This window comes from Rhinolophus hipposideros (genome assembly GCF_964194185.1).
Source record: "Rhinolophus hipposideros genome assembly, chromosome: 22".
NCBI lineage: Eukaryota > Metazoa > Chordata > Mammalia > Chiroptera > Rhinolophidae > Rhinolophus > Rhinolophus hipposideros.
Genome location: NC_138068.1, coordinates 4,977,061 through 5,032,953, shown reverse-complemented (window position 1 = coordinate 5,032,953; position 55,893 = coordinate 4,977,061). Strand labels below are relative to the sequence as shown.

The window sequence follows — 55,893 nt, the reverse complement described above, 5'->3', positions numbered from 1 at the left end:
ACTATTTGCTAATGCCCTTTTTCCCCACCCAGGGAAGAGTGTTCCTGGAGAGGGAACAGCAAGACAAGGGCCCAGAAGTGAAAGGGCAGCTGGAGAGGTCAAGTACAAGAAGGACAGCCAATGAGCTGGAGCGAGCAAGGGAGAGAGAAAAGAGGTCTGTGTGAGCTTGAGGGCTAGTTCATGTAAGCCCTGCATATTCCCGGAATATCTTTCATAGTTCCCTAAAACTGCAAGTTAAAAGGGAATTTTGTCTTGAATTATCTCCACTTTCCACTTTATTTTACTTTAACCCTCTTTGGGACATCTTCCTAAGAGTAACCTAAAGTGATGGTTGTGGAATTCTTAAAGACTCCTAACTCATAGTTGTTTTTCATTTGTTTGGTTGGGTTTTTTGTTTGTTTGTTTGTTTGTTAGTTACATGCTAACTCTTAAAATGAGTAACTCAGCATGTCAGCTTTTTCTAGAAAGAATTTTAAATTGCAGCTATGGAAGAGCACATGGGTAGAGCTAACAGGAAATCAAACTGTCGTGCAGGGTCTCAGCTCCCACTCCCCGCCCAAGAACGCAGGACACAGTAAGGCCAAAAAGGAACACCCACAGAGCCATAGATAGGGGAATCAAACCAATATATTCTCGCTGGCGGCTGGGCTGGAGACACAGGAAGCAGGATCTACACAATCTGCCTAACAGCAGTCCGTGCTTGCCAGCCACCACCTTCTTGCTAGCCCCATTCCTTTCCTGCTAGCGTAGCCACAGCCGTTATATTAGTGGCCAATGGCCTACGGGTTACAGCTGATGGCCAACTAGCCACAGCTGCTGGCATCTGATCACAGTTGATGGCCATTTACTACCCGAGCCAGCACCTTTCTATGTGAGGCCGAGAGCCTGGAAACTGTTTTTTGGGGTTTTGTCCCCACACAAACCCTCAGCAGTTTAGAAGTCTGGAACAGTCGGGAAACTATTGTAATGGATAGCAGAAACATTTCAAATACTGGTTCTTAGCCTGGGCCTCTGGAGGCTGTGAATGAAATGCATACATGTATAAACGGGAGCAAAATTTCTTATGTCCTAATAGATATTTTTCTGGGAAGAAGTTGAAAGTTTTCATCAAATTTTCCAACAGGTCCAATGACCTCAAAAGGTTAAGAAACATTGGTTTTCCTGGAGGGTGATGGTTTTCTCTTTCATGATTTCCCTCCTTTGCCACCCTTCAAATCCACAGCTTGATGGGGTGGGGGCTGGGGGAGGCCAAATCATCAGCAAGCACCCTTGTAAAGAAATACCCATTTCTGGTTCATTCAACAAAGGCACCTTAAAGAAGCAGCAGATAATGACAACTGCTTCCCAGTTTGGCTGGGGGATCAAAATGTGCCTGACACACAGCCAGCTTTCAACACAAATTAGTAACAAACCATATAAAGATGTTAGCTGTGTATAGTCTGTGGCTTAGAGTATCCTAGAGACCAAAATACTAAAAGAGGAAACCAAGGAGGAAGAGAAAAACTTTCAGCTGCCTGAGCTTTCATGCCCACCCAGGAGGCGCTGCTGGGTGTCATCAGCAGCTTTCGGGGGAAAGGTTAAGGAACACAGCTGTTATCCAATGGGCCTCATTTGAGAAAGGCCTTCATGCTACTCACCTGCCTGTGCCCTCGACCCAAGACACCTTGTGAATCTGACTCTCAGGTTTGTCATTTGGAAAAAAAGGAGGAATTATACCCCCTACTTCCTAAGGTTGTTGTGAGGAGAGAAAGGAAAGAATGCCTCCAAATCTCCCAGTGCAGTCAGGGTTTAATAAGGAGCACCTATTTTTATCTTTTCTCCCCCAAATGAACTCGGTGAGAGGCAAATTTAGTTGCTGTGGGGACAAAACCCCAAAAAAACAGTTTCCAGGCTCTCGGCCTCACATAGAAAGGTGCTGGCTCGGGTAGTAAATGGCTATCAACTGTGATCAGATGGCCAGCAGCTGTGGCTAGTTGGCCGTCAGCTGTAACCCCTAAGCCATTGGCCACTAATATAACGGCTGTGGCTACGCTAGCAGAAAAGAATGGGGGCTAGGAAGAAGATGGTGGCTGGCAAGCACGGACTGCTGTTAGGCAGATTATGTAGATCCTGCTTCCTGTGTCTCCAGCCCAGCCGCCAGCGAGAATATATTGGTTTGACTCCCCTATCTATGGCTCCATGGGTGTTCCTTTTTGGCCTTACCGTGTCCTGCGTTCTTGGGCGGGGAGTCGGAGCTGAGACCCTGCATGACAAATGGCGCAGCGAGCAGGGTACCCCTGCACGACAGTTGCCAAAAAAGAGGACGTGTTTGAGAGTCTGTCTAAAGACCCTTGGGTTTATACTATTCTGTATCTGATTTTCTGTCCTGTCAGGAGGGAACCTAACCTTGGAACCCATTCCCAGCTCTCTCACTTACTAGCTGTGTGACCTTGGACAAGTCATTTGATCTTTCCAGGCTTCTGTTTCCTTACTGGTAAAGGGGATTCCAATACTGTGTTTCCCTGAAAATAAGACCAGGTCTTATATTAATTTTTGCTCCAAAAGACACGTTAGGGCTTATGTCAGGGGATGTCGTCCTGAAAAATCGTGCTAGGGCTTATTTTCTAGTTAGGTCTTATTTTCGGGGAAACGCGGTAGTACTTATCAGCTTCAGGGGCTGCCGAAACTGGGCTTGGCACCCCTCTCTGAATGAGTCTGTACTTTGTTTTGGTTTATTAAGGAAATGACTACTGAGTGTGCCAAAGACTCTTCTAGGCACTGAAACAATGGAACAAAACAGGGAATAAATAATTAGGGAATGCAAGTCCCTACCCTCACGGACTTTACAATTCTTGTGATTGGCATAAGAATAAATCATAAGAGACCAAGGGACCAACTGAGCAAAGGGTTTATTTTCTCTTAATTCCCAATAGTTGCAGTAACAGATAACCCAATCTTAAGCCCTTAGAGTTTTGATATCCACATATTTTCTGTCCCCAAATGGGGAATGTTTTCAGCTTTTTTATGTTTCACTTTGGTCAACGTGGTAACATCCAATCATAAAGGTCCACCTTCCTCTCAATGGGGCGCCTTTCTCCTAATCGTCGTAATCATTGACGGAACAAATAGAGAGACAGTCCGGAGCTGAGAGGGAACAATCACGGACGTCAGCAGGGGTTTTGCAAGAGATTTGAGTTCTCATCACAGATTTAATACAGCCTGTCTCTTAGAAAGGTCATTTAAACATCCGTGCACCTTTTACACTTTTGTGTCTGTTAACTATACCTACTTTTTAATAAATGGAAAAACGTTCAGACTTCAGGAGGCTGTGGATGACATGCACCCACGTGCAAAGTGCGTGCAAAGTTCCATTTGTCTGCCACGTACACGACAGCCTGGGAAGCGTCAGGCCTCAGGCAGAGGCTTTACTCCCGCAGAATCGCCTCCAACATCCCTTCACAGGATTTGCTGTGGGCGCTTAGGTCACAGCTGGCGCTCCATAGAGATTCGTTTCTCGATTGGACACCTGAAATCTATGTCATTTTACTAACAATTGTCACCCCAATCAATTACATTTAAAAAAGATTCGTTTCTCCCTGTAAACACATCAATGTTCACTGAATTAACAGATTCCATCCACACGCATCATTAATTCCGTTGACAGAAGGCGGCGCTTTCCCTCAAGGCGCTCCCAGTGCAGGGATGTGCCCGATTGGGCCCCGAGCGGTGGGTGCTCCTGCGTCACCCGCACCCGCGCCGACCACGCCCCCGGCGAGCAGGATTGGGCAGAATTCCAACGCCCCGTGGGAGGGAGGCAGGGACGGCGGCGGCAGGCGGTTGGGGACCACGCCCACAGCCTAGCGACGCTCTCCCTGGCAACCGGAGCTTGGCAACGGCCCCGCCCCGCTGCGACGTGACGGACGTGTGCGTCACAGCGGCGCGCCGGAAGTGACTGCAGCTGTCGCCAGAAGCCCCGGAAGTTGGTACCGCTGGGGCTTGCTGCTGACTGCCTCCCGGCTCGCGATGGGTTGCGACGGGGGGACCATCCCCAAGAGGCACGAACTGGTGAAGGGGCCCAAGAAGGTTGAGAAGGTCAGTGGCGTGGGCCTGGTGGGGCCTGGGGGTGGTGGGGCCCCCAGGGAGCGCGGGGCGGTGGGGGCGGAGCCAGCGGGTTTGCAGACGTGGCTGCGCCCTTCATCCCGGTGGGAGAACTCAGCCTTAGCCACGGTGTTAATAGCGGCCCTTTGCTGAGTACTTGCCGTTACCGCGCACCCGGCAGTGCGCTTAGCATCGGGGACCTCGCGCCGTTGGCACGGCGGCACACGCTGCCGCCGTCCTCACTTTTCAGACGTGGGCGCGGAGGGGGAAGAGGACCGAGGTGGTGGTCGCGCCGTGAGCGGCACAGCCAGGATTTGCGGCCCAGCCGCCGTGCGTCACAGCGGTGCGAACGGTGCCGCGTGTCGCGCTTTACAGGCGCTGACCGCAGGTTCTCGGGGAGGTCTTCCCGACTCGCCCGCCGGTGGATTAATGTCGGGCCGAGGGGACAGGCAGCTGGTGGCAGCCGGGGACGCTGGCCCCTCTGCAGCTGCCGCGGTGCCCAGCACGGTGGGTACCGCAGCGTGGATAACTGAACTGAGTGACTAGTTCCTGGGCGCACGCGTGGTCGGCGCGCTTGCGGGATGAAGCCGAGGCTCCCATGCGCTTGTCCGGGAGCCTAAGGTTAGCGCGGGCCGTGACCTTTTACCAACGGGAGGCGCCCGGGGCAGTGCTCCACGGGTGGCGGGCCCCTCGGCTCTCCACTACGCTGTGAGCGTTGATAAAGGCTATTGATTTAAGCCGCCGGAGTTTGGCTTTGGGCCTGGGGAATGGCTGGAAGAACAACTGCAGGAGGGTGGTTGTGGGTTTTGTTTTGTGTTGTGAGAAATAGAGAGTCGTGATTAAAAGCATGGTCTCCCGAGCCGGCCTGCTCTTCTCCTCGTTCCTTCATCTGCTTGCTTTGTGACCTTAGACATGTCACCTGACCTCTTGGTGCCTCGCTTTCCTCAACGACACATGTGAAAATACTGAGAACTTGGGTTTTTAGGAGGGCTGAAAGGTTACGTTCCAGAAACTGCTTAGCTCAGTGTCTGGCACGCAGGAAACACGTAAACACGTAAGCACGTGTTGCTGCAAAAATTAAATTTAAGCACATTGTTTTCTTATTTTTTTTTGTTTTCCTGTTTCTTTTTTCTTCCAAATGTGCCATCATGTTAGGTTATTCAGGTTTAGTATTTTAGGAGGGGGAAAGAGTGGGATGTGGAATATCATGTAGGTAAAAATATCATTTGAGGGTTATGGAAGGTCTTATATCTGGATTTTCATACTGTGGATAAGGGTTTGATGTGCCCCTACTGAATAATTTACCAAAAAAACACTTATGTTAAAATTGGTGATTTTATAAAGAATTATAACAGTCTTTGTGCTGATCTTTTTAAACAAAAAAGCCTATCTTTTCAATCCGTAGTCCTTAAATTCCGTTAAAACTTTGGAACCTTTCCCATTGTTAGAAATTAACCTGTACTGCTTGTTTTTTCTGTATGGCTTTCCTAACTTATAGTTAAGATACGAATATTAATATTTATGTATAGCTTGCCTAAGCAGTTGGATAACTTGATATAAACTGTTTCATCGTAGGTGTCATGTTTAGAGGGGACTTTTTGACATAATATTGCTTACTTGGACTTTTTAAATCGCAGCTTCTTGTGTTACTGTTTTTTATTTTTTAAAAATTATGGTGTGATATTATTGAATAAGCCTTTATATGTAGAATTGTGGACCTTATGTCTTTAAGAGGTGAAAATTAATTGGAAGAATTTTTTTTCCTTAGGTTGACAAAGATGCTGAATTGGTGGCCCAATGGAACTATTGTGCTCTAAGTCAAGAAATACTAAGGCGCCCAATAGTTGCCTGTGAACTTGGCAGGTATGGTTCCTTTACATAATCAAGACGAGTTTTGATTAAGTGATTTTTTTTTTTAAGAATTTTAATTTGTAAGTACAGTTACTTATTCTTCAAATGTGAATTCTCTCAAGCAAATTTGTGAAGCCTAGGTTATCATTTTCTGGCTCTAAACATACTTCTACACTTTCCTGTTCGGTTTGGTTTATTTAATCCATGGGTTGAAAACATAGGGGTTAACAGGAGTTAAGTTATAAGCCTAAATGTATGAAGGAGCCATGAGGGGGCAATAGGGAATGGTGGGGACGTGAACTGGCGAGTTCATGTCCTGTCTAAACAGTTCAAGAATGTGGCCTAGTGATTCCAGAACTTCTGATTTCTTTCTTTTCTTTTCTTTCTTTTTTTAAGGAAAAGTTGGAAATGTTTAGTTTTGTATTAAATTTCCCAATTTTAAAATCCTTGTTAAGATCGCATTCAAGCCCTCAGGCTGCCAATTTGCAACCCTTGATTTAAAGTAGTTTCTTTCTTTGTATGATCTGGAAATAGTTGCGAGAGGACGACATTTACTTTTTTAGTAAGGTCGGGTATTTCTGCTACCAGATGTAAATGACCTTGGATTGTACTCAGTTTAGTCCTTCTCCTTTGCCTGAAGGGTAATTGTTGCCAGCATGTTTTGATTCATCCTTATTGTTACAGACTTTATAACAAAGATGCCGTCATTGAGTTTCTGTTGGACAAATCTTCTGGAAAGGCTCTGGGGAAGGCAGCCTCTCACATTAAAAGCATCAAGGTAAGACAGGTGATTCTGAAATGCTCCAAGAGTCTCAGTGGTTACGGTTTAGTTTATAGAATTCGTGTATATTATAGACAACTCAGATAGTTGGAATCCCATTCCCACCCAACAAGCTAAAGGTGTGATTTTGGGGCAGGTCACGTAAAGCTCAAGCCAGACGGCCCCACACCTGTGCTTCCTGTCTTATGAATCTGTTATGATTTAATATGTGTGAAAAATATGTGTGAAAACTCTTAATTTAATATGTTTGAAAAGTCTTAATGTGCTGTACAAATGTTGGGAGGCATTATTTTTGTAGTTAAAACTCAGATACTTGAATTTTTTATTTGGGAGATGCTTTCATAGAATTAGAGAATTTTATAGGTAGATCACTGATAAATCATTGTGGTTATCTTCTACTCACTGGAAGTTCTGACTGGCCATTCAAGTTCTTTCATAAAAGTGGCAAAACAAGTTTTTTAGTTAAGGACATTGTTGAGAGGACAGAGTCTTTCAAATTTGATCAATGGGAGAAAAATCAGAAAAGTAATGAAAAATTTGAGAACTTGTCAAACACGTCACCTCATGCTTCCCAGAAATAACGCCTTGAGGCCACATGGCCAGTTAGTGAGGCTTATACATCAGAACCAGAGCCCCTGATGCCCAGTCTGAGGCTTTGGGTTGGTTTTTTTATTGTTTTTTTCTTTTTTTTTCTTCTCTTTTTAAATTTTTCATTATTATATTAGGCTTTTGTTTGAATTCTTGGCGTGATTATAGAATACAGGATGTGTTCATTTCAGGCAAATTAGTAATTCTGAAACATAGCTAATGGTAGTGCTATACAAATAACTATGTTGATTATTGTCATCCTTTACCTTGGGAAGAGAATCCATTCCTAAAAAACCCACATAGCATAATTATCTTCTCTCAAAAATGTGATTATCATTGAATTTTATTTATACAGTTCTGGGCTTAAAACTCAGTATTCAGTGTAGGTGGTTGAACTTTTCACTTTAATGCAAAAAAAATAATAAACCTTTCAAGGAAATGAAAGGATTCAAACAAGCAATGCAAATATATGAGATTGTCATTCCTGTCAATGAATAGTCCACAAATACTCTGAGCAGAGAACTTGATGAGACACATCCCAGATGGCTTTCCTTCTGAGTTATTCAGCTGCTCTCCAGAATGGTGGAATCAAATGGTGTGGTTAACTCTGAAAAAATGCCTCAAATGCTAAAGTGGGGCTAAGTCATTCCTTGTAAAATTGAATTTTTGAAAACCTGAACGGCTGAATCTTGGAATATGATAGTATTTGCTGGCTAATAGTCTGCCTGTGGCCTCAGCTTTTACTGTCAATTCAACTGTTAAATAAACATGGATGGTCAGTAATCTGGAAGAGCCTCAGTGAGGATTCATCAGCAGAAAGAGAAAGTGTCCCTTTCTGGATGAAACTAATACAACGCTTTCTCTTAGTGGAGTAATTAATTTATCATGTCAGAACTTACTTTTCCTTAAATAGAAAAGTATTTGTAAAATAGAAATTAATTTATTTACTAGTCAGTAGATTTTAAAAATCTTGTTTTCTATCACAATTTATGGTTTAATTAAGATGGATATCTTAATTGGTGGTCAAAGGAAAGTAACTAGGAAGGAGAGGTTTGGTATGGGAAGGTACTAGAAGAACCATTTCTCTGTTGACTTAGGTGGTTATTAAGGATAAGAATGATTCATTTATAAAATGACTTCTTAAAATATTGATGGTTTTTCACAGAATGTGACAGAACTAAGGCTTTCTGATAATCCTGCCTGGGAAGGGGATAAAGGAAACACAAAAGGTGACAAACACGATGACCTCCAGCGAGCACGTTTCATTTGCCCAGTCGTGGGCTTGGAGATGAATGGCCGACACAGGTCTGTCTGGTTAAATAGTCCTGGTACTGTTAAGACTTGTTCCACAGCGTAACGATGACACCAACTTCCTTCAGGTGTCCTTGGGCTTGTATAGTGGCTTAGAGGCAGCAGTGCTCATGACAAGCCCACGTTCACTCTCCGTCAGCCATTAGTAATGTGGCGTCTAAGTCCACTCAACTTGTCCTTGTGTATTTGAGAGTAGGACACCTGAAGGAAAGAGGGGTTTTAAAAATTGCTCATGTGGCACTTATGAGACTTGAGTTAGGTTGTTTGATCTCCTGTGAGAAAGAAAACAAAGGGCAAGTGTTTCCTATCAACCAAATCCCATGTCCCTATGATTGGTGAAAAGTACGCCGTGGGAAACAGTGTTACAGAATGTGTGGTTGGTCAGTCGGCTAAAGGCCCAGCTGATAAGGACGACTTATGTAGCTGGCAAATCCTCTGGCTACAGCATCGGAACTCTGAAGGTTGAGATTTATACTGCAAATGTTAGTGACCTGTACTTTTCTGCCTGCAGAAATATGAATGCTGAATGGGTTTGTAGGTGTCTTTTTATGGGATGTCTCACTACGCCAAAGCTTTAAACTCTTTTCCCACCATTTAGAAATGTTTCATAGTTGGTAGTCCAGAGAGTCATCTGGTATCTTCCATCTAACACATTCCTTGTTAAAAGGTAGTAATTAATTTTTATTATTTTCAACCAGGAAAGTTGGGGCAAAGCATCTCAAGTAAATAAAAACATTTATTGAGCTATTTACAACCACAGTTAACCGGGAGCATTCGGCACAGCTGTGTGCGTTCATTTACGGACATCAGTGTGCTGTGTGTGACAAAACACACCAGAGAGACTAACCACCGTGCTCTGATGTGGAATAACCTATGGCCTTGTGGGTTTCGGGAGAAGGAAAATGGAGGCCCGAGGATCGTCCACTTTTAAAGACTACATTCTTCTTCAAATGTCTGAAATTAAATCATTTATGCCTCTCTCTTAAACTTGGCCATTTAGTAGTAATTATGTGAGGTGATGGATATTTTATTTAGCTAGATTGTGATCATTTCACCATGTATACATATGTTAAATCAAGTTGTACTCCTTAAATGTACACAATTCCTGTTCATCAATTATACCTAAGGAAAGCTGGAAAAAGGAAAAGAAATAATAAAATAAAAAGCTAAAGTTCACCGTTTGGGTCAAGCAGGAACTGTTCTGGGGAGCCAGACTCGTGGACGTAACCCTCCCTCACCTGAGCCCGACACCCGCCAGTATGCTTTCTGTCTCAACAGATTTGCATATTCCGGATATTTCATATAAATAGAAGCATACAGCATGTAACCTTTTGTGTCTGACTTCCCACTTCTTTTTAAGAAAACCATGGTTCACCCCAAAAGAGGAATTTAGCAGAAACAAGCTCATTTCTGGGCTCCTGAGTGGGAGTTACCTATAGCCCGTGGCTCTGATGGTGGCTCCCCCCAGTTTTTCTCTTTCATTTGCTCTTCCCCCTCTCGCTTCCCAGTTAATCGGAGTTTGCCTCTTTCTGCTTTGCCCTCCTCTGTTAATAGGGCCTTCACACTAGAAAATTGAGTCGTTTCTATATCTAGTAAAGTTTGTATAATAAAGATTTAAATATGTGAAAAAATAAAAATTAACTGCCAGTGTCATAAAAACATCCAACCTTTATTTCAAGAAAAGCATAATTTCCTAAATTACTAATAATTAGTAAACATCCATAAAATAGGATTTTGGGAGGTCCTAAACAACATTTAATGAATGTAGTACAAAGTTAATAATTGGGTTTTGTTATGGCAAGCTACAGTTGCTGTAATCTCTAGGGAATTGGAGAACCTTCCTATTGTGGCATTTTTAGAGGAGTGTGTAAAATAAAATGTGAAAGTGCTTTTTGCCCCTCCCCCCAGCCCCAGCCTCCAGTGGTGGCATTATTAGTTGTTTGCTATTTAATACACCCCCACAGACCTTCCCAACACGAACACACCACACTTCCCTCTACCTCTGCAAATAGAAATATAGTGAATGTGTATTCTTCCCACAGTCATGGAATCATGTTACACATATTTTGTAGCTTCTCTTTTTTTTCTACTTCTCTAATTTAAACACGTTTTATGCCCTTAAATAGAGATTAACCTTATTCTTTTTAATCACTGTGTGAGTATTCATAAATGATTTAGCCCTTCCCCTATTGAGGAACAGTTAGGTGGGTTTTCTTGTTACAAGCAGTGCTGTACAGCACAGCTCCGTAAATACACATTTGTGTACTGGCACCCTGTGAGCATGTTTCTTTAGGAGAAATTCTAAAAAGTGATGCTTTACTTGACACTGTCAGATTGTCTTTCTAAAATGTTACACTGTGTTGTCCCCACCCACCAAAGGTGCCTATTTCCTCAGGAAGTTTTCACCTGGATTCCTTGAGTCTCTTTCATTGTTGCCTGATAGGTAGAACGTTATATGTCATTGTTTTGAAGGGCATGTCTTTAATTACAGTTGAGTTTAAGCATCTCTTATATATGTTTTGGCCATTTGTATGTCTTTTGTGAACCACATGTTAATGCCCTCTGCCCATTTTTCTATTGTTTATTATTATTTCTTAAGACCTTTTTGTGTATTTATTATCTCTGAATTGCATATATATTTAAAGTATTTTTTCCTGAGTTCCTATTCTGTCTTTTGACTTTTTACGTCTGTGGGGTTTTTAAAAATGTATTTATTTATTTTTATTTATAGGAGAGACTTTATTCCAAAGACGTATTGCATGGGGGTTGGAATGGGACTATGGCCTGTGTTTATGGTTTTAATTTATGTATACATATTTAGGATGTACTAAATATTAATATTTTTCTTAATGGAACCAAATGTAACCATTTTTCTTTGTGGTTCTTGGCCTTTGTGTAAACTAAACAAATGCTAATTGATAATGAGGGTAACAATTTTTAAATTGGTGTTTAACTCATTCTCCATGTTGGATTATTTCTCCAGGTTTTGTTTCCTGCGGTGCTGTGGGTGCGTGTTCTCTGAACGAGCTTTGAAAGAGATAAAAGCGGAAGTTTGTCACACAGTGAGTTGTTGACATATGTCATTTGTTCCTTCTCGGTAGCTGAGGAAATCAGGTGGTTCAGGGTCCTTTCCTCCATGTGTCATTTCAACACCCTTCAATTCTTTCTGAAACATGCATCTAATTAGTTGTTTGTCTGCTTAAAACCCTTCCACAGACTCAGACTCCCTCTTGTGACAGGTTCCTGCCTGCCTGCCCAGCTCAGGCCAAGCTCGGGCCACTCCCTAACGAGCCACTCTTTGTCCTGTGCCTTTGTTCCCTCTACCCTGACCTGCCAGCCTGGGGTCCTTCCTGGGAACTTTAGTTCCAGAGCGATCACTTCCTCTGTGAACCCTTGTGCTGAACCTCCCTTCCCGGCCGGCCCCTGGGTTTCTTGTTAACTCATGGAGCTCATCAGAATGTAATTGGTGGTTATGTGATGATTTCACCACTGGACCATAAGGGTTTTTCCTTTCTTTTTTTCATAAGACTTTATTTTTTTAGAGAAGTTTTAGGTTCACAGCAAAATTAAGAGGGAAGTAAGGGATTTCCCATATTCCCTCTGCCCCGCCCCCACATGCGCAGCCTCCCCCGCTGTCAGCCTCTCCACCAGAGTGGGACAGTTGACCAACCTATACTGACACATCATCATGTCACCTAGAGTCCCTCGTTTATACTCGGGCTCACTCTTGGTGGTGTGCATTCTATGGTGTGGACTAATATGTAATGACCTGTATCCGTCCTGACAGTATCACACAGAGTACTTCCACTGCTCGTAATAGGATCTCAGTACTTCCACTGCTCGTAACAGGATCACGCAGAGTACTTCCACTGCTCGTAATAGGATCTGAGTACTTCCACTGCTCGTAACAGGATCACGCAGAGTACTTCCACTGCTCGTAATAGGATCTGAGTACTTCCACTGCTCGTAACAGGATCACGCAGAGTACTTCCACTGCTCGTAATAGGATCTCAGTACTTCCACTGCTCGTAACAGGATCACGCAGAGTACTTCCACTGCTCATAATAGGATCTGAGTACTTCCACTGCTCGTAACAGGATCACGCAGAGTACTTCCACTGCTCGTAATAGGATCTCAGTACTTCCACTGCTCGTAACAGGATCACGCAGAGTACTTCCACTGCTCATAATAGGATCTCAGTACTTCCACTGCTCGTAACAGGATCACGCAGAGTACTTCCACTGCTCATAATAGGATCTGAGTACTTCCACTGCTCGTAACAGGATCACGCAGAGTACTTCCACTGCTCGTAATAGGATCTCAGTACTTCCACTGCTCGTAACAGGATCACGCAGAGTACTTCCACTGCTCGTAATAGGATCTCAGTACTTCCACTGCTCATAACAGGATCACGCAGAGTACTTCCACTGCTCGTAATAGGATCTCAGTACTTCCACTGCTCGTAACAGGATCACGCAGAGTACTTTCACTGCCTACAAATATCTGCTCCTCCTGGGAGTGTTTGAGAGCGGGGAGCAAGGCTTGTCCATCTCTTCACCCGAGGGCTTAATCCTCTCCTGGGTGTGTCACATGTCCTCAGTAAATGTTCATATGTGTGAGCAAACAGTTGATGTGAGACTCACCTGCTCAGCTCACTTGAAGGAAATGCTGATGCCTTGGCTTTGACGGTGCTGTCACCACCCGGAACGTTTGTGTCTTTGCTGTTTTGCTGGCCCATGAAAAGCCTGGCATTTAGTTTTTGTTGAGTACCTGTTAGGGCCCAGCCCCTGCCCTAGACACTGTGCGGTGGGATATTGTGGTGGATAAGAGTGAGTCAGTCCTTGCCTGCATGGAACCTACGTTCCAGTTAGAGAGAGAAACACTCAGGTAACTGAGCAAGGCAGTATCAGTTGTGACATGCTAGGAAGGAAACAGAGGGTGACATACAAGAGGGAGAGAGGCCACCTTAGTGGTGGTTGGCAAAGGTACCTCTGGAAGTTTGAGCAAAAGCTCAGAAGTAACAGAGGTCTTTGCTGGTTCAAGGAACAGAAAGTGTAGTGGAGGATGGGGACAGGAGAGAAGGAGATGAGATTGAAGGGTCAGGTATGGGTCACTTCATGTAGGGCCCAGTGGCCACACTGGCGCTTGTGGGTTTTATTCTAAGAACAATAGGAAGCCAGGAGACAGCTTTAAGATAGACCAGATGGACTTTAGTTTTAAAACAATCCCTCTATAAAAGAAGCTGGATATGGAGGAGGAAGCACTGGGTGATACGATACCATTTACCGTGTTTCCCCGAAAAGAAGACCTAGCCGGACCATCAGCTCTAATGCGTCTTTTGGAGCAAAAATTAATATAGGACCCGGTCTTATTTTACTATAAGACCAGGTGTAATACAATACAATAATTATAATATAATTATAATACTGGTTTTTATATTTTGCTCCAAAAGATGCATTAGAGCTGATGGTCTGACTAAGTCTTATTTTCGGGGAAACACGGGATTTGGGACTCAGAAACAATCAAAAGATAATTGGTGATAAAGAAGTCAGTTTGGGGAGAATATGAATAAAGCTATTATAGAATTTGGAATCCATCTCATTAAGCTTCTACAAAAGAAAGGAAGTTCAAAGAATGCATTCAGGAATTGATTTATGTCATTTATTCACCAGCACTTATTATCTCTCCTGTATTAAAGGTGATTGGTATACAGGTGTTCCCAGGGGGAACAGGATGTAGGTGACACACCCCTGTGCCCCAGGAGACTGCAGTCCTGCAGGAATCCCACGTTACATGAAAGTCCCATTCGGCTTTGTTATTTGAGGCCAGTACCAGGTGAATGGGAAAGTTGTTACTGGAGTTCAGGGGCCAGGCACTCGTTCTGACTGCTGGTGAGCGGTGGCTTTATGAAGGAGGAGGCGTCTGTCCTGGGGCGTGAGGACAAAGCGTGGTTGTCATCAGGCAGACCTTCCCAGAGATTGGGACAGGACTGGTGGGGGTAGGATTGCTGGCCGGCTGGTGCCCAGACAGGACCCCAGACAGCCCTACGGACAGCACACAGGGATGCGGGGACACCCACTTCAGCGCTCCTTCAGACTGTCTGCTTGCCTCAAGGAGAAAGTCTCCGTTCGGTCCTGGTATGTTTTTAGCACCTCTCTAACCCACTGAGCTCCTGACAGGGTGGATCTGACGTTCAGAGCCTGGGCAGGCAGGGGCTAGTGAGACTTGTTCTGTGTTCTCTGCCATCTTTACGGCAAGGGGAACTGTTTTGTATTTATGGTAGGACAGAAATGTAAGTAGAAACAATGGTAGATTGAAAGAAAAATGTTAAGATCTGACAGTACATTCAGGGGATGCCTGAAGTTCGTGAGAAGCTGTTATAAGTGATGGTGGGTACGTCGTCGGGGAGGGGAGGGGATGTTGAGAGGAGGAGCGGGAGGAGGAGAGCAGCAGCTGAGTTCCCGGGGAGGAAGTGGCCCAGGCAGCCTGCAAGATGGAGGCACCGGGCGTAGTCACAGCCTGGGCTGGCCAGGACGGAGGCGCCGGGGATGTGGGAGCAGGGAGAGGCCAGAGATGAGAGGTGGACTGGGCAGCGGAAACTTCGAGTGTCAGACTGAGGAGCCATTGATGCCTTCGGGGGCATGACTGTGTGGACTCGTGCAGGATGGACAGAGATAAAAGACTGAACAAGCGCAAGAATTTGACAGCAGGTCTGAAAAAGGAGCCTGTGTGAGAAGCTTGACCAGGAGCAGGAACTCAGCTGGCGTGGGATCCCACAGAGCGCGACTGGCCCAGTGCAAATGCTCTGTGTTCCGATGTGTGTGTGTGTTTTAGCAAATAGTATTAGGATGTTGTTTAAGTGTTAGATGCAATCGTGAGTACACTCAGGACGTCTACTTGAAAGAATGTGAATATCAGAAGCTGGGAAATTAAGCAGAAATTTATTTCAGAAGCCAAATGTCCTAAATCGATGGTTCCCAAACTAGAGTATGCTTTAAAATCATCACAGTAGTTTGTTAAATTTCCATTCCTTATCTCAGACACATGAAATCAAAATCTTGAGGTGACTGTGGACCCCCACGGAGTTCTAATTTTATGTAAGAGTTCCCAGAATGGGCTGTTAGGTTTGCGGGACTCACTGATCCAAAACAGTGGAACTTTTGTCCTACCCACAATGGTGACCATCTCTTAGATTGGTGAGCCATTTTCCTTTGCATTGGCTAACCTTAAACATCATATTAGTGACCACGTCGACAAACATGCATAACAGGGCTTTACAGAGAAGGTGATTTTATGTCATGGAAACGTGCTGTTTTGAGAGAACTCTGTAGTCATTTTGCTTGTGCTTGGGAAATTTTGCTGAGTGCTTGCAAACGTTTGAAAGTCTGTACCTGAGCACTTCAAGGGAAGGAAAGGAAGCAGCGGAAAGGGGAACTGACTGTGTCAGGGTTGCATAAGGAGAAGCAGACACTAGAAGAGGACCAGGAGCATGGCTCCTGTCTGCTAGTAGGGGTGGCCGTGGCTGTCGAGACCTCCTGCAGGTGAGGCAAGACCCTGGCTGTAATTTAGCAATATCTCAGGGAGGCAATTTCCTTAAAAATAAATCTGTTGTCAGAAAAGCAAGATAGTAAGCACTTTACACTTACATAATCTATATAAAAATTGCTTTTGCATAGCTAGATTGAATACTCCACGTATTAGTTTGCTACGGTTGCCATAACAAGGTACCACAAACTGGGTGATTTAACAGAAATTTACTGTCTCTTGGTTCTGGAGACTGGAAATCCGAAATCATAGTGTTAGCAGGGCTGGCTCCTTCTGTGGGATGTGACAGAGTCTGTCCCAGGCCTCTCCCTGACTTGTACATGGCTGTCTTCTCTGTGTCTTTTCATAGGCCTTTCCTCCGTGGACTCTGTCTGTCTGTCCAAATTTCCCCTTTTCATAAGGACACCAGTCATGTTGGATTAGGGCCCACCCTGGTGACTGCAGCTTAACTAATGACCTCTACAGGGACCTGATTTCCAAAGGTCACATTCTGATGTACTGGGGTTATGACTTCAGCATCTGGAGGTAGGGGGGCACACAATTCAACCAATAACACTATACAATGTAGAAAATCATAGAGCGTGGGAGATTCACTGGCACACTTGAGTGAGTCATTCATTCATTCATTTATTCAGCCAGGATTTACAGCCTGTTATGGCTCACATATCAGTGCTGGCTTGGGAGTATCACTTCACCTGTCTGGGGTTTAGGTTCTAATATATAAAATGAAGAAAGTAGAGTAAATTCTCGGACGCTTTCCTTTTAGACCCAAATTCCAAACAATAACATTTTTAAATGAGGAAGAAAACTAAATGACAAATTGGTATACTGTTATCAGGAACCAAACTCATACTTCTAATTTAAAGTCTCACGTTTAGTAATACTAAGTGTATCAGTCAAGCTTGGCTAACTGCTGTGACAAACGGTAGCACAGTGAAAGTTCCTGGTTGGCCAGCTTTCTTCTAAAGGACACTCAAGGACTCAGGCTCCTGCTGTCTTGTAGCGCTGACCTCCTCTGATTTTTGGAGTATTCTCCATTAAATTGACTGATGGGGACAGAGAAGGGAACATCCAGCTTAGGAAGTTTTTATGAGCCGGGCCTGGACTTGATGATCATCACTTCTGCTCACATTCCATTGGCCAGAACTCAGTCATGTGGCCACACCTAACTGCAAGGGAGCCTGGGAAATGTAGTCTGGCTGGATGCCCAGGAAGACCAGGTGAAGACCAGCCATTTCTACCAACTCTGCCAAAAGAATGATGGCACAGTTTCAGGAACTGTAGTCTGTTGTGACAGTGTGAACGACGTGAGGTAAAGCCACAGTGTCAAAGTCTAAAATATTTTCTTTCATTTTTTAGATAATATCTGAAATTTAGAGACATCAATGTCCTAAGTACAATGTCAGGAACCTCTGATATTTGGGGTATGCATTTTCTCTACTTTTCACTCTGTTGTTCTATCTACATTTGGCTTTTCAGTTCACTAGAAGAGACTCGGGGGGGTTGAAATAACTCTGGTTTTGTGTTCTAAAATACATGCACAGTGTGCACCTTTGATTTCGGTAAACAGGGTCCAAAGAGATGTAGTTGCTAGGTTTTTTGTGTTTTCAATGTAAACGAATCACTAGCCAAAAAATTAATTGTATTCCGCACTGTGTTCCTTCCTTCCTGTAATAAGAAGCAGCACATTGGCGTGATTACAGGTTGCAGAATAAATGATGTGCTTGTTACTCAAAGCAGGACCTATGGTCCTACAGCGTTGGCGTCACCTGGGAGGTGTTGTTTTCTCTTTTTAAGACATGCAGCCTCCCCAACCCCTCTCCCGACCTGCAGAATCAGAATCTGCATTTTACCAAGACCCCACAGGATTCGTGTGCACAGTCAGGTTTGAGGAGCACTGATCTACGTTCTAGAGGTGATCGGTAGCATTTGACTTGCTAGCTCTCTGGCTTCATTTTTTTGGTCTTTGTAGTAGGCGAGTAGGGTGTGTGGATGTTTTAAACTCACAAGTAAAACAAAAACGTACACCCATACTGTTGGGTTTTTTGGTTTTTTTCGAGTTCTTTTTTTCGAGTTCTTTTAATGGGTGAGGAGTGGAGTGGAAAGGGGTGAAAATAAATTAGGGAAGGGGAATATCTTCAAAAGTGGTTGGCAAATTCTGATTTTCAGGCTCTGCTTCCAGGTTATTTTAGCTTTCTGCCATCTTTATGGTCTTTGTGGATATTAAGGCTGAGAAATTGCATAATACCCAGCACAGACTTTTACATGTAAGAAAACTCTAATAGAACATGTTGAACAGTAGACTCTGCATGTTAGCAAGAAGCCTCTGTTCCCAGACAGCTAGAGAAATTATCTCAAGATCCTTGTTAATACATCGCCTTCACGATACAGTCCATAGCAGTTTATTTCAGACATTGTTTACATGGGATTTGATTGTGTTTGTTTACTTCACAAGTGAACACAGTGACAGCCCGACTCAGGGCAGCGCGAGCAGCAGCTTCTTGTCGTTGGTTCTGGTGCTCATGGAGGCTGCTGCTGTACCTTGGCCGCCCCGGCCTGTCCCGTGCCTCCTAGCCTCCCCCTCCACTGCTCCAAACAAGCTCTGTTCTTATTCTCACCTGAGCCTGGATCGAAGTGTTGGAAGGATCTCGATTTTCAGCAGCCGTTTACTGAAGCAGGCAGCCCTCCAGGGGGCTTATCTGTGTCACCAGCAGTACCTTGAGATTCTTTTCCTCGTGATTTCTTTCTCAAAGCGATAGAAGTGGCCTATAATCAGTAGCAAAGTGTTGTCAATAGCATTTTTCTCAATTCATTATAGGACTAACTTGTATCAAAGAATCATATCCCCGTCTTCTTTGGTTGAATGCTCTCTTAAGTCAAGGAAACAGAATGATACCAGTAAGAAAGCAAACCCTCTTTATAACGTCCAGCTCAGCCGTTCAGTTTCACATCAAAACGAGTCTGCTGTGGAAACCGCCAGTGTGGCTCCACAGAAACCTCTGCCTGCCACAGCGCTCTCAGTCTGTGCCGCCTCTCCAGACACGTGACCACAAGAGGGTCTGTTGAAGAGTCGAATTTGCTGGCAAACAGAGAAGGCGATTGAATGATCCACAGCAAGTCTCTTGGCCCATATACACAGCTCTCCTGGACAAAACGGCCTGCAAAAAGAAATCCCAAGACTTAGCTGCCTTTGTTCCCTCGTCAGTTTCCATTCACATAAAAAAACTGACGCGCTGCTTCTGAGGTCATCTGGGAGTCGTCTTCGCTCCCCAGGCGTTCACATCACATATGATTTCCATGATTGCTCGGGTGGGCTTTATGTTGGATTTTGAATTTACGATGGAAGGGAAGTTTTCATTCTTTTTGTCAGTGCTCTCCAAAGTGTTGAATGACTACTTTAGGTGACTACAGTGAAATTTTAGCTAGTCATGAACCCAAGGGAGATGTAACAACTAAAATCTAGATGCTGATAGCTTCTGTTTTACATTCCATGAACTTTTAAGCCTTTTCCTGGATTGTGGGTAGTTCATAAAAATTGGCATTGATTTTAATAAGTCATTACTTCAATCCCTATTGGTTTTGCAGAGTTAGTGTTGGATATAAATGGATTGAAATGGGAATTACAGTAGAAGCCCGTGCTGATTGGATCCCTTCAAGGTGAACTCAGTAGCATGTTTTATGTGCCTGACACTGTGCTGGGCTCCTCCTCTCTTATCCTCCCACCGACACTGAGATGGTCCTGTCATCACCTTCAGTGTGAGGACAGTGAGTTCTCAGCTTGTTTGCTAGAGAAAGTTCTGTTCATCTTGGAGACCTTCCTCTTTGCTCAGCTCTCTCCCCTTGCCACGCCACTCATTCTACTTCTAAAAACCTATCTTAAGGAGATACTATTTTTAAAAAGGGACGTAACTGCATGCACAAAAATGTCGAGTAAGACTGAAATAATCAGAAAGAACCTTCCCCATACTGAGCAAGTATTCATTGAATAAAGGGCCTAGAACTGGGACGTAGTAAGTATCATGTAAACGGCAGCTGTTATCATGGATGGCAGACATTCTTGGTACAATGTCAGTAGACTTCCATTTAACCAACTGAAAAGTATAAATATGAAGACAAGCACTGTGAAAAGCTTAGGACATGGAGAAAAAAGAATCATGGACCCTGATTACAACTGGATAACTGATTTTTGTACATATGGGTTCAAACTGGAAGGGAACACAAATATTTTGCTGTATATTCCAGAATGTTACTGCTTAACCAGATTAAACAATTTATCTCCATTTTCTGGACTGCAGGTGGGACATATGACAGTGTCTACCTCTTAGGGCCATTGGGGACGGGGGACGGGGCGGATGGATGCCAGCTTCCCACTGAGCCTGGCCCAGGGAGGTGCTCAGTGCTTGCGTGGGATTAGGGTTCCTTAGTGCTCGCCAGCCCCAGGGTAATGGCACTCCCAGACCATGAACGCCGGGTGCTCTGTCCATGTACTTGTAGGTTTGTCCTAAAAAAGTCACTATGGCCACAGCAGTGAAAATGATGGTGTGTTATTTCTATTGGGCTCTGGGCTCAGAATGATGTCCAAAGCATCCTACAAGTTAACAGGTTTTTTCTACAACTGTCTGAGCTTATTAGACTAATTTGAATTCAGAGACTGTCCAGCTGTCCAGTACAGATGTCTTAATCGCAACGTGCTGATTCCTAAAATGTGTGTGTGATTTTTCAGCCGCTTTGATATGAAGAGGCAGACTTGATTTTAGGCTGTCCCCTCAAAGGAAGCACAAAAATGACATTTTTAGTATTGGCACCCAATGCGAACTAAGGATCTGGATGTGGCCCTGAGGCTGAGTTAGTCTCTCCCCTGTGAGCAATGAAGAAATAAATGGTGGCATTAAAACCGTAAACTCTAATTGGTCTCATACCTGAAAATATTCCACTTTTATTTTCTTCCAAAAAATGAGGACAATTTTTGAAAGAAAAAGATGCTGCTACACCTGCATTTTACAGTATTACTGGCATTCCAGTATTTCTACTTTAAAACCATAGAGGAGGCAAAGAGAAGCATTTTGTTGTAATAACAATACCTGTTCAGCCTGTGCCATTCGTGCCCTGCTCCCAGGTATGAAGCACTTACCACAGGGTGTTTCTCACGCCCCTGGGGTGGGGGTCCTGGCTGTGCCCCATCCACGGGCTTTTCTCTCCATCACTTGCTGCTGGTCTTGCGGTGGCTGCAGCTTAAATCACAGGAACGAAGTTGCTTGGCAGGTTTTGTTCCCCTCTCATCCCTGGAGGATTTTATTCTTGTTGATTCTGTAGATTGAAAACTAGTGCTGCTTTTGCGTCTCTGAGTGTTTCTTCAGGACCGGAACACCCCTTACAACACAGAATGAGACGGTAGCACCAGACGCTGGGCCAGAGGGTAACTCTCACATTCCGAAAGCCGAGTGAAGTCCTGGCTGTCGTGGGTCCAATTCTTTAAAAGCTTGCAAAAGTAGGAGGCCAGCTGTGGTTATCTGCCCCCTTTTCATTGAAGGGATAAACACAAGTCACTTACCAATCTTGCAGGCTCCCTGAGTAGCATTGGGAGCAATCCGAGTGTGTCAGCATGGCTCTGCAGGGGACCTGACGCCCAGGCTGCAGGTCAGTGTCCTCTGGAGCCCAGGCACCTGCGAGGTGAGGCCCTGCTCACCGTTACTGGGCCCTCCCCGCGTCAGTCTCCTCCGTGGACACGTCACTAACATACTTCCTGTCTGGCTGCGAAACGTCTCTCACTTGCTGGCACTGCCTTTAGGCTTCCCACAGACACATTGATTAGGGGACTGAAGCCTGGAGACATCATTGCACACCAGGGAGACGTACCTGCCTCCCGCGTACGTGCGCACACCTGAGGTGCATGCTTCGTCGGAGGACAGATGTGCTTCACCTGGACCGGCTGCCTCGAGACGTATTACTCTGAGGCAGAACAGGTGTGCTGTTGCTACAGGGAGGCTGCTTAATTGCCAGGAAGGATGGGGGGAGGGGGGAGGGGGCAGGGCCAGCAGGAAACTGCTGAGGAGCAGCAAGCTACGATACCTACATTTGTATCACAGACCAGTGGAACCAGCTCACGGGGCTGTGGCCCTGCTGTGTGTGCGTGTGACGTGCGTGCTGTCTGTATACAATAGCTCAGTCCAGCCTCTCAGCGGGGAGACCCCGAATGCATTTGTGTGGAGATGTTCAGAGTCCAGGGGCCGAGGAGCTACTGTTATCTGGTGACGATCAGGAAGGGAAAGACCCTTTCACACCGGGAAGGCCAAGGCCGCCCTGCCAGCTCTGAAGTCCTGCTGCAGCTTGTCTCCGGCACCCCACCCCGAGGGTGCGTTTTAAACGTCGTCCGTTCTGCGGGACCCACTGGGCAGTGATTGGTGCTGGACATCACCTGGTACTTCATATCCTTAACTCAAAAGGAGGAAGACCCTCTAAGCCAAAAAGCATTGGAAGAAAGAAACCAAGAAAATGGTGGTGTTACCTACGTACCGCTTTGCACTTCCACAGCTCCAAGGAAAATGTAGAATAAAAGCCAGACATACTAGAGAAACTATTGTAATAAATGGACAAAACACTAATAGACTTACTGTGTCAACTTATACAGATTAAAATTTAAAAAAAATGAAAATCCTAATAAGTAAAGTGGACATGTAGCATATACCTGTAATTTATAAAAGAGGTAATATGAATGCGGGAGGAGGTTTGTTTCTTAAAGCCAAAAAAGAGCTGTCTTTGTACCTTTCAGATTAGCAGTTGTTTTTTTCCCTTCAAATTATTTGGTGTGATGGGTCCACTCACATGTTGTAAGAAGTCTAAAGTTCATGTCACCTTTTAGGGGAGCGATTTGGCTTTAAAATTTCGTTCCTTTCATTCTGGTTTGAAATACTTCTCTAGGCTGTGTCATCATTCATTCATTCAGCAGTTATTTACCGAGTGTCCACTGTGTTCCAGACCCTGGGCTGTGACCATGAAAAATAAAAGACAAGGTCCCTCCCACTTGGAGCTTCCAGTGTGACGGCGAGGAAGCCCGGCTCTAAAAGTCAGCGCACACACACGGGCATGCGTCCATCAGTATAAGTACTATACTCAGGGGACAGAGCAGGTTCCGTGGACGACAGTACAGCATGCAGACGTCTTCCCAAGTGCTGTTTGTAAGGACCGAGAAAGCACTGTTCCATTTGTCTGTGATACAGATGTCCAGTATTGTAGCTCAGTGCTCCTGATGCTACCACTCTTTCCTCAGCGGTTACCTGCGGGCCCTTATTTTAATACTTTTGTGTTTTAATTAACATCCAGAGGTCTTATGAATATACAAATTCTAGTCTGCTTTTTCTTTTAACATGTGATAAACATTTTCTACATTGTCAAAAACTAACTGTATACTCCTTCCTCCTTTTTTAGGAATGTGGTATGATCTATGTAACCATTTCCCCCCATTTTTTTGACATCTAAGTTACAAGTAATAAAAGGAAGCAAAATTTAAAATGAATATATGATTTCAGCAGTGCGGTAACAGTAGTACGTGGGGAAACACATTTGCAGGAAAACATGGATGTTTTTCACTTTGCATATGTGTTACTTTTATAAGCAGAGAGGGAGGGTCAGTCCCTTTGGGCCAGCTGTGCCTTCTCAGCAGCGCTGCCACCCCTTCTGAAGTGACCCTCTGCCTTTCAGTCCACGGAGAAGAGCCCCCGCCTGGCAGCAGGCATTGTGACAGAAACCTGCCTCTTGCCCTGCTTTTGTTTGCCCTCAACAGACGGGCCGCTCCACCCAAGCTCCTGGGGTTAGGCAGAAGCCTCCCAAGGTCAGGTGCACACCAAGAACAAGTGACAGGACCTGTGGCCAGTGGGAGGGTCATGTGTCCGGCCTCCAGGGAGCAGACCTCAGGTCCAGGCAGCTGAGGCTTTGAGGGTGTGGGTCTGCTTTTAATGGATATTTTGAATTTTGGAGACAAAGAGCAAGATGTCTCAAGTTTTAATGTGAGAGGTTCCCAACTTTGTAGTGGCTAATTCAACGTGAAAAATACAACTCCAGGCACAACTGTATGCCGAACGGGATCTGCGATCATATCTAGACGACTAAACATCTTGAGAAAGGAGACGGCTGACAAGATAGGAACGAGGGGCAGCAGGAGTGGTGGCAGGAAGCCAGGAGGGAGAGCAAACGGGAACAGACACCTGCCTCTGGGTTGTATTTGTCCGAGGGCTATTTACTCCAGAGCCCCGGCGCCAAGCCCCATGGGCCTCGTCTGCCACCTGATTCTGTTCCTGCAGATTCTTCCTCATTCCCTCTCCCAGGACGACGCCCCGGGAGAAGGCTTTTGTAGGTCAAAGGAAGGTCTCTTCAGTCATGAAAGCTTACCTTGAAAAGGAGATGAGTTTGACCCAAAGCGATGGGTTTTGGAGACAGAACCACAATAAATTATAACCTAGCAAAGGCAGCAGACCCAGGAGCTGGCTAGGCCAACATGCCGGGGGGACAAGAATAGCTTCCCAGGAGCTTGGGGGGCAGCAGTTGGGCTGAGAGTGAGGGTCCAAGGGTGCCTGCCCTCTGCGTGGTGATGAATCTGTCTCCTTTCTTTTGCTCTCCAGTGTGGGGCTGCCTTCCAGGACGACGATGTCATCGTGCTCAACGGCACCAAGGAGGACGTGGAAATGCTGAAGAGCAGGATGGAGGAGAGAAGGCTGAGAGCGAGGCTGGGAAAGGTAATGGCTCCTTGTGGGTGTCCCTCACCTTCCCGGAGTCCTGGCCCAGAGTCCTGGGCCAGTGTTCAGGTTCTGCCCAGCCGCCTCCGTGCTCAGAGCCCATTGCAAACCACCAAGCTACATTGCTGGCGGCTGCTTCCCGTTTACAACCCGGAAGCGCCTGGGCTCCAGAAGGTTCCAGTCCAGGCTAGGCCCCACGGGAATGGCGGTCAGCGCGACTGCCGTGCTCTCATTGATTGCAAAGCGTGCAGTCAGCCCTCTGTAGCCTCTGGTTTTCATCAGTGGATTCACCCAAAACATGGGTTAAAAATATTTGGGGGTAGGAGAAGGAAATCCCAGAAAGTTTCAGAAAGCAAGCAAAACTTGAATTTGCCACCCGCCAAGCGCGCTGCTGAATGTACACAAATGAAGTGATGTGAGGGCACACCTCCTGTAGACTGTAGACTGTATGCAAATACAGGTCATGTGCAAACACGCCGCCATTTCACGTAAGGGACTTCAGCACCCTTGAAGTTCGGTATCCGCGAGGGTTCTGGGACCACCCCCACCCCCTGCATGTGCTGAGAGACAACTGTACAGACTTGGTGTTCATAACTTGTAAGATAAAGGAAAAGGGGAGTCCCCATCACCCCAGCACAGATTTGAGTGTCCCGGGGGTCACCTGGAGACCTGGGTGGTCCTGGGCACCTGCGTTTCCCACCCACTGCTGAGCGTGCAGCCCCTCGGGCAGCACTTTGAGTAGCGAGGAATATTTAAAGGGCTGAGCACAGATTTCAAAGTGAATCTATGTAAGTGCGTTCATTCTAAGTTAGTTTTCTAAATTACTATGATTTTATTATCATACGAGCAGAAAAGAGAAAGAAAAAGGCTTGAGCTGTTTTGACAAAGGACAGTTACCAAAAAGGATGTGACTGTTCTTCATTGATGAAGTTCAGTTTTTAAAAAGCACCAAAGGCAAAAATTGTGTTTTGAAGGAAGGTCCCGGAGACGTTTGTGTGGTCGCCGTTCACCATCTGACTTTAGTGAGTTGTCTCCTCTGTCCCAGGCTTCCTGCCAAGTTGTCCAAAGCCTGGGGGAACCAACATGCCCCTCTCTGCAAAATACTCACCAGAGCTTCTGGGAACGCCTCCTAGATACTGCTACCAGGATACCAAAATATTTCCCAAATACACTCGCAGCTGGAAACAGGACTAGCATTTCGTCTGACTCCTACTGCTTGTGCTTTTCAAATAACAGCTATGAACAGAGAACTGAGAAATCAAGTCTTGTCTCTTTTTTTTGAAGGCCAAGGCATTGCTTACCCTCGGATTTGCATGTGTGAAATAACAGGAAGTTTTTGTCATGTACAGGTGTTACAAGTTCCATTGCATGTATACATATATGCAAGAAGACATACATATACGAGAAGACATATATATATATATATATATATATATATATATATGCCTTCTTGCCATGTTTTCCACGCTGGGAACCTAATTAGGCTGTCTATCTGTATGTGTAGCACCATCTTTTGGCTACTTAGGAAAATGGCACTTTTAAAGTAAATTCTCTGAACGTGGTCCTGTTTGTCCTTTCTGTGATGGAATCAATTCTAACAGAGCTGTATGGGTTTAGAATGGTTGGTTTCATTTAAAAAATCTTTGCTGACCAATATGTTATGAGCGACAGAATTCTAGCGCCCCAAAATCTGACAAGAGTAACCCAAAGTTTAAGATTGGCTAACGTGTCTGGTAGTGTAAGCCTTAAATCCTTATAGTTAAATAAATATCAAGGCAGTGTGACAACTTTGAAAAAGTCTTATTTTGATGGGCAAGATTCAGCACACGCGTATCCTGGCTGGACACGTTCCCGCGTGTACTTTATGTTAGTCTTCATTTAACTGCTCTTTGTGGACGATGAATTGTCCCCATTAACCTTGACCATTACGACTGAAATCTGTCATCATTAAAAATTTTTGAAAATGTGATTTTGGAATATAAAACTTCAGCGGATCTCTACAGACATATTCATTCCTGTGTGAGGCAAAAGTGCATAGCTGGAAACCCATGCCAAGGGTCAAGGTTTAGAATTAAGGGCATGTCAAGGTCGTCTTCAGAACAAGCACCCGCCATCATGTAGGAACTGCATCTGCCTGTGGGCTCCTGGGAGGCCAGGGAACCGCTGACGTGAAGTGAGGGCAGCCGAGCACCTGCAACTTCCTCTGTCTTTTTACAGAAAGCAAAGAAACCCAAGGCGGCAGAGTCTGTATCCAAGCCGGATGTCAGTGAAGGTAAGAGGCTAAGAGGGCCATGTTACAGCAAAATAAGACTGTAGGCCTGTGGCCTAAGGAAGCTCATGCTTTTGATTTTGTTTTGCTCTCTTTGTTCTTTTTGCAGAATCCGCAGGACCATCAAAAATTAAGGCCGGGAAGCCTGAAGAAACCACCCTTGATTCTAGAGAGAAGAAAATCACCCCAGCTTCCAAAAGTGCAGGTGGGTCCCCCTGAGACCACAGGGGGCTGGTTATGTCAGCCTTACTGGAATGAATTTGGAAACGCAGGCTTGTCCTGAGTCATGTCTCTAATTCGTTGGTTGAGCTCTCGTGGGGAACTAAGAAACAGTCACTGTACCCCAAGGCAGTAGTTCATCAGGGTCGCTGGCGTCTGGCTTTCCTGTGGTGTGTGCACGTGGTGCCCGGCTGGTGGACTGGGGCTCACAGGGCTGAGCAGGCTGTTCCCGACCCTTTAGGGCGGAGGTTTTGTCCCCCACACATGGCCCTCGGGGCCAGGCTTCCCCCCCCACCTGCCTCTTGGCCAGCTGGTCAGAGCTGTATGGCGTATAGTCCAGAATTCAGTGCATTCCTCCTGAAACTCACGAATTTTAACTCAAAAAAGACAAAAAAAGTATTTATTTCACAAAAAGGGAAGCACAGATTCATTAGGTAAAAGACCATATGAACTTGTGCGTAAGTCGCATCAGCAGTGGCTAACGGGGTCCGGTGCCGGGTCTACCTGCAGCAGCCGCCTGGGGCCTCCTCTTCCCCTCACCGCGCCCCCTCCCCCCCAGGCTACCTCCCATCCCAGCAAGATCTGATTCATGTCACGCACAGACCTGAGGCCAGTGTGAGCACATCACGAGTAGTGTGACTTTAAGTGACAGATTTAAATGCTTCTGCGGGTTGGTGATGAGATGGTGTATTTCTACCTTCATCCTAAGAGGAGGAAGGAAATCCCTGGGAGTAACACTTACCTTTTCCCATTTGAGAATGTGATATTTGGAATGACCTTTCATCCCAACCTTAAAGCGTCTGGTTTCCATTTTTCCAGCAGCTGCAGCAAATGGGAGTTCTTCTGGAAGAGTCGGGAAGCCTCCATGTGGAGCCGCAAAGAGGTCCATTGCCGACAGCGAGGAATCTGAGGCTTACAAATCCCTCTTCACCACCCACAGCTCTGCCAAGCGCTCCAAGGAGGAGTCAGCCCACTGGGTCACCCACACGTCCTACTGCTTCTGAAGCCCCAGCCCGCCGTCCCCACGCAGCCCGCTCAGACCCCATGGGGCAGCTGGTGTGGGCGCTGGCTGTGCTGCGGAGTCCCTGCTAGGTCTCCCTTTGCACGATGTCACAGTTGTCCTCCCCACCTCGGAACCGGCGTGGCCACTCGTGTCTGTGAGACTCGGGGTTCTGGGAGAAGGCGTGGTGGGCGCCTGCCCCCTCACCCTGTCCCGCAGGCCCAGTGCTCACTTCTGCCTGTAGATATACGTGGACCTGCCCACGGGCAGGGATGTCGTGTCGGCCACCTGTGCTTGAAATCCTGAGGTTCCTGGCAGCGCATGGGTGTGTGCTCGGCTCATTTTGACGGAAATGCTAATGGTATTGCTGCCAACAGTTACCGAAATAGAGCTGGGGAAGGACGAGTTTCCAATGCACTCTGCCCGCCGGGGGCATGTCTCCTCACCGGCTCAGGACGTAGGGGAGGTTTCCTCTGTCATCATTTTCAAGGTAGAAGAGATTGAGTTGGGCACCTGACGATTTGACACAAAAATAAAGCAAGTCTGCCTTTTCTCTCCTCTGTCTGTATTTTTGTTCTTCTGTCCTCTACTCACGTTTTGGTAAGAGAATTCCAGCCATTCCATCGCTAGCGACGGGAGTAACTGCAGGACGTTAGGTGGATTCCACCAGACAGTGTCCTCAGCTTCCAAACCGCATCTCAACACCCTTCCCCTCAAGGTCAGCTTCCCCCCTCCCCACCACGCTCTTCCTGCTCTGCCACTGCTCCTCTGCTAGTGGGAAGTGCTTTCGTCTTTCAAGTTCACTGTAAACCAAAAAACGTGATTCCTATCATTAAGTACACAACAACCTTTCCAAACAACGAAGCTTCCTGAGCATGTCTGTCTGGGTTCGAATTCGTAAATCAAGTCTGTCCCTTCGTGCGTCACACCGTAACCACTAAATCTTAGAGCACCATGTGGGGTAGTTAAAATGCAGGGTACCTGCAGACCTGGGGTCACCTCACAATACTCGGCAGAAGCTCAGATTCTCCCCCAAGAGCCATGTGAATCAGACGGGGGACAGGATGGTGGTTTCTAGGATGAGCCCCTCAAGGTCACAGGGCACACCCTCCAGCCCACAGCCTTAGACAGCAGGCCAGCTGCTTCCCAAAGGGACCCTCATAAGTAGTAAGGAGCAGCCCCTCAGGAGGAATGGACTGGGTTCACTGCACAGCCCCCTGCAGGACAGCCCCCACTCATCTGCAGACAGCATGCTGTGTGTGGAGAGGGGCCATCGGTGCAGCACAGCTCAACCATCCGCCTCCCCTTCGGTTTTCAACAGCCTGACAACTCCTGTGTCGCTGCCCAGAGCTCAGCAGTTTGAGGCCGTGCAGGGACCCAGGGGACCCTTAACAGAGTCAGCAGGTTTTATTCCTCGGGGATACATCTGTGAATCAGAAGGCCGCAGGGAACAAGTACAAGCCTTGAGCTTTGTGAACTGGGATTTCTTGTTCCGTGTCATTTTTAGAAGCTGACGGCTTCAAATACACTGGCCACTGAGCCCTAGTTATACTCCTGGCATTGGCCTCGGTTGTCTTCTCGGGGTATTCACACATGTCTGGTGTCACCTTTCTCCCCATATAACGCAGCCAACTCCTGATCACCCCTCAAACTTGGCCCAAATGTCTTCCTGCATGAAATAACCTAGAGTACTCTTCTCTGCTCTTAAAGCTCTCTGCTCTTACCACAATTGTCACGTTATACTCTTAATCAACCCAGGGATTGTACACTCAGGTAAAGTCAGTAAGGGCATGTGAGGCGACAGAGCGGTGGAGACGGTGGACACGATATGACCAGCTCTCTTCCTCTTTGGTTCCACGCAGAGTGGCCCTGTGTTCTGAGACCTTCCATATTTTCTAAAGGAGTCAGACATCTAAGTTTTTATCATGAAGTTCGCCCTCGCCAACATTTAAATAGTGTAAATAGTTATTTTTAGAAATGTAGACCAAGGAAAACATCACTGGCTCCTAATTTGTAGCCTCTGTTTTAACCTCTTTCCCCCTCGGTTCTCAGCCCCACAGGGGCACATGCTATGTCTGCTCTGCTCACCACGCCATGGGGATTCAGCAAACGAAACGCAGCTAAATGAAGACGCCTGCGATGAGTGCCAGGGGCAGACAGACGAGCAAGGACACGACATTCCATCATCGCCTCCACTCTCCCATTGCCCACTGGAAGTGTCTCCATGTCCCTTTACATCCTACTCCTGGGTGGCCACCCTGGGCTCATTATCCCCTACCCTGCTGGCATCACAATGACCAGAGCTTCTGGCTTGGGGCCTCTGTGACATCACCGATGGCCTGGTCCTAAGTACCCAGTATCCAGGTACAAGGCAAACAGACCCACCATGAGCAACTTCCTCTCCCGTCGCTGCTCACCATGCTGACGCTGAAATGGTTTTTGTTCCTGCTTCTGTGCCTCTCCTGCGGCTATGCCCTCATGTTTTCTTCTCTGAGGGACAAAGGCAAAGACCCCCAGGGAAAGGTGCCTTGTGGAGGGCACTTTCGGAGTAGGCAGAACCTACCGGAGCATGCCCACAGCTGGCTTGGGAGCAAGTGGCTCTGGGTGGTTTTTGTTTTTGTGGTGTACGTGATACTAAAGTTTCGGGGAGATAGTGAGAAGAGTAAGGTAAGGATGGTAAGGATAGATCCTTTTTGTTTGGGGTTTTTTTTGGGTTTTTTACACATTTGATATCGTCTCAGAAATCTCAGACTTGGAAAAACGGATATTCTAGTTCTCACCGGCAGGACCATTATAAGGGATTAGGGTGCCTCATGGTCCTGAGAAATGCTGCCAGATTCCTTTCTTGATGTGTCCTTTGGGAAATACAGTAGCCCCCAAATGCACGGAGGGTTGAGACTAACAGTTGGAGACCACCTTCTATTTACTGGGTGAATAAAACCTTGGCTTGATATGTGTCCTGTTAAATGAATTTTCTCAACTTGAGGATAGATTCAAGCACTTGGCATGTTGGGATCAAAATTACTCAAGGAGCCAGATTTCCTGCTCCTAACATTTGGTCTGCTGCCAGTTGCTAAAGTGAATGGAGATGTAATATCGTGAAACGCAGTAAAGCAAAAGGCCGGTCGTAAAAGGAGATGAGAAGAGGTAACAGCTAGTCCCTCAAGTGGCTAAACACATCCAGAAGGGGAAAGGGAGAGACATATGGCAGCAAGTTCTCTCCTAGACAGACCCCACGCTTTACGATACTGAGTAGAGCAGGGAGTGGTTGGCAAACCTTTCCTGTAGAGGCTCAGGGAGTAGATATTTTTCAGCTTTGCAGCCCATCAGGTCTCTGATGCAACAATGCTGCCATTTTAGTATGAAAGCAGCCCCAGACACTATGCAAATGAATGTGCATGGCTGTGTTCCAATAAAACTTTATTTACAAAAACAGACGGTGGGGGCCAGGTGTGGCCATACTTTGCCAATCCCAGGACTAGAGCTAAGCTAGGACCATCTTCTCTTAGGTGAGCTCAACTGTCTTGGCACTGCGGCCAAACCCAGAAAGTCAACAGTGTTATTCACCCCATGTATCTTTCCTGACAGGAGCAGAACCCTCCTCCTGGCCTTCGAAGCTGTTCGTTTCGCCCTCCCCTAAAGAAAAATCAGAATGCTTCCCCCAACAAAGACAATACACTCAACACCCTAACCCAACTCGAGACGGACCTTGTGAAATTTGTGTCCAAGGTGCGGAATCTGAAAGTCGCCATGACAGCCAGCAGTAAGCTCAAGCCTCAGCACCTAGAGACACCTGCAGACCCAGAAAATAGTGTTACAATATATGAAATATGGGGTGAAGAAGAATACGAATGAATGCATTTGTGTGTTGAAGTAGGAGAGAAAAAGTTGAGTGTTGATGAACCATACACAAACTATTAAAACTATTCTGAAGAAAAAGAAATGTCGAATTTCAGGTCTTTTCCCCCTCTTTTGGTAAAGTTGAGAAAATAAATGTGAGATCCGTAACCGTAGCAGTTATTGTCTTGTTTTTGCCTTTCTCGCTTCCTCTAGACTTGCAGGTGGTGAGAAGAGTATTGACGGTGCCATAGGGGCATGGGTATCATTCTTGGCCTTGGTGCCATGGCCCCTGTAGGAAATTTGGGATAAGACGTTGATGCCATTTTCATAGTTGCTATCTTTATAGGACTTGTTTGTGCCAAAGATGGGACGGATTTTTAACTTTATGATTCATTCCATTATAAAGGACTGCTTTATAGGTGTTAAATGAATGGATTAGGAGGGTGTGTGTGTGTGTGTATGTGTGTATGTGTGTGATGGTGAATTCTAGAATCATTTGATTTTCTTACCACCAGCAAAGTCTTCCTATTCATTCCATCTCATGCATTAACTTTTTCTCCTGCCAAATTAGCAGTTACATCTGTCTAACTGGATTAAGGAAAATGGAGAATCAATTCACATTTTCAGTGTAATTTGGATACAGATGAGCTAACCAGGGGCTCCCCAACTAGTTGAGATGAGTGTGCTCTGTAACGCTTATTAAAAATGTGGATATGTTGGCGTGTTAACACGGCTAATGGAAACTGTACTTAGTCCAGCCTATTAAGTTAGCTTACTGACCCCTAATGTAGGCCTTCCTGATACTTTTATAGACAGGCAGGTGCAGGAGAGAAATTAGCTGTGGAAGAGCATGGAAATTTCATGCCCTTATTTCCACTTCAGTCCAAATGAACTGTGCCTGCCTGAATCTCCATCATCTCCCTTGCCAGCTACAAAAAACAATTAAGTCCCTTAGTTTGAGCAAAGTCTTCAGGCGTCTGTCCCACGTGGATGTGGGAGTGAGACCTCATATGAAAGCTGCCCACCTCCTCCCCTCGTGTCAACGTTACTCTACCTTTGAAAAGTGGTCCCTGAACACTTTATTTTTAGTCTTAACTTCAACTTACAAGATAGGCGAAAGTGGAAGGAGCTGAGATTACTCCTTTGTGCCTTCCTTGCTCTTTCTGAGTGTTTTCAAGCAGATGGGACTATGTGAGTTATTTTCACAGCACCCTCTGAAGAAATTCAGAGGGTGCTGTGAAAATATGAGACAGATTTTAGATTAGAATGGAGACCATCGAAGAGACCAGCGTTCACCAAACCATGGCTCATGGGCCAAACCCATCCTGCTACCAGTTTTTGTATGGCCCATGAGCTAAGAATGGTTTTTATATTTTTAAATGGTTGAAAAGAATCTCCCCTGGTGAATAATATTTCATGACATGAAAATTACATGAAATTCAAATCTGAGGCTCATAAATATTTATTTCACACAAGCCACTCCCATCATTTACATATTGTCTGTGGCTGCCCTTGTGCTCAGCGGCTAAGCTGAATTATCACACAGAAAAACCGAATGGCCCACAAAGCTAACAGTATTTACTAACCAGTTTGCCCAACCCTCGTTTATGCTAATCTCATTTGTTGTGTTAACAACTAGGGAAAATAGCTATAATCTTCACAAATATCCTATATTTGTCTGATAGGCAACAGTCTAATTTCATAAATCATATTTCTTTGTAGTTCCCTGTAGGTCACTAGCAACCAAAGAAAGATGAGAATCCTAAGAAACAGCGGAACATCACAATTCCTCATCGCAAATTGACCTGGGATGTAAATTAGAACAAACTCTGCTGTATATTTGGATTTGAGGGGCACTGCCTCTCAAATAGTGTTTCCGAGTCTTTGCCTAGCCTAATACACAGGTTTGCAGACCACAGTGTTGCCTGGAAAATCATGCTTTCTCAAACGACTCGATTTCATGCCAAAAGAAAAGAAAAATGCATGAGATATAGATTTAGGAGCCAGAGCTCAAGAAAGCATCTCACTTCTGTTGGTATTACAAAAACTCAAATTCCAACATCAGCACACTGTGGTTTGAAAGGAGCCAATGACAGGCAAATTGTAATTGCTGGATCCCTACAGTTGTCTACACCTGCTGAATTCACCCACCTGGCTCGCTCAGGTGGTTGACAGAATTCTTTTCCTTGGACTGTCCAAGTCATAGCGGTTTTGCTTCTTCAAAACCAGCAAAGGGGCAGCCAGATGGCCCAGTTGGTTAGAGCGCGAGCTCTCAACAACAAGGTTGCCAGTTCAATTCCCACATGGGATGTTGGGCTGCGCCCCCTGCAACTAAAGATTGAAAACGGCAACTGGATTTGGAGCTGAGCTGCGCCCTCCACATCTGGACTGAAGAACGACTTGGAGCTGATGGGCCCTGGAAAAACACACTGTTCCCCAATATTCCCCAATAAAAATTTATAAATATAAAAAAATAGGGGCTGGCCTGGTGGCTCAGGTGGTTGGAACGCTGCGCTGCTAACGCCGAGGTTGCCCGACAACTGGCGACCGACTGCTTCAGCCAGAGGCAGCGCAAGGCTCATAATCCCAGCATTGGCCAGGGAGCTGTGTCCTACACAACTAGACAGAGAAACAACTGCTAGAACCGGAGTGCGGGGGCGGGAGGAGAGGAAAAAGGGGGAAAATATATATATATTTATATAGCTTGTTTTAAGCCACCAAATTTGTGGCAATTTATTGCATAGCAATCGAAAATCAGTATAGCAACACACACACACAAACACACAAAATCTTTCCATGTGCTGTTTCTAATGCCTAGGATGACACATCTCCCTTCCCTCTGACCTAGTCACCTGGCCTCTGAACCAGGGGAATGGGACCAAAGGAATATCGGCAGAGGGTCAAGAATGAAATGCCCTGTTCCTTGAAGCCAGAGGTTGCAAGCTGTTGGCTCAGAGACCAAAACTCCCCCACCCCCGTCATGTTTGTCCCATAGTCATTGTTTTATACTTTTTATTTTGAAATCATTATAGAGCCACGAGAATTTGTAAAGGTAGCACAGTCATCCCCTCTTAGCACGGTTTGCTTCCCATGGTTTTAGTTACCCACAGTCCACTGCAGTCTATAAATATTAAATGGAAATTTCCAGAAATGAACAATTCATAAGTTTTAAGTTGCCTGCTGCTCTGAGTAGCATGATGAAATCTCGCAATATCCCACCGGGTAGACGCCCCCTGCCCGTTAGTCACGTAGCAGCCGTCTTTGTTTTCGGATGCACTGATGGGTATGGAGGTGCTTGTGTTCCCCTCACCCTTGTTTTACCTCATAATGGCCCCAACGCACAGTAACAGTGATGCTGGTGATTCGGACATGCCAAGGAGAAGCCGTGTAGGGCTTCCTTTAGGGGAAAAGGTGAAAGTTCTCAACTTAATAAGGAAAGAAAAAAAAATCGTATGCTGAGGTTGCTAAGATCTACAGTTAGAAGGAACCTTCCATCTGTGCAATTGTGAAGACAGTGTGGGGACAGAGCCCCAGAGAGCAGTTTCCAGGCTCTCAGCCCCACGTGGAAGGGTGCTGGCTCGGGCGGCAGTGGGCCATCAGCTGTGACTAGTTGGCCGTCAGCTGTAACCAGTGAGCTGTTGGCCACTGATATACCTGCCGTGGCTGGGCTGGTTAGTTGGTTGGCTGGCAGAGAAGCAGACAGGAGGTTGTAGATTGTGTGGCTCCTGCTTCCTGGGTCTCCAGCCCAGCCACCAGCGAGACTATAGTGGTGTGACTCCCCTACCTATGGCTCCGTGGGTGTTCCTTTTTGGCCTCACCATGTCCTGCGTTCTTGTACAGGGAGCGAGAGCTGAGACCCCGCATGACAGAAGGGAAAAGAAATTTGTGCTGGTTTTGCTGCTGCACCTCAAACTGCAAACACCCCTCATGATGCAGGCATTTTGTCATCTCACCAAGAAGAGTAAGTACAGGATAATGAGATATTTTGAGATACCACATTCACATAACGTTTATTACAGTATATTGTTATAATTCTATTTTATTATTAGTTGTTGTTAACCTGTTATTGTGCTAATTTGTAAATGAAACTTTATCATCGGTATATATATATGTAGAAAAACCATGGTATGCTTAGGGCTCGGTACTATCCATGGTTTCAGGCATCCACTGGGGGTCTTGGAACAAGTCTCCTGTGGATAAGGGGGGGCTCCTACACTTCACTCAGTTTCCCCCAGTGGTCACACCTTACATAATTCTAACACAATACCCAAACCAGGAAACTGACATTGGAACAACATATTTGAAGAGCTCTGTGTCATTTTTATCCCCAGTGTAAGTTCCTGTAACCACCACCACAGTCAAGGCACAGGACCATTCCATCGCCTCAGAGACCTCCATCATGCTGCCCCTTATAATCACACCCAACCTCCTCCCCCTCCACCCCAGCCCCTGCCAATCACTAACCTGTTTACCACCTCTATAATGTTGTCATTTCGAGAATATTATATGGACAGGACCATACGGCATGTGGCCTTTGAGATAGCCATGTTTCATTAAGCGTAACGCCCTTGAAATCCGTCCAAGCAGTTTTATGCACCAACACTCTAGGCCTGTCTATTGCTGAGTACATTTAATCATCCACCTACTGAGGGACAGTTTGGTCTTTGGCAGGTGTTGGTTATTACCGATAAAGGTGCTGCAAAGAATCATGTACAGGTTTTTGTGGGCACATCCATTTTCATTTCTCTAGGATAAATGCCCAGAAATATGATTGCTGGGTCATAAGGGAAGTGTATGTTTTGGCTCCTGGTAACTTTTTTTTAAATTATGAATTAATGGCCAACATTTCACAATGAAATTTCACATTATATTTTAGTGAGGGAGGCGCAGTAAACCAAGAAGTCCTTGTCATATGCTAATAAGCACAATGTGACATGCATCTGCTCTAGACTTCAGCCTCTTATGCTTTCCTCCCATCCTTACAGCAGCGTCCAGTCCTGTCCCCCTGGCCCATGGGTCCTGTGGGTTCCCATCCCCTCTTAGCTCTTTGTCCTGCCTCCTCCCAGCCACACGATGCCAAGCCCATTTCTGCCTCAGGGCCTTTGCACGTGACCTCTCTCCCTGGGGTAAGTTTTTCCTGCAGACATCACACCGCTGGCTGCCATGTTCTGGTCTTTGCTCAGAGGTCACCTCCTCTGAGAGGCCTTCCCTGACCACCCTCCCCTGCACTCTCAGCACATCACCCTGCTTTGTTTTATTTCCTTAGTAGCACCATCACTGTGTGACATTATGCTTTTTATTGACTTGTTTCTTGTTTCGAACCTAGACCCCACCCGGAGCCCGTTTACTAACTAGACTTCAGCATTCACGATCGTTCCTTGGTCTTCAGCCTTGCAGCACCCAGCCAGGAACGATCTTCCAGAGTTCCTCGTACGATTTCTTCCCTTGCGCACCCCTTCAATGTGGTTAGCGACCCCTTGGTCAGGTGTTCGGTCCATTGGTTAGTGTTTGTATTCCTTTTTGGATCCTCTACAACCTGGTTGCTTTTACTAGTCTGTTTACTTTTTGCATCTGTGAAGATATGCGTAATATCACGATGGTTCTGAGAGTCAAAGATTTAGAAAAAGAGAGTGCCACCCTTCCTCCCTCAGCCCTGAGCGCCTCCCCTCCTCCCCACCTCGTCCCCACGCAGCCCTGTAGCAAATCAGCCGCTGGTTTCCGTTTTGTACTTCTTCCTGTATTTCTGCACAAATGAACACATGCCTGTGTATTTTCTTATACCCCTCTCGTTCGTATGTGAAGGGCAGCCTGCTGTCGATATTCTTGGGGGCTTTGCTTTTTCCCCCCCACTTAACAGAATGTCCTGGAAAATTACTCCATATCAGGTCAGGTAGCTCTTTCTCATTGGTTTTTTTCTGGCTGCAGAGTACTCCCTTGGGTGGATGGACTCGCTTAATATAGGGACATTCAGGTAGTTTCCAGTGGCTTGAAATGATAAATAATGTTGTGATGAATAAGCTTGTGTATAAGTGTTCTTGTCTCGTTGGAGGTGTAGCTTCAGGGTAGATTCCAAAAAGTGGGATTGCTGGGAAGAAAGGTAAGTGCACGTGTACTTTTGTTAGGTATGGCCAAATTTCCCTCCAGAAGGGTTGTGCCAATTTGCGTTATCACCAAAACAGGTTTTTAAACCAGTATGTGGAGAGATGGCTGGACATCTCTGCCTGAAACGTCTGTATCTTAAAATGTTGTGCGGCTTGCAGTTACCAGAGGTTGCCACGAGGGGGCAGACAAAGCCCATCACAAAGAACAGCGCGCTCGGGGTTTTCCAAAGATTTTGCTTCAGGGGCCGTGGTAACAATAATGTGTAAGTTGAAATGATAGCATCTCTGACACGTAATCATTTTATATTGTATGAGAGTTGTGATTCTGCCATCTTAAAAATTTCCGTTTCACGGGGCTGCGAGCCTTCTCAGTGCATAACCGTGTGGATATAAAGGCACCTACAGTGCGTTACTCTGGGAGACAGAGAAATTAAATTCAGTTCCGTTTTGAAAACTGGTAAAAAGCAGGGGAAAAAGAAAACGGGTAAAAAGGAAATCTGGTGAAAAAGAAGGCGGCAGTGGCGGGTGGGGGGACTCTTCCGTCTTGCATTCTCCAGGCCATCACAGGCACCCTGGGGGGGGGCGCAGGGGTGACCTGCCTGACAGTGGTGCTGTGCTGGCCACGTGGCGAGGTGGGTGAATTGGGCTGAGGTTTGGGAGGCACAGGGGAGACGAAGCTCCTGGAGGGCAGGGCCGTTGTCACCACATCCAGCCCTGTCACCCCTTTGGGCCCCTCTCCCCACCGCTTCCATCCCCTTCTTCCGCTGCTCGCCACACCAGACCCTTCCTTGCTCACCTCCAGGGGTGAGGGCTCTGGTGATGGGGAGGCTTCCCCAGCCAACTTCACGCCTGGCGCTCTTACAAAACAGCCCTGACTTTGTTGGGCAAACTTCTGGATTCACTCACCTGAGACCAAGAGGTTGCCTTCCCGGGTGTGTGTGGGTTTAGACGGCTGGCAGATGGTTCTGAGGATTTTGACTCTCACTGGGCTGGGTGCCATCAGCAGCCGTCTCACTTGGACTGTATTATTCCAGAAGCACTGCCTCCCACTGACGCATTCATTCTTCCTTCATTCAGTCATTTATCATTTCGTCACTCAGCTACCGTGTTTCCCCGAAAATAAGACCTAGCCAGACAATCAGCTCTAATGCGTCTTTTGGAGCAAAAATTAATATAAGACCCAGTCTTATTTTGCTATAATATAAGACCGGGTATAATGTAATGTAATGTAATGTAATGTAATGTAATATGATGTGATGTAATGTAATGTAATAATATTATAATATAATATAATACCGGGTCTTATATTAAGTTTTGCTCCAAAAGACGCATTGGGGCTGATTGGCTGGCTGGGTCTTAGTTTCTGGGAAACACGGTAATACTCAATGAGCATCACTCTGTGAATGTGGCAGTGGAAGCTGAGGGTACAGTGAAGAGCCCACGTAACATGGACCACACGGAGATACCGCCTCACGCCCGGGAGAGGCTGCTATCTGAAAAAAAAAAACACACAGAAAACAAGTATTGGCACGGATGTGGAGAAATTCGAACCCTGTGCACTGTTAGTTCCAGAATGTAAAATGGTGCAGCCACTGTGGAGAAGAGTATGGAGGTTCCTTAGAAACTTAAATATAGAACTGCCATATGATCCAGCAACTCCCCTGCTGGGTTTATACCCAAAAGAATTAAAAGCAGGATCTCAAAGAGATGTCTGTACACCCGAGCTCATCGCAGCAGTATTCACAACAGCCGAGAAGTAGAAGCAACCCAAATGTTCATAGATGAATGACTGGATACACAAAATGTGCTCTATACACGCAACGGAGTATTATTCAGCCTTAAAAAGGCCAAGCACTCTGGGCCCTGGAAATGCTGAGCTAATCAAATCCTACAATGTGATTGGGGGCTGTCAGACAATTAGGGGAAACCGATAGTGGCAAACACATAAGTATAATATACAACAGCCTGTCAGAAGGAGTAAGTGCTGTGAATAAAAATACACTAAAGGACGCCCCTCTTGAGCCAGATGGTCAGGGAGGACTTTTTGGAGGTCATTTTTGAACAAACCTGTGTGAGGTGAGGGCGCAGCTGTGGAAGGAGCCCTCTAGGCAGTTGGAAGAGCAGGTGCAAAGAGCAGGACATACCTTTCCCATTGAGAACGGTGTCCCTTCCTCCCCCAGACCAGGGAGAAGAGTGATGCTTATTATAAAAGATAGGGGTGGACATCAAGATGAATCTGCATAAACACTTACTAAAATAGCCCTTACCATCCATTACTTTCCCCCATATATTTCCTAGTCACAGCCCCACACTTTATCCCTTGAAACCCAAGCCCTCTTTTCTTTGTTGAGATGGTATATAAGTCCTGGGATCTAACTGCTTCTTTGAGTTTCACTGTTCTGTGAACTCCCATGCATGTAAATATTAATAAAAATGGTGTGCCTTTTCTCCTGTGAAACTGTCTTTTGTTTAATTCATAGACCCCCAGTTACTGAGCCTAAGAGGGTAAAGGAGAAACTCTCCCCCTCGCCCAACATTTTCAGTTCTCTCCCCTCAATACATATTGGCTCTTATTATTCTAGAGTTTGGATGTGCCACATTTTAAACTATGGATGACTGTCTGGGTCCTCCCCGAAGTTTTGTTATTACAAACACATATGGGACACATTTCCCCAGACGGTGCAGGATTTGATGATCTCCACTTCACACAGCACAAGCTCCATCTGCCAGTGTTTGGGTTTACTCTGCAGTCAGCAAACAGCGCAGCCACAGCCAGTCAAGACGCTGAAAACAAAAAGCCTGGAATGGCTTCCACTTCACTAATTTTAGAATTCCCAAATACAGTTAAATGATGACTCATCCCATTTCAATTCAAAGCTGTTTAATGGGCCATCTGGTTCATCACAGTATGAAAGACTTTGCCCAGAAACCTGGAAAATTACCTAAGAGGAAGTCAAAGCAGATTTAACCACTGAGCTTAAGCCCCGGGGAAGATCAGCTGACTGTCAGCTCCTTGAGGACACGAATGTTGTTAAATAATTAAACTGCAGAATTTCTGGGCCTATTTGCCTGTGAATTGATGCCTTTTTTTCCTGATTACTAAAGCAATGCAACCCAAAGCACAAGTACCCCCCCCCCAAAAAAAAAAAGGATAGACGGGACTCAGGACTTCACCAAAATTAAAAATTTTGTGCTTCAACGGAAAGTATAAGAAAGTGAAAAGACAACTCAGAGAATGGGGAAAATATTTATAAATCATATACCTGCAAGGATCTAGTATTAAGAATATATAAAGAGGGGTGGCTGGAAGGCTCAGTTGGTTAGAGCACGAGCTCTCAACAACAGGGTTGCCGGTTCAATTCCCACATGGGATGGTGGGCTGCGCCCCCTGCAACTAAAGACTGAAAACGGCGACTGGACTGGGAGCTGAGCTGCGCCCTCCACAATTAGATGGAAGGACAACGACTTGGAACTGATGGGCCCTGGAGAAACATACTGTTCCCCAACATTCCCCAATAAAAATTAAAAAACAACAACCTCTGGGGCAGAGGATAGCAAACTCTTAAAAAAAAAAAAAAGAATATATGAAGAACCTACAACTCCACGATTAAAAATGGGCAAAGGACTTAAACAGACGTATTTTTCAGGGAAGGTGTACACACGGCCAGTAAGCACGTGAAAAGATGCTCAACGTCATTAGCCATCAAAACCACAAGGACTCCCACTTGCCCTCGCTAGGATGGCTGTAATCACGAGAATAAACCACAGCAAGTGTTGGTGAAGAGGCGGAGAAATTGGAACCCTCACACGTCACTAGTAGAAATATAAAATCATGCAGTTACTTTTGAAAAAGGTCCAGAACTTCCTCAAAATGTTAAACATACAGTTACCCTAGGACCCAGCAATTCCATTCCTAGGTGTTTACCCAAGGAAAATGAAATGTGGCCACACAAAAACTTGTACATGGATGTTCATAGCATTTTATTCACAGTAGCCCAAAGTGGAAACAACCCAAATGTTCACCAAAGGTGCATCCATACATTGAAATATTTTTCAGGCACGAAAAGAAATGAAGACTGACATGTGCTACAAAATGAATTCATTTGAAAACATGCTCAGTGAAAAAAGCCAGACACGAAAGACCACATATTGCATGATTTCTGTCACAGAGGAAAAACTTATGTGCTACCCTCTTAGGTGCAATGCGTGGAGCCTGTGAATGAAACTAACAAAAGACAGATTAACAGGGGAAAAAAGCATACACGTATAGTTCTTATTAATATTTACAATTCACAGGGGTTCACCGAAAAGAAGAAAAGCTCAAAGAAGTGGTTAGACTGGGGGTTCTGTACCATTTTAACAAAGGAAAGGGGCTTTGGACTTCACGGAATGATAAATCGTAGGGACATGACTAGGAAATATATGAGGAAACTAATGGAAGATGAGGGTTATTTTAGTCAGGTGTGTTCTTGCAGGCTCATGCCAAGGTGGACTCCATCTCTGGGGACCAGTCTCTCCTCTTCCTGTTATGGGAGGGGGACACCTTCAAAGGGAAATGCATGCCCTGCTTTTAGGCAGCTCCAGGGAACTGCCCAGAAAGTGGGGACGGATGACAACTGTTGGCGAAATCCCTCAAAGTCAGCTCAGGGTCTTCGCTCTCACCAGCAGTACCCCAAGGCCGTGAGGCCCCCATAACCTGCGTCTGCCTCTGAAATGGGCCTGGGAAACGTGGGTGAGAATGCCCCCAAAGCTTCTGGGTGCCTCTTTTATTCAACGAAAATCCATTCAACAGAAGCTACTCTCTAACCTGTCACAGTGTCAGTCCTGCTTGGATTAATATGCTGTCATCACACCTGAGTAAAAGTCGCTGTTTATGGGACGCCTCCTGCAAGCCAAGGCTCATGGGCTTCCCAAACTTCATCTCGTTAATGTAACCCTCCAAGAGATTAGGCAAAGAGCTGTGGGTTCTGGAGCCCCTCGGGGGTCACTGGCTTTATCACTTCCTGCCATGGGAACTGGGACTAATGATGAATTTCCATTTTGTCATAGGTGAAATGGTGGTAACAGTGGGGGGCCCTGAGAATCTGCAGTCCCCCTTGTACCTGGTCTTTGTATCTTCGGATGCCCCGAAATGCGAGGGCGGGCGAGCCAGAGCCAGCAGCCTGGCGTTGCTAGACCCGGAGCTAACAACCAGGAAAGTAGGAAGGCTGCATTCTTTCCCTTCAGGTTTTATCTCATCTGCAGCTTCAATGACAAGAAGAAAAAGGACTGGAGGTTCCTCATTCCTTCCAGGCAGGACTGGCTGCATACATTGCAGGACTCGTGGGTTTGTTCAAAACCCATGAATTTCAAGACAACAGTAGAGCATTATATCAGTGTGGGACCTTTGTGAGCCCGGGGTCCTGGGAGCCCTGTCCTTAGAGCTCCGTTCCCGTCTTCCACAATACTGACAGCCCCTGCTATGTCACCTACATACTCAATAGGCATATTCTCAAGTCTGTCATCCAGGTTGTCACCAACGACTGAATGAGGCCTGATGTCATTGGAAGTGATTGGGCGGGGTGGGAAGAAGCTGGGAGATGGGGATTCCCTTCTCCTGGCCCCACATTGTCCCCTGTCACCCTCTCAATCCCTGGTACCTACCCTGGATGGGGACAGGAGGGTTCTCAGAGAAGGGACGAGGCTGTAGAGACAGCTGTGTGAAGTTTGGGCACCTGCCCCTCCGTGCACCGTCCAGAGGTGAGATGTGACAGACGCATAGCTCGCCAGTCCAGCCCAGCTTCATGGAGGCACGAGGCCTTGTCACAGGAGAGTCGGGAAGTGAGCCATTTGCTGTGGCAGTGGGGGGCAGTGGTTAGGGCCCAGAAGTTGGAATCTGGAACTCGAGCCTTCCTAACCCCAGTGCTGCCTCTTGCCAGCTGTGTTACCTCAGACAGGTTCCTTAACTTCTCTGAATCCCAACAGCAGGATTTGCAATGGGATGATGGAGCAGGATCACTGAAAAGATTCAGCAGGACAGCACCGTGAAGCCCTTAGCGCAATGCCTGGCACACAGTAGGCAATTAGTAATAATACTCTATTACACCAAGAATGTGCTTTGGATGCTCAAGGAAACAAAATCCCTTGAATAATGGGTTAAAAACTGCGAGTCTTCTGAGTTGGACGTAGTACATATTTCTCTGCCTTTGGATGGAGTAGATTGAACGTCTTTTAGCCTTTGCTGATGACACAGGGTCATTACTTATAATATGAAAATTCCCTTGGAGCCCAAAGCCTGACTGTACTTTGAAGCCAGTCGTCATTGGGCCGCCACATTCACTATCCAAGCGGCTGCATTTCCTGAGACGTGTGCGAGGCATCCGAAGCAGGGGCAAAGGCTTGGTCCGCAGCCACTCACAGAAACAAGAAGGACACGGCTTGCCGTGGCCACACCAACCGCAAATCACGATGTCCGATCTGCCGGATACACATCCAGGTCTCCGAGGTGTGTAATCCAGTCATAGAGTGACCAGTGATTGGGCCCCAACGCCCAGGCCAGAGACGGATGTTAGCGTGTCCAAGGTCACACAGCTGGAACACGCTTCAGCGAGGCTTTGAATCAAAGGCTGATCCTCGGTCTCATAGCTTTCCACTTAGTGGTGCCGGCTTTAGCAAATAAAAAGACAAATGCCCGCTTAAGGTGGAGTTCCGGATACACAATAAATGTGTTTTAGTGTAAGTATAGCCCATGCAATATTTGAGACATACTTATACTAAAAATGTATTCCTCGTTGATCTGAATCCAGATTGATCTGAGCACCTTGTATGTTACCCGGCAACCCATGCTGCCTCTGTCCAGTGATGGGTGAACACAGACACAACATCTTGGCAAAGGAGACATGGAAAACCCCGGAGGTTGTACTTGCCCTGCCACGGCGATTTGAATAGAAGGTCACCTCCACAAACAGGAGGCTCTGTTAAAGGGGGCTCTCTAATTCCCACTCGTTCTTTGTAACAGTTTTATTGAGATGTAATGCACCTACCCAGCAATTCACTCACAATGTACAATTCAACGGAGTATTTTATATACTCACAGATACAGGCAACCATCCCACAGACCATTTGAAACATTTATTCGCCTCAGAAAGAAGCCTCCTTCCCATCAGCACACCCCCTGCGTCCAGCCCCTGGCAACCACTACCCTCCTTTCTGTCTATGGATTTGCCTATTCTGCACACTTCATACAAATGGAGTCCTACGATATGCGACCTTTGGTGTCGGTGGCATGTATCGGTCCTTCTCTCCTTCCTATGGCTGGAAATATCCCCTTGTGTGGAGAGACCACCCTCCATTTATCCACTTGTCCATGGGGAGACATGGGGGTTGTTTCCACCACTGGCTTGTCCCCCAGCTTCTTCTTAACCACGTCTCCCGATTTTGTGAACAGAGCACTCCCTGCTTCCCAGGCTCAAGGGGGGGACAGAGCTTTGTTGGAACCACGCCGCATGCCTGGCCCACACCTGATGAATGAGTGATTGGAAATGGACCTGCTCCCACCGATTCAGGCCCCTGGGAAAAGAGGGCATCATGCGCCAAAGGAGAGGAAAGTTCTTATAATTTCCAGGTAGGAAAAACCCTTTGGTGTGGCCGTGACATACTGCATTCCTCTCGGCCACAGCTCCTCTCTGCTTTGAGAGTCTGCAGGATCAGCCTTATCTTCCTCTGAATCTTTCGTGTACAAAGGAGATGTTGGGACAAGTGCTGGAAATGGGTGTGTGGGGAGTAGCCGGGGGAGTTGGGGTGGGTAGAACCATTATCTTCTGGTAACTTATTCCTGAAACGTGCTGGTACCACCAAGATACAAATCTTACAGCAGCTTTAACAGCCGTCACCCTGCAGAGAGAGCCATCCATTCGTACTGGACTCTCCTAGCCCAGGTGGATATGCTGATATCCCCTCTGCGCAGCTTTTTATTTTATTTTATTTATGATTATGTATTTTTTCAGTTTGGGGGAATTTTCCAAGTATACCCTTTTCTCTGGCAAAGGAATTTTTTTTTTATCTGCCCATCTGAGTCAGGACTTTATTCATTCATTCAGCACTTAATTCCACCCTGTGTTAGATTCCTGGGCCCATCATAACAAAAGCACCACAGGCTGGGTGGCTGAAAACAACAGACTTCTATTCTCTCACAGTTCTGAAGGCCAGACGTCCACAGCAGAGGTCAGCGGGGCTCTGGGTAGAACCTGTTCCACGTCTTTGTCCCAGCTTCTGGTGGCGGCTGGAAATCCTTGGCATTTCTTGGCCTATTGACCCATCACTCCAATAGTGATGGTGCTTCTGTGCTCATGTGGTGTTCTCCTCACTGTGTCTGTTCTCCATTTCCTGTAAGGACACCAGTCATATTGGATTAGGGCCCATGCGACCCCACTATGGCCTCATCTTAATTTACGTCATAATTACATCCACCAGGATTCTATCCCCAAATAAGGTCAGATTCACAAGCACTGGGGATTAGGACTTGAGTATAGCTTCTTCGGAGACATAATTCAACTCACAACATACTCTCTCTGAGAAAAAAACCCAAAAATCTTATTGGGATTTTCATTGGAATTGTATTCAATTTATATCAGAATTTTTACCTTTTCTTACTCAAAGACACGTTAATTCTCCTCCTTTGTTTCTATTTTGTGTGATGACATTCAGTGATATTTTATTATTTTCCTCATAAAGCACCATGCTTTTTCTTAGTAGATTGATTTCTAAGTATTTCATTGATTTCGTTCTATATTGTGAATGAATGCTGTTTTTCTTATTTTTATTCCGAGGTGTTTACTGCTGGAACCTGAGAAAGCTGTTGTTTTTGTGTATTTATCTTGAGCCCAGCTACCTAACCAAAACCTCTTATTTATTCCAGGGTTTTATCTTTTTTTTTTTTAATGAGTATATTTTCGGTTTTCTAGGGACACAATCCTATAGATAGGGAAATGATGGACTGTTGTATCTTCGAATATTCTGCAGCAGATAAGAAGAGAAAAGCAGAGTTATCGGTTCACCTTGAGCCATTTCCACCCAGTAGCGTTATGTGAGGAAGTAAGATGCAAGAATGTATAATGGAATCCCAGTTTAGCAAAACAATGAGGAAAAAGGCAGTAAGTTTGTATAGGATATATGTTTATATATGATATTATGTTCATAGGGAAAATACAGAACATTAGGTTGTTAAGCTGGGCTACTTGTCAGGATGGAAAGTTAGTATGAAGGGAAGAGAGGAGAAGAAATGAAAGGAGCCAAGCAAAAAAGAAAAAAAAGACTCTACCAAAATATCCAAAATCATGATACAGTCACATTTGTGCATTTGTGTTAATTTATATAAATATGCACATTAATGTTGTATGTGTCCAGAGAAACTTAAAATAATTGACAGATAACATTATATTAGTTTTATTGATAATTGGCATATAACATTGTTTTAGTTTAAGGTATACAACATAATGATTTGCTATATATCGGGAAATGATCACAGTAAGTTTAGTTAACATCCATCACCACATACAATATTACAATATTGTATGTTACAATATTTTTCCTGTGATGAGATTTTTTAAAGTCTAGTGTCTTAGCAACTTTCAAATATACCATACAAATACGTTAATTATAGTCAGCATACTGTACATTAGACCCCCAAAATTTATTTATCATGTAACTGAAAGCGTGTACATTTTGACTGCCTTCACCCATTTCCCCCACCCACCAGTCTGATCTCTGTTTCTATGAGTTCAGTATCTTCAGGTTTCACATCGAAGTGAGATCATGCAGCATTTGTCTTTCTCTGACTTCTTCACTGGTCATAATGCCCACAAGTTCCACCCATGTCACTAATGGCAGGATTTCCTCCTTGTTAAGACTGAAGAATATTCCATTGCATATCATACCACCTTTCTTTTATCCATTCACACATCAGTGGACACCGAGATTGTTTCCACGTCTTAGCTTTCGTAACTAATTTTTCAATTAACACAAAAGCAAAGAAGTGAGAGTCTGGTGGCAAGCATGGCTCTTGAAGCCAGAGCCCAATGGGGACACATAGGCCAGGCCGGGAGGACCTCTGGCTGCAGTAAGAGGAGGAAGGTGGTGACATCTAGAGCTTTGCTCGTAGGCATCTATGCCCTGTTTTGTACAAGCAGCCCTGTGTTCCTTTGGGAGCCACCTCTCTCCCCTTCCCTCTCCATCACCTGTGTTGTGCCTCTTCTTGGTGGGACCCTCAAGGGAGACACCCTGTCTGGCCCTGGCAAAGGTGGCTGAGTGCCTGGGTGGCCAAGCACATGCTCCTCTCAAGGTCTGACTCTTGAGCCAAGGGCCAAACACACTGAGCAAGGTGGCTTCTTGCCGATGGCTTCTTGCCTGGAGACACCTTTTTATTTTAACTTTTATTTTAAGTGTTGTTTTCTAGGACCCATCAGCTCCACTAGATTGTAGTTGTTTTAATCTAGTGGTGGGGGGGTGCAGCTCACAGTGGCCCATGTGGGGATCGAACTGGCAACCTTGTTGTTAAGAGCACCGTGCTCTAACCAACTGAGCTAACCGGCTGCCGCGTTGCCTGGAGACACCTTGACCAGTGTCCTGCCTGAGACCAGTTAGGGAGGTTTTCCTTTGATATTTTTAGCCTTCCCAATATATTCCTTTCTGACCTGTGAGAGCCAGAGGCCATGTCTGCTGACAATGTACCCCAGGAGGTTTAAAAAAAAGATAGCTAAAAATCTTGCACTGTCTGGAGCACTTCACACAATTACATGACAGCCTTGTGATGTGGCTCTTATTACCATCCCCATTGTACAGCTAAGGAAGCTCAGGCTTCAGCAGCACCAGGGTTTGAACCTGTGTCCATCTGACTCCGAAGGTCTTGTCAGTGACACAGTTCTATGTCTCCCTCCAGGATAGTAGGATACAAAGACATAAATGGGGTATCGCTACGTAAGCACACTGCTTTATAAATCAGCACACAGAGGGTTTTATGCAGACACCAAGATGGAGAGGCCAAACAAGCCTGGGATGGTGATGGTAGGAGGTTACAGGAAAGCTTCCTGGAGAAGGTTGCCCACGTCTGAGCTCAGCCCTAGAGAATGAGCAGGGACAAGCCAAGAGAACCATGTTGGGCATTGTGGACAGAAGAATTGCAGGCGATGTGCCTGCCAAGAATTTGAGGCAGAATATATTAGACTCTTAGTTGCAACCCCAATTGTAGCTAAACAAAATGAAAATTTAATTGGCTCAAATAACTGAAAAGTTCAAAGGGAGGTAGACATGTGCCAAGGACACAATTAGCTAATGTCCTCAGGATCTGGTCTCTCTCTCCCCCCGCGGCTGTCACCCTTTCTATGATCTTGACTCCATTCTCAAGCAGAGAATGTGCTTGCAAGATGGCTGCCTGGAGCTCCTGCCACCGAGATCTGCCTTTGGCTTCCTTGTCAAATGTCTCATGACCTCTTACTGGCTCTTTCTAGATCATTTGCTTAGCCCTGACCAATCAGTGTGGCTAAGGCGAAGCAGAGTGCTGATTAGCGTAGGCCTAGTTGGTCTATCCTTGGGCAGCGTTGGTCAAATTGGGGAGTCACCTGGCCTGTAACAAGGGAATGGAGGGAAGTCAGAGCACTTGTTTCCAGAGGAAGGATGAATGGAAAGTGGGGAAACACCAAATACTGTCTGCTTGGGAATGTAAGGTAAAAGCCTAGAGCAGTAGGATTAAGGCTTAGAGACAGGTGGGGCCAGATCAAGGAGGGCCCAAAGGCAGACAAGCTTGCAGCTCACATGCAGCTGGGGGTACGTGAGCCAGCATCCCAGAGAGTGCAAGTCAAGTACCTGGTCTCCTGGCTCCATATCCCAGCTGACCCAGGTGGCAGTGGCGAGGTGGCTGGAGGCTTCCATCTTCAAGTCAATTCTCTCGTCTTTGACAATAATGGAAGAGTAGGGATTCTTTGAAGAGGCTGCTTCTCCTGAGTTCTTTCCTTCAGTTGGCTTGTAATCCACCCAATATACTTCAAGGTCCACACGCTATTTTCTGTAATTGCCCAGAAAGAGTAAACATTTTGGCTTTGGGGCCATCTGGTCTCTGTCACAACTATTCAACTCTGCTGTTGTAGTGACAGCAGCCATATTATTTACAAATTGCCTGCAGTTGCTTTTGAGACCATATGGACTGCAAAGCCTAAAGTTTCTATTCTGCCCTTCACAGAAAATTGTTGCCAACCCTGTCATTTACTACCAACATCTTTCGAGCTAGTAAATACCCTTCCCTACCTTGCATTTTGCTTCCATCCCACCAGGGTTTCCAAAGCTGCTCTACTGAGGACATCCATTTCCCTGGCAAATGTCCTTGACACTGAATTTGCCAAGGGAAGACTCCTTCTGAATTTGGGGAGCAATGGGAAGTGTCCCCAAAGCCCTGCCTGACTTCTCTCTCAGCCCAGCCCTGGTCGTTAAGCTCTGACAGGCTAAAAACCATGTTCTAAGCTATTTCTCCTGACCCAAGATCTTGCAACTTTGCAAACCCATAAATTAGGCCAGCTGCTGGAATCTCGTTGGCCCTGTCCTGAGAGAGTCCAGGACAGTCCCTTATGTTCCCTGCACCCTGGTCCCATCCACATTCAGCTATTTTTCAGCTCCTTGACTTATTTTTCCCCCTTAATTATAGTTTACAGCTGGTCTTATCGGGAGCAAAGGCTGCCTTGCTTCCCTGGGGTCATCATACATCCAGCTGGACTGGGAGGGTCTTCCTGCTGAATCAACCTAGGCAGGAGGATTCAGATAGAGGCTTGAACCAGTTTTTCTAGTTTCCAGGCACTCTCCAGATTCTTCTCTGGGTTTACTTTTCATAGGAAGAAACCCTACCTAGATGTGCAAATGACATGGGGCTCTTTGTCACCCCAAATCCCTTGGGAGGACCACCAGGAAATCAATTGTTTGGAAAGTGTTGCCTCTTAGGCTTTTCTTTTTCTCCAAAAGAGGAATTATAATCTTTGCTCCCTATAACCTTGGACTTCTGCCAAGTTTCCTTGGTAGCAATTTTACTTGATAAATATGAGCCTTTCTCTTCCTGAGCTAGGGGAGTGATTCTTGTACCAACAGCGAGGCTTGAAAAGCAAAAAAATCTCAAGCCTGGTTATACCCCTGCAGTTATCATGTCAAACACACCAAATGCAAATGGCATCTCCCAGTGAACTTTTAGATGAATTGAAACGCCAGAAACAAACGAGAGGTAATCATTCTGCTCATTTTTCAAATTTTATAGCACTGTCTTTTTAAAAAGCTTGGGGACTTTGGAGTTTCTTTGAAACTTACTTGAAATTTTGTTTTTTGTTATTATAAAATGCTACGTGGTCATTGGAGAATAACTCTTAGACTGGGCAAACGAACCAACGATAGCCACAGCCTATATTCAAAAGCGGCAAACATGAATAATATTGTTGGACAAACTTTTTCAACCCTTATTAGTAGAGTAAGAGGCACTGTAAGGTGTCTGCTCAACACCCATTTCTTCTCTTCCCCTTTCCTAAGAGACCCCCGATTTAGTTCTGGCATCCACTCTGAACAGGTGCTTCAAGAGGGTGAAGTTTGATCAAGCTGAGATTAATTTGTCATGGTGGCCATTTCCCTCCCAGTAAGTGGCTTAGACCTGCACATGGGATGCAATTATGGGCAAGGAGATAAAGGAGCAGATGTCTACTGAGGGGCTTCTAGGGAAGGTTTTCTTCCTCCTACACAAGACACACAGAGAGATGCCCTCTGCTGTTTTTCCTGATAACTAGATAGGGCTCCTGGAACCACCTTGCCCTCAACCTGAGAATGATGCAGGGTGGGAAATAGGGTAGAGCCCAGAGAGTCAGCATTAGAGCAGGACCCCAGTGTCTTGTGCCTGCCCCCCCCGCCCTTCTCATGTCTTGGAAGACGTTCCCAATTCTTAAGCCACTGAGTTGTGATTCTGTAACTGTAAGGAAAAGCATCAGAAGTGAACAGCTAGTGTGTGCGTGTGCGTGTATGTCCTTGAAGGCCACCAACCAGGTCCCACAGAAATATATTGCAGTTGAATAAAGCTGGACTTATTTAGCTACTGCACCAAGGACCAGAGGAGCCTTTGGGAGAGTCTTGGATGGGGAAGGATGGAGAGACTTGGAGCTTGTGCTGGGTGATTCTAAGGAGGGATAGGAGAAATGGGGGCCCTTCCTGGAGGAGTTAGACAATTTGATGATTGACTATCTTAACAACTAAAGCAGGATTGGCTTGGAGTAAAGGAGGGTGGGAACTGCCATTGGCGAGTTAGCAATCACTCATGCTGGTGAGAGAGGGATGTTTACTTATTTTTATGGCCGCTGTGTGGCCTTGTCTGTGACCTGCTCCAAGCACTGTTATGTTCTGTTGAGAATGTCATGGTCCGGTTGTAAGGCCCATCTTCACTTCACTTCACTCTGGTTGTGAGCAGGGCCAATTTTCACTGTCTCAATATAAGTAGATAACCTGAACAAAACATCAGGACTCCTCATCATCGCTTCTCCATGCGATGTGGCCTTCAAAGACACATCCATTAAAAACAGCTGAAATATTGGTTTTTGTCATTGCAAAATGTCCGTGGAGACATACACACGTAACTCAAGCCCCGTGCAAACGTTTTAAAATTATTTGTTCAACAAAAAGAGAACAAGGAGGACATTTAGCCAATCCCGGAGTATATGGATGTTTAGTACCTTATAAGACAAATACTCTGGCAGCTAATGGAATTCTTAATTTTATATCTAGGCATCTTTGTATCATAAATCAACAATTCCTAATTCTGAGGTCAGCCACATAGAAATCACTAAGGTTGTTGATGACAAACTATACATTGCCACCTCCTTCATCCCTGGAGATTCAGTTGATCTCACCTGGGAATCTGGTTTTTCACAAGCCTGTGAGGTGACTTTATATACAACCAAGACTGGAATAATCAGTAGGAGTCAGAACACCATCTCACTCACATCCTTCCAGTGTCTCTACTTCAAAGTCAAATCGCTTTCTCCTCCAATTTCAAGGACTCTGATTGGCTCCATCCCTTGCCCTCTGCATGTCTTCTGTCTCCTGTTCCCGAGTTGTGTACTTTACAATATACTGGTAATCTAGTAAGTACGAGTTTCCTGAGTACTGTGACATCTTCTGACAAATTACTGAACCCAAAGAGGGTATCATGGGAACCCCTGATTTATAGCCAGTTGGTCAGAAGTCCTGGGTGCCTAGACATGTGAATCTGAACTGGGGGACAGTCTTACAGGACTAAGCCTTGAATGCAGGGAGTCAATTCATAATTGTTGTCTGGGGAGTTGGAGAATCCATTGGTGTGGGAAAACCCATCATACATCCAGTGTGAGTCGAGTGTAGTTATAGGGAAAAACAGGTTTTTTTCCTGTTATGTGCCTTCATTTTTCTTCCCCTAAATGTATTTATTTTAATATAAGAAAAAAACTTTCACAGGGTATTGCACATGGACTGCAAGCAGGGGTGGAAGCCAGCAGAGCAAAGAGAATGCAAGGAGATGAGGCAAAGTGCGCTCATCCCGATTCTCATTTTATTCATGTGCAGACTGAAAAGACAGTTTCAGGCGTTGGGTGCAATGTCCAGAGCAGTGACCTAGACATGTAGCTAATACCTTTTATTATTTCTTTTTTTCCTTTTTGGGAAGTTGATTTCTTCACAGTATCTTCAAATAGCTCTTGCTTTGACCCAAAATGATTTTAATTAAAAACGGTAACAGCAAAGAAAAAAAAGACAGTTCCTGAAATTCTAGGGGTAAGAGAAGGAAGGGTCAGGAGTGGCAATCTACTTGGAATGTAGGAAATTTCTTATAAAGCAGTGTCTTCCTAGACAGCATACTCTTTTTATTTAGATTGTATGCTTATTGGGGTTGGCTTGATGTGTGGGTACTGGTAGAGATAGGGAGGTGGGGTGATAACCCCCAATAATAATAGCCAAACAGAACACAGCACTCAGGATGATGCTTTATGACTTCATGGAAACCTCATAACAAGCCTAGGAGGTACTAGGTCCTTCGCAAGCTTTCTAAGATCACACAGCTAGCGAGCTGTGTATAACCACCAGGCTATCCTGCCTCCTTGCCTTCAGAGCGGCTCAGATTCTGGATTTGCAGCTCCCTGGCTGGATGAGCTCGGGCATTTGCCTTCTTTGAGCCTTGGTTCCCCACCTGCAGAACGAGGGTGATTTTAGAATGGCTGGGAAGCACTTGAAGCTCCTGGCTTTGACTCTCAGCAGCGGAAGTTGGGGTAGTTATTGCTGACTTAGTTTGAGTGGGCATTGTGCCAGGACTCGGTTACTCACACATCCCCCCCACTGAGCCCGGTTGAGGCCAAGGTTCCATGCCAGCGAGAAGCTGCCAATGTCTGGGCCTGCACAGAGCTCGGCTATATGTGGAAGGATGGGACCAGCCACTCTGGAAGCTGCTCCCCTTGAAACATTTTGACATGAAGGAATCTTCCTCTTTTGCTCCTCTTCCTTCCCTCCCCACTTCCCTTCCTCCCTCTATATCTTCTTCTTGAAACGCCCAGAGTCGGATAATGCCTTTTCCTAAGTACCTAACTGAGCAGGACGGGCAGTATGACCTCGGTTGGCACTGGGCAGGATTAAGGGAAGATTAAGGCCCTTTGTCAATTCTCATCTCCTCTCTGCACAGACAAGACCTGAAGTCTTGCTAAAGAATTCCCTTAGTAACAACTTTCTCTGGGGCTTTTGTAGATTGCCGCTGGCTGGGTGGAACTCCCACTGTGTGCAACCTTCCCAGGGAAGGGAGCCAGGCTGCCCACATCGGAGTAGGGTGCCAGGGTGTTTGCATTGGGTGGGGTCTCCATTCCAAGGCCAAGTCGACTCACCTCTTAAAGCCAGTTGCTTCAGACCTCAGAGACAAGCCACATCACGCCAAGAGACTTTTGCTCCCCAATTCCAGTGCCCAAAGGTGCAGTTCTGTGGTCACCAGCCCTCTCTTCCCTTTGTGTTCCCTTCTTCTCTTCATTTCTCCTGGTTTATGGAGGAAACATACAACCTGCTCTTACATAAGGCCAATCCTGCACTTTGCCCCAGGTCCCACTTTTTTTGACCTTCTCAAGGACTTCAAGTCTCTAATGATTTTCTCGTCTCCTGAGTTATCCATCTCTCCCTCTCCCTCGCATCGATCTCATCAGCCTACAGAACTGCCCCCATAGAAAAACAAGAACAGAAACCCTGACCTCTGCATGTCCACCCCCCCCCACCCTCATTTCTCTGCTTTCCTTCAGAGACAAACTTCTCTACACTCACCGTATCCATTTCCTCCATTCCCGCCTGTTCTCCAACCACTCCAGTCTGGCTCTGGTACCCCTCTGAATTCGCTCTTGCCAGAGTCCCTAAAGCCCATGTTCCACTAGACAACAGACCCTTAGGTCCTCAGGTTATGGGGCTCCTTAGATGTACTTGACAGAGTTGATCGCTTTCTTCCAGAAACTCCCCTCGCTTTCCTTCTGTGACGTAATCCAGGTTTTCCTACCTCCTCCCCTGGCCACTCCTTCTCAGCTTTCAACCTCGACTCTTCT

At 45.9% G+C, this 55,893-nt stretch overlaps 2 protein-coding genes across 4 annotated transcripts; both read left to right on the top strand.

Moving 5' to 3' along the window:
• The first annotated feature begins 3,911 nt into the window (after window positions 1-3,911).
• Window positions 3,912-28,923, top strand: RTF2 (replication termination factor 2). Of its 3 annotated transcripts, none has more exons than XM_081033289.1 (9): window positions 3,912-4,071; window positions 5,846-5,940; window positions 6,613-6,706; window positions 8,463-8,602; window positions 11,592-11,670; window positions 24,769-24,882; window positions 27,100-27,154; window positions 27,261-27,356; window positions 28,190-28,923. In XM_081033289.1, exons 1-9 carry the CDS (start codon window positions 4,003-4,005, stop codon window positions 28,372-28,374), a joined length of 927 nt encoding a protein of 308 aa, XP_080889415.1. In that variant the 5' UTR covers window positions 3,912-4,002; the 3' UTR covers window positions 28,375-28,923. The 3 variants fall into 3 exon arrangements, with proteins under 3 accessions (XP_080889415.1, XP_080889416.1, XP_080889417.1); XM_081033290.1 differs by having other exon boundaries at window positions 3,925-4,071; window positions 28,193-28,923; XM_081033291.1 differs by lacking the exon at window positions 27,100-27,154 and having other exon boundaries at window positions 3,925-4,071.
• A 1,865-nt stretch (window positions 28,924-30,788) lies between these two features.
• On the top strand, window positions 30,789-32,225 carry LOC308490924 (protein FAM209-like; the record flags this gene model as incomplete). Its single annotated transcript, XM_081033705.1, has 2 exons — window positions 30,789-31,037; window positions 31,959-32,225. 2 exons carry the CDS (start codon window positions 30,789-30,791, stop codon window positions 32,223-32,225), a joined length of 516 nt encoding a protein of 171 aa, XP_080889831.1.
• Window positions 32,226-55,893: the final 23,668 nt, after the last annotated feature.

Coding starts and splice junctions, on each gene's coding strand:
- RTF2 (XM_081033291.1), top strand. CDS start 4,003: ATGGGTTGCGACGGGGGGACCATCCCCAAGAGGCACGAACTGGTGAAG. Junction 6,707..8,462: donor CTCACATTAAAAGCATCAAG/GTAAGACAGGTG, acceptor GGTTTTTCACAG/AATGTGACAGAACTAAGGCT. Junction 8,603..11,591: donor GAGATGAATGGCCGACACAG/GTCTGTCTGGTT, acceptor TTATTTCTCCAG/GTTTTGTTTCCTGCGGTGCT.